This window comes from Dermacentor silvarum, chromosome 4 (assembly GCF_013339745.2).
Source record: "Dermacentor silvarum isolate Dsil-2018 chromosome 4, BIME_Dsil_1.4, whole genome shotgun sequence".
NCBI classification, from domain to species: domain Eukaryota; kingdom Metazoa; phylum Arthropoda; class Arachnida; order Ixodida; family Ixodidae; genus Dermacentor; species Dermacentor silvarum.
This window is the reverse complement of record NC_051157.2, coordinates 132,717,748-132,789,836: the sequence shown is the minus strand read 5'-3', so window position 1 is coordinate 132,789,836 and position 72,089 is coordinate 132,717,748. Positions and strand designations below refer to the sequence as shown.

The 72,089-nt window shown below is 47.4% G+C and overlaps 1 protein-coding gene and 1 long non-coding RNA gene across 3 annotated transcripts; one reads left to right on the top strand and one right to left on the bottom strand.

Annotated features, from left to right (window-relative positions):
- Positions 1-15,001: 15,001 nt before the first annotated feature.
- On the bottom strand, positions 15,002-28,018 carry LOC119450636 (usherin-like). Of its 2 annotated transcripts, none has more exons than XM_049666099.1 (5): positions 27,777-28,018; positions 23,437-23,553; positions 22,365-22,591; positions 20,196-21,212; positions 15,002-16,188 (listed from the first exon to the last, which is right to left on the bottom strand). In XM_049666099.1, exons 2-5 carry the CDS (start codon positions 23,496-23,498, stop codon positions 15,884-15,886), a joined length of 1,611 nt encoding a protein of 536 aa, XP_049522056.1. In that variant the 5' UTR covers positions 23,499-23,553; positions 27,777-28,018; the 3' UTR covers positions 15,002-15,883. The 2 variants fall into 2 exon arrangements, with proteins under 2 accessions (XP_049522056.1, XP_037570080.1); XM_037714152.2 differs by having other exon boundaries at positions 15,007-16,188; positions 23,465-23,553; positions 27,777-28,016.
- Positions 28,019-58,538: 30,520 nt separating this feature from the next.
- Positions 58,539-67,112, top strand: LOC119448294 (uncharacterized). Its single transcript, XR_005191033.2, has 3 exons — positions 58,539-58,658; positions 61,324-61,408; positions 66,881-67,112. It is a non-coding gene; the product is annotated as an uncharacterized LOC119448294 (long non-coding RNA).
- The last annotated feature ends 4,977 nt before the right edge of the window (positions 67,113-72,089 follow it).

The following is a 72,089-nucleotide window of genomic DNA, read 5'->3' as shown; positions in this document are numbered from 1 at the left end:
TTTTAAAGATGTGGAGGAGTTTGTTCGTAGTTGTGACGTTTGTCAGCGAACTGGGAGACCACACGAGAAACACAAGGCCCCTATGACTGCAGTTCCTATTATTACTGAGCCGTTTCGTCGAGTCGTAGTGGACATTGTGGGGCCCTTGCCAGTGACGAAGTCGGGATATAAATATCTTTTAACGATGGTGTGCCCTGCAACTAAATTTCCTGAGGCAATGCCGCTGCGCTGTCTTGCATCAGCAGAAATAGTAGACGCCCTCCTTTTGATATTTTCCCGCGTGGGTTTTCCGAGTGAAATACAGTCGGATCTCGGCAGTGTCTTCACGAGCGAGTTAACAACGACCTTTCTTAACAGGTGCGGTATCAAGATACACCACAGTTCTATTCAACATCCGCAAAGCAACAGTGTAGAGAGGGTTCATTCTGTAATGAAGCGGGTATTGCGGGCTTTGTGCTATGAGAAAAAAAAAAGAATGGGACGCCGCGTTACCAGCTATGCTTTTTGCCTTACGTTCGGTGGCACATGAATCGACAGGTTTTAGCCCAGCGGAGCTCGTGTACGGGAGGGCGCTGCGCTCCCCGCTTAGGCTAATTCGTGAAAACTGGGAAGAGAAGGGTAGCGACCCGACTGTGGTCGAGTACGTTTGCAACCTACTGCAGCGCCTATACGACACGCAGGCTCTAGTGGAAGCTAATATGCTTGAAGCTCAGACAAAAGCAAAAAAACGCTACGACAAAAACAGCAGTGTGCGCCAGTTTCACGAAGGGCAGAAGGTGCTCATGTTGCGTACTTCTAAAGCTAACAAGTTGGAGGTACACTGGGAAGGCCCCGGTACGATACAACACAAACTTTCAGACACAACTTACGTTGTTAAACTGCCAGGTCGTAGGAAAGAAATACGTATCTATCACAGCAACCTCATGAAGCCCTATGTAGAACGTGTGCCGGTTGTGAATTTGGTGTTAAATCAACCTGAAGAAGTAGAAGCTGAACTTCCTGACATTCCCCGTGACATGACTTGTTTTTCTGTGGATGAAATCCTTAATTTGACAGCAGACAGTGCTGCTCTAAGTGAAAGCCAGCTTGACGATTTAACAAATTTGATAGCTGAGCACAGACACGTGTTCTCAAAGGTACCCGGTCGTACCACTCTGACGACTCATGATATTGAGCTTACACCAGAAGCGAACAACCCAACGTTGCACAACAGGAGATGTAAAGCTTACAGATGTTCACCGCGCCATGAAAAATTGATGAGGGAGGCAGTTGATCAAATGCTAGAGCTTAAAGTGGCCGAACGAGGTGAAGGAAGCTTCATGTCCCCAATGATAATTGTAGAAGCTAACGGTAAAGAACCGCGGCCGTGTATCGATTACCGTAAGCTTAACTCTGTAACTGTTACCAAAGTGTATCCCTTACCGCACATAGAAGACTGCCTTGAAAAGGTGAGCAAAGCTAAGTTTATCTCTACGCTCGATTTAGTGCGGGGGTACTGGCAAGTGCCGCTAACAGAGCGAGCGAGTGAATTGGCTGCCTTCGTGACGCCTTTCGGCACGTTCCGGCCTTTGGTTCTTCCCTTCGGTCTTAAAAATGCCCCCTTCGCCTTTTCGAGACTCATGGATCAAGTGCTAGCTGGAGCGGAGGCATTCGCACTACCGTATCTCGACGACATCGCAGTATTCTCAAATACTTGGCCGGAGCACGTGAACCATTTGCAGGAGGTTCTAAGTCTCCTTGGCGAGGCTGGCCTAACTTTAAAAGCCCAGAAGTGCAAGTTAGGTCGCTCAGAAGTCTGCTACCTAGGTCACAGATTAGGTCAAGGACATCGAAGTCCACTTGATTTAAAGGTTCTGCCAATCAAGGAATTCCCTCAGCCGAAAACGAAAACTGAGCTCCGTACTTTCTTAGGGATGGTAGGCTACTACCAACACTATATCAAGTGTTTCTCGCAGGTTGCTAGCCCCCTTACAGATTCGCTGAAAAAAGACGCTCCTACACGTGTGCAATGGGACGAAGCAAAACAAGCGGCCTTTAATTCTTTGAAGGTAGCTCTCACCGCAAAGCCCGTCCTGGCGAGCCCAGACCACTCGAAACCTTTTCTTGTGCAGTGTGACGCAAGCGAAAAGGGGATAGGTGTAGTTTTGAGTCAGGAAGACGAGCACGGGCATGAGCATCCCATTTTGTATGCCAGCCGAAAGCTGTCTGCTCGTGAACAAGCTTACAGTACCATAGAAAAGGAATGCGCGTGCCTCGTTTGGGCTGTAGAAAAACTTTCCTGTTATTTGGCTGGAGCAGAATTCATTTTCATTACAGATCATCGTCCGCTCACGTGGCTTCAACAGATGTCCAACAAAAATGGCAGGTTGTTACGTTGGAGCCTCAGTTTGCAACCGTACGCGTTTACGGTTAAACATAAGAGAGGATCGCTGCACGCAAATGCAGATGGTCTCAGCAGGGCTTTCTCTCCCTCGGCGCCGGTCGGCCTAGTGGCACCAAAGCCTTGATTCAGTATTCGCATAGAACCGTAACTGTCGCAAGTCCTCGACAGCCAATTTTGTTCCGATTGGAAGGTTTCCAAAACACTCTGCGTATGAGGGTCTAGCCTGGCCGCACTCGGCAGTTGTTTGCGGTGTTTGCGGCGGTGCTTGCTGTATCGCCTATGCCCAGGACCCTGGCCCGGGATTCGTGCCCTCGGCGTCGCCTGCAGTTTCCTGCCACGCCATGCACTCCACATTTCCGCACATCGGCCTGAGACCACCGGACCCTGCGCGCGTCCGTAAAGGACGCATCCTTCGACTTGAAAACCGAGCACCGAGTCATCTGTCCTCGGACGGTCAGACGTCACTTCGCCGGATCCTTGAACATCGGTCGCCTAGTACTTTGGCGCTTCTGTGCACCTCGGACCTGACCATCAAGCGCGCAGCCGGCTGAACTGGCGAAAATCTCCGAAAGTGCCGTTACATCGAAGTCTTCGATGAACCTTTCGCAAAAACCAGTGCGTGTGAAGCCTTCTTTACCCCCTTGGTGCTCTTCCGTGGGGAGGGGCTGTTGCGTTGCGCACCGCTTATCAGCCGGCGCCCAAGTCTGGCTCATCTGTTCCGGACGATAATCTGTTTCGCGCATGTGCGCTGATGTTTTCCCTCGCCCTTTGATCACGGCGTTCCTTTATAAAGGACTGCGGATCACGCCGTTGGCGGCTTCTTTTGTACACCTTCTTTCGGCAAGCATGCCGCATTAAAACTACGTTCTTCCTTCTCCCGGCGTCTTCTTCTCCCGGCTTGGAACCGAACTCGGCCAAAACGTAACAGGGCCAACAATTTGTTGCCGTTGGCCTTTTAGTCGATTTTAGTGAGCACTCAATGGGACAAAATATGACAGGAATGAAAGAGTCGCTTTGGTGGTGTGTGGTCAGCTTTTAGCAACACGGTATATGTATGGCATTCAGCCGCAGTATCTGGCTGTATTTGTGCTTGCATGAGGTGTCTGTGATACCACATTTCGGCCTTTTTTATTTTCGCTGTGTAATCACTCGTTTGTGTCACATCTAAAGCCAGGCTGCACTGTGCACATTTTGAACTGGCTTCGTTAAGGGGGGGATCTATGAGAAGCTGCCGTCTGAGGGAACAGACTCTTCACACAGTAATTAATTAGACAGGTATGTAAAGCAGCATGAATAATAAATAAAGTGAGACTTGATTTTCATGTGACTAGTTTTTATTTCTGTACACCTAACAGGCTTCATAGTGTTACGGGGATAACGTATATAGTAATACTTCCTAAATAAACGTTATCCCCATAGCATCTTTTGGTGGAAGTGCTGGGTAAACCTGCCAACGTGCTGGCTCCGTCAACCAAGCAAGGAACTTCGAAGTAGTCGCCGTCTTGGTTGCTCTGCGATGACCAGCGAAGTGCCGACGGTGCAGCGGCCACCAGCTCCTGTGATTCTTTTCCACCCACAAGACCCGGGAACCTTTTCTGGCACAGATGGCTTGGATGTCGAAGACTGGATCGACATGTACAAACACGTCAGCAACCACAACAGGTCGGACCCCACGGTTATGTTAGCCAATGTGATATTATATCTGAAAGGAATGGCACGCGTGTGAAGATCTTACAAGTTGGGATGCTTGCAAGGTGAAGCTGCGTGAGTTCGGCAGATCATTTGGCCGACAGCAGGCCGCTAAAAAGGAGCTGGGATCTGATGTCCAGACGACCACTGAATCGTACATTTCGTACATACCGGACTTACTGGGCCTTTGTCAAAAAGTTGACGCAAAAATGGCCGATGATGACAAGATATCGCATATTTTGAAAGGAATAGCCAATGACGCATTTAATCTACTTGTATGTAAGGACTGTACGATGGTTGACGCCATAGTTAAGGAATGCCAGTGCTTTGAACAAGCGAAGAGTCACCGCATCACCCGCCAGTTTCTTCGGCTGCCTAACACCGCCACTACATCATCATGCGAACACCCACCGATGCCTGTACAGGCTACAGCGCTAGATGTAACGCGCATTGTCCTGTCCGTGAACTCAAAGCACTAACTCTTACGGCCGTTCTTCCAGGCGTTCAGTCAGTCAACCTGCCCTCTGTGTCGCTCATACAAGCAGTCGTCCGCCAGGAATTCGCGAACATGGGATTATCATCGGCCATCTGTTCCGTCCGTACATCCGAACGTACCCCGCAGCCTCCACCAAAAGATGTTACGGGGATAACGTTTATTTAGGTAGTATTACTATATACAAGGGGCCGTATTCTGAAACGTTCGCCTAGGCGAAATTTCTTTTTTCGCTTTCAGGCGTGCGCCGATTGGTTATTTTAGCAAAATTGGATGAGCTGATTGGATGGTTGAGCCCGACGTCATTCAATTTTGCTCAACCAGCCAATCAGCGCGTACGGTGATTTCGCCTAGGCGAAATTTCGCCTAGGCGAACGTTTCAGAATACGGCCCAAGGTTAGGACAAGCAGCGGCGACGGATGCAAGGCTGTCGCGCGCCTCTGGCTACTTCGTCGCCGTCGTCTTCGTCCGACCGACAGTAGCAGCCCCTTCACTGTCTCATGGCAATATGTACCCATGTATAGGCTAATGGGACTAAATGGTTGTCTGATTTCTGCACTTTCTGCCTTTGTGAATGCAGGCGAGCATTTGGAAAATTCTACCAGAAGTTCATCGAGATGGCCTACCCTGTTGAAGATATTTACATAGAATGAATGTGGAGTGGCAAGAAGGAGCCAGCGGTCACAGGATTGCCTCTACCCTTCCGTTTAAAGAGTGTTACTCACACTGAGTTAACATTTGTCAGTTTGTTAAGGTTCAAGCAAGCTTTTTTTTGCTGCACATTTTTGTCTAACGTGCAGGTGGTGTGAAATGTTTGCATTTCTGTTTGTGCTCGGCACTTGGTTTGCTGTTTTTCTTATTGCATGCGGCGACGCTGTTGCCTTGATTGCTTAAAGAAGGAATTTCAAATCGTAGAGGCATAGACCACCTTGTATTAAGTGCAAAATGCAACCCAATGGCACGGTAGGAAAAACGCGTGTGCTAACTTCCATTCAGCCGCGTGCTTGATGTGCAGTATGGTCCACTTTTTTAATGGCACAACTGACTCGTAATGGAGCCACCATGATGCTTCTATTGTGTCTATGGCTTGCTGTTATAAGCTTTAGTACATAATGAGCTTTGTGTCTTTAGTGAATCTGTTTTCTTTTCATAGCAATAATTCGTACCTTTATTTTCTCTACTATATTTCTATGTACCAAAGCATTTGAGTCCCATGTTGCTCTCACTGCATCTGCAAAATGCCCCTTCTATAGTCATTTGGGCTGCAGCATCGTCACATAATATGTAAATAAATTAATAAATAGCTGCAGCACTTCTTTAGTGAAGAAAGGTGGCTGACTCAATGCAGTTGAAGACATCTACGCGCAGAAAGGAGTTTGCAGGACTTTGTGCCGCACCTTGCTTGCGTAACAGATTTCAGGCTTGGTGTTCCCTTAAAGAGTAGACCGTACTGTATACTTGTGAGCAAAATCAGAAGGAACATTGAATTTGTTTTTGTTTAATCATCATCTGGATGTTTACATGTCGTTTCCAACCAGGTGAACTTGTTTTCGTGCTTGCACCTGCTGCCGTAGTTGGTGCCCTGTTAAAAGCAGCATCCCTTGAAGCGATACTTCCGAAATATGGCCTCCTGTTTTAGTGAACTGTAGGCATTCAGGGGTGGGTAACACAAGGGAGGAAAAGATGCAAGCTCAGAGAGCTCACCATTGTTTTGCAGTGGTTGCTCTGTTTGCGAAAATTCATCCTTTTGGGCGTCCTTTTGTTTCCCATAGGCTCTGCATTTTTACGTGGTCACTTGCCCCCGTATGTCCCTGAAATCAGAAGCAGGTCAAAGTCGGTGTAGTGTCTGCATGCTCATAACTTGTTTCTACCTTTCTGCTTTTGTTTTTCTTATTTACAGTTACCCAAGCAAACTCCTCCTGGCATTTGTGCTGCATATGTGTTGGTTAGTAACACAGACACACAAACTGCGAGTCGAAGGCCCATTTTAAAAAGCTATGCTAAAGAGGGACTTCTTCATCAGCTGTATCTCTAAATTACGACTGTGATAGCACAACGGTCATGGTTACCTTTAGACGAGGTTTCTTTCCTATAGGCCAAAAAGATGTACATACAAAAGATCGGTGGCCATGCCCCCCCATCTAGGTTCCAGCACAAGCTCGCTATGATGTCATGGATTATGACAGCACCTTCTTGGGTCTGGTTAGTTTGTGATTGGTATAGAATAACTACTGTGCATTCTGAAATAGCCACAGATTTACTACCAAGTGTGGAAGTTTCCATTCGTAAAAGCGGCCTAAATATGAGAAAATGCTTTTATAAATCTGTGGCGCCACAAAATGTACCGATGACATGGAGGTACGTATTAGCATAAAATAAAAAAAAAATTAATAAAAAGTGAGGTAAATTTAGCCATTGTTCTTTTAGTAATAACTAAGCTTTCTTCACTGACTTGGTGAAAGTAGCGCTTTCAAAGAATACCTTAGCAGCTTAAAGTGATTTCGAGTTGGTCTAGAATATGGAATGCACAGCAAAGAGTGATGTAAATGTATAGGGTGTCATGGAATAGCCTGCTCCTCACTTTTTTTTTCTTTATTACATCTGTCAAATAACTTAGAAAGTTCTTGCTTTTTTCAACTTGCTTAGTATCTTTTTTTCCCTTACGAATGGGAAGAGTTGGCTGTTGCGTAGTGTGTTCCGAAAGAATCGAGCCTCAAAAACAAAAATACGCAAGAAGACCACATTTTTTTTTTTGTTCAGTCGCTGTTGACTGTGCTCAAGAGTCAAATAAGCTGTCCATCAAACAATACCTGAAAGTGTTGAATGCAGTGTTGCTTTTCTTACGGAGACTGTTGTTTCCATGTCGTATTGAAATGGCAAGGTGCGATTTATGCGTGACAAGTATGAGAAGTGTTTTACAATTGTTGGCACCGAATGAGCCAGCACCCTTCGGGAATGGAAGTGCTGTTAATGCTCACTTTGAGACGACATAGGAGGATTGTTGCTGTGCTATGTTTAGTATTCATTGTATTCTGTTGCATCCCATTGTGAAATCCTCCTTTTTTATTTCTGTGTTTGTTCAGAGTGAATGCGATGAAAAGGAGGCAATAATGTTCCCGGCCCCCTTAACTTTTGCTTTTGTGTTTTTACGCACTTTTTCATCCTCATGTTCATAATACTTGACGTGCGCTGTCTTGACTGCTGAGAGGGGAGAATACCGGTGACTGAAGATCTAGTCTGTGCACTTCAGCAACGCTCCTTCATAATTCGCGAACTGTGATTTCATTAGGCACCTTCGCCGTCCACATAAAGGCAGGCGCTTTATTGGTGAGAGCACTTCTCAAGTAGTTTGTTGTCCTGTTGCTGATTTATCACAGTGACTCAGTAGTTATGGAGTCTTGGTAGTTGTACACACAAAATTACAGAATCCAGGATTGACTTTTGGCCAGGCCAGCCTTGATTTGCGTTGCAGGGTGGAGTTAAAACACACTTTTTCTTATGTTGCATCAAATTCATGGCAATTAGCGGTGTGTGTCCGCCCCACTACCACCACTACACACCATCAATCTTAGTCCAATGTGATGGTTTGGATGTTAAAGGGAAATTGAAAGAAAGTATTAGGCCGAATTTTATCGATAGGTTATTCGTTTAAAAGTCTATAATTGTTTTCCGTGTGCCAACATATGACTGTTGCACAAAAAGTTGCCGCCCAAGGGTCCCGCTGCTGCTGCTCGATTTCAGTCGCCCACACCAAAACGGACAAGTTGACGTTGCCGATTTTCATGAATCAACCAGTGCTGACGTTGCATGATTGGTACCATAGTTCAAGATCGGTGGCACTACTCTAATTTTTCATTTTCGTAATTTTCTCGCTTTCATAAGCTCTGTTCTTGCTATGAATGATGAGTTTGTAAATACTGAAAGCTAATCTTTTAGTATAGCTTTGCTTAAAGCTTTTCTTTAGTGCCCCTTTAAAGCTGATAATTTATTATTAATCTTATCTCAAGAATCAGTGAGGAGTGTTACACAAGTGCAGTGACTACTTTGACCTAGACAGAAGGAGGGGTATTACCCCAAAACAAACAAATGCTTATAGTACACAGGTGTTACCCGTGAATTTAATCTCCATGCACATGGTAAGATCACAAGTGAGTGTTTTGCATTTGTGGAGTATTGAAGGTCTCCTGCCAACCAACCCAAGGGAAACAGCACAGTAAACGCTACGAGCTAGAGCAAATTTTTATGAAACCTTTTGTGCATTCAGTGTTCTGCATGGCCACATCAAAAGAACACCTTTGTTTGCCATTGTGGTGTTTCTGTAATGTATTCAGAGGATGTTGCATGCTTTTATTTTTTATATTTATCTCATAATTGCAGATAGCCTTTACTACCACCAACTTTAAACTGAAATGCAATAACTTAGTTCTATTGGAAGCTCTGTTTCCCGCTCTTATTTGCTAGCTTTATCTTTATCGTGTTCATGTTCGTGTGCTCTTTGACGAAATTCTCTTGGTTGCCTGTGGTGAAACTCTAGGTACCGTATGGTGCTTGGTACCTCGAATTAGTACATTGCTACCAATTACAGTGCAGATATGTCATAAAGGGATGCAGAGCTTTATTGCATTTACGTCGTGCATCCAATCAGCCAGTGCTTTTTCCATTGATAAAGAAAGTGGTGTAGATTTATTGTTTTTATTACCAGCTAGGGTGTTTCCTTTAACAGTACTGTACATTGTATGTCTTTTTGCCTGGCATTTATCTTTTTCTGTGAGTATTTTTTAGTATAGTCACAGAGGCAGCTACGTCCTCAATTGCTATGCAGTCCACATGGGCATTAACTTTTTTCACTACACTTTACTTCTTTTATTATTTAGTGGCAGGCTCTTGAGTGGGCACTATTGTCAAAATGGCATCAATTTCTGTACTTGGTTATTCATCCAGAACCCTCGCAGCATTTATTCTATGATGACTTTGTTGATAAATAGATGACTTTGTTGCTGAGAAAGTCATGCCTTAAATAGCTGTGCGATTTGTTAAAGTTTAAGCCATATTTAGTAAATGCACTATTGCGCTGGTGATCTCTGAGATCATGCTGTGCTGCATGCCTCAGCCTGCTTTCACTCAGTGGACCACGCAGAGAGGGCACCACATTCTCCAAGTTCTGATAGAGCAGTGCGAAGAGGCATTGTCCTTTTCTTGGAAAATCAACAATATTGACCAAACTGCTTTTGCTTTCATGTTACATGGAACATATGACTCGCCACAGTGCCTCAATGGCCATGATGTTCGGCTGCAGGCCACACAAATGTGTTCCTTATAGATGTTCTGCTGCAGTAAACGTAGAAATGTACTCTGGCTACTGCACAGGCTATGTGAAATTTATGCATTTCAGTCTAACCTAAGTTAATGTGGTTGCATCTAGCATACTTTCACAGTGTGTATTGGATTGTCGTGGCCTCTCAATTCTTTCTCCGCAGGGTGGGCAATACCTGATAGTAGTGGATATGCTAGTGCACCAACATGTGGATGTCGGTGCATTGCCAGTAACACGGGATTCTAGTGCTTTTGGTGAACCTTCCCTGGCTTTGGCCTTTTACAGTGAGGCTACCAAGCATCTAGAGTAAAAATGAGCCTTTAGTTTAAAACAACAGCTTGATTTTGAACCGTTCCTTACATGAACAGGTGAAACCATATCCAACTCTGTTCGGTAGTCTGTGGTACGTTTGTATTGTCTGCGTACGACATAGTGGCCAAGTTAGCGTGGTATGGTAGGTTGCCAAGTGTCTCAAGTGTGTGTGGTAGTGTTGTGCCTGCTGTTATGTGGAGCTGGCATGAGTACTCAGTTGCTTGTACTAGCAGTCTTTGGGTTAAGTGTCACCAACTGCTTTAACTGGTACCAGTACTGTGTAATGGCAGGCCTGGCTGATTGACAGTACCGCAGGGTGTTACATGGTACTTGTACATGCCGACGGGTAGGAAGCCTACTAGGAAGCTTTAGGAAGCCTTCTAAATGTTCACTTCTGTAACCTGACTTGTTGGCTACCAAGAATGGTTAATTCAGATGAATTGTCATGTTTACATTAAGTATGGAGCGAGAGCAATTTTAAGGTATGAACAGTTCTAGAACACACATCTTGACAGAGCGATGAATTAGGCTAGTTGTACGTTACTGCGCTATATACAGCAGACTAACTGGGACAAGAGGAACACTAACAGAACGAAGACACTACTGACACAAAGTTTCATGTCAGTTTATGTCTATTCCCAGTCACTATTCGTCTTGTGCACGTTAGTGTGTGCTGATTTGCTTTCAGCTCAGTTATTTCTGTTTGGGTCATGAAGTTTTCTATGCAGGCCTGGTTTACTCTCTGGATGTTCAGCGATACCTTTGCCTTCGCAGCAGCTGCAATCAATGCTTGCTTTAGGCATTTTCAGCACATGGTCATTCAGCCATGATACTTTATTGCTGTGAGCCACAGGAAGCATGACAGCCGTAGAGTCAGTCTGCATGGTGGACATGCAAGTAGAAGATCCATCCAATATAAGGACTATCACAGTCAACCTGCACCAACCACTAGTGCACGGTGTATGGATGTTGTGTTACCGCCAGAAGCGCTGCACTTTCTTATCGCCTTGGGCAAGCGGGACTTGAATGCTGTTGAGAGCGATTTTTGTAGATGAGAAAGTTTTGCGTATTTGCGCCCATTTTGTGAAACTAGTCTAGTTCCGCTTGTTCACTTTTTTTAGCTCATCATACGAAGCTTTTTTGGCTACTTACAGGAATGGAATAGTGCTTTTGTAATAAGCACTCCCTGTCGTGTTAAGCTTTTTGTAGAGTGGATTTTGAAAGAAACATGTTGTGCGAAGGAGCATAGTGGGTAGGCTGCTGAAATGTTTTATTTTATTGTCTTGTGCATTTTCAAGCATTTTGCTCATTTTTACTGCTGCAGAAGCTATGCTGTTTGGCATTGTCAGATGCATGCGATTGTGTTTGTCTTTGCAAGTTCTACTTACTGATGTTTTTGTTGTCACTTTATACAAGTGGCATGTTGTTTACAACTTGTAAATACAAGTAAAAGAAGCAGCGTTCTCATTGTCTGCTTTCCTGGTCCCTAACCCACCGTATATTTAATGCAGGCCGTGTTCATTGTACTGCGTATGTTGCTTTGAAAAAGACTTCCGTTTTTGTGACTGCATGCAGTCACCAAAAGATGTCTTTTGTCATCTGTTTGGCTGCAGCCTTTCCGACAAATGTCTTGTACAAAGCACTATCTGTAAAGCTGTTAGCCATAGCTCGTATGCCTTGTAGGCGACTTGATAAGCTAGGTGGCCTCAGATAATAGATGGTGAGTGTTGAAAGTATGAGCTTGTACAAAAAGAAAAAATCATCACATTTCTGTATTATTTGAACGTGGAAGCTATAAAGCTTCTGATTTGATGTTTTGCCAAAGCTGTACAATTTGTTTTTCCGTATTGAATGAAAAAAAAATTTGCTGTTGTATGATGTTTTTGAGAAAATGTACTCCTTGTTTGACGATTGCTGCTTTGTCAGCTCATTGAATGCTCAGTGTGTACTCAACATGTGCCACAAATTTGTACAGATATGTTGCACAAAGTAACATTTTTGTACATCCATTAAGCATGTTCTTTTTATTGTATTGAACGATCTATTGACAGCTGCTTTTGTTTTATTGTTTTTTTAGTGACAGATTTAGTATATTGCACACACAATATTCTATTGACAGCTGAGTCGGTGTTACTCAGCTGTGAGAGGATTTGCTCAGAAACCTCTGTGCTCTCCCCACTCCCCTTTCTTTTCTCCTGATCCTTATATGGAAAGACAAATGTGTTCATGTATATCTACGTGTATTTGCAAAAATGCCATGTAGAGCTTATTTGGATGAAATGAATGATGCCTGGTGCGAAATGTTCACTCGTGTCTTTTGTGTGTGCCAATCCAAATGTGATGTCTGGGTTGAATGTAATTCGACAGGGATGACGGGCTGCCTGTCTAAAGATAAATTTAGAGTTTCGAGATTCCTGATGGATGCAGCTCTCAGATTCCGGGTTTATAGGGTCCCGGTGTCTCAGACTTGTAGCTTGATGTGTGCTCACTAACTGTACCAAACAACTGCCTTGGAATGATTGAGCTGGAGGCAATATCTAAACACTGCCGTCTTTTAATGCATAAGCTCGAAATGTGTTATTTCATTATCTGGTCATTCTTAGAAAATGTACTTACATGACAGTTTATCTACTTAGAGGGAGGTACTTGACCTCGAAACCCTAGAAATACTAGCGAGACTCAAAGTGCCCTAAATAATTTACTGTAACGTCTTTTCTACAAGCCCCTTTATGCTGCTTTATGCCCCTTTACAAGCCCCTGGTTATGCTTCTATTCGTTAGAAAGCCCGATGTGGCAAGGTTACCATCCGAGGTTTGCCAGTATTTTTTCCAAGTTTTGGAGGTCGCTGACCTCAGTACTGCACAAAATTTAAGTCGAAAATGTTGTGTCCTTCCTTACTCCTTTTAGAAGGTCCCCCCCCACCCTCCCTGTTAGAAATTATCAGTTATACACCAGTAACCTTAAAAGGCCATCCAGTGAGTGTTCTAACCAAAGAACTTTAAAATGGTTTGCTAGTAGCCGAGATGGAAGCGACAAAATGTTGTTAAAGCAGTGGTGGAGGAAGGTCAGCACCATCTCTGCACAGGCACGCTCTCCATTTCCGTTGAATACTGCCCACAAGCCACATTTCCCTCCTGCAATATTGGAGCTGAGGGCCCACCTCCTCTTTACCTCCCTTTTGTTGCTGCACAGGTAGGGATGTGCGAATAGTGATTGTTGAGACCGAATTGAATAATAATTGAACAGTGCCAGTATTAATTAAACAGTGCCAATACCATTCCATGATGACCGACCACCAAGCCCACATCGCCACCCTCGTTGAAGGGGACATGCAAATAAGCTATGGTAAGACAACATTTACGCATATCACCACAAAAAACAAGAAAGTTACTTCGTGTACCTTACTTCGTAGAGGTTATATTATACAGGTCAATGTTCTTTCGTCGACATCTCCCTCTCGTTAAGAGACGGTGAGCTCTCTTCCAGCTGCTCGCTGCTGTCGAGTTTTGCAGGCCTTGGTTTTGCTGCCTTAGGCTTGGGTTGTAGAACAATATACTCGGGATTATACTTTGTAATATGCTACATATACAATTATGACAAGGCATATTTAAAACATACACTGCCAAACCGTCGGTCTCATTCGACTGGAGCCCCCCCCCCCCCCGGTGTCCACTCTGGTGCACTCCCGCCACGGTCTCCCTGCCTGTCCATCAAGTCGTCCACCCACGCGACGAACAATTTGGTGAACAGCTGCAATAGATCAAGATTGACACAGCAGCCGGCTCTGCAGTTATCTAAGAATGCTTGCTGGCTGGTCATGAAGCCTTGGTCCTTTGGGATTTGCCTTTGCGGGCCATGTAAAAGGCTTATTGCGCCACTAAGGTTGCGAAGGGTACTTCCGTGGTGAGCCAGGATGCCCCTTGGCATTTTTCACTCTTATGGCTCTGGGGAACCAGTAGCACAAAGAATACATTGAAATGGAGATTTTGCATTGTTTCATATACTTAGGAGACAACACAAGGCACACCGTGCAGAGCTGAACGTTGATAACCCGTATTTATAGGGTAATGAAAAACTATACTTTTATAGCGAAGCTGTTAAGGGCTCGGTCTTCGATGGTCGCGTCCGGATGTAGAAAAAAAACTCATTGGCCATATGCTGTATGTGCGAGTGAAAGCGCGCGAGGGACGCGCGCTTTCACGGGGAACGAACACACGGCGGAGAGCAAACGCCACTTCCGTCGCGCGAAAGGCCGTGGGACGGGAGGGAGGGAAGGCGACGTTTAGCTGCGGCACCAAATGCGTATCTTGCGACCGGGTGCAAGGGAAACTGGCGACTCAGTCTCCCACGCGAAAGGAGGACAGCGCAGGAGGGAGGGGTTACTGCTTCTGCTCTGCGAGCAACTTGTACTTTGCGGGGCGCCGGGCGGTCGCGCGTACTGTATCTTGAAAGCGATCTGCAACACGGCTCCTACCTTTGTATGCGCTGTGCTTTTGCCGCTCAGTTTCTGTTGAAGCGATAGACCGCATGAACTTCGCTCGCTGCTGTTGGCGCTTGCTCACGCTAGCGTTTTGACAGTGGTTGTGCGCGGTCACACAAACAATGCGCACAACTGTTGTCGACGGCGGCGGCGTTTTGCCCGTGTTCGCACCGAACGCGCGCGGCGTTGGTGACGTTTATGAAGAACGTGCCAACCTTTGCCATACACCCTATGGAGGTGTACCGTAGCGACCATAAGGCCATGGTCCCTGTGGTCACTAAATAAATGAAAACCACCGGATCGTATTTATTTCTCATTCTTTAATAATTCAAATAACCTCTTACACCATCACATCTTAATAGTCATAATTGGAAATACATAATTCCCACCATAGTACAGCTTTGCTGGTCTTCCATATCCACCCCAGTGGAAGGGCTGATAGTTTTTTAATTAAAGAAACTACAGTAAGCTTCATGAAAGTTGAAGTTAGGTGCCTATACATCGTGTATAGAGTACCTTTTTGATAAAAAAGGTTCCGACGGTTAAAATAAAAACACAAAACTGGCAGATTCTTAAGCACACTTTAAACACCGAGGCATGGACTTTGTTAAGGCCATGTTAATATCGTGTAAGCAAGAGTCACTGGATGAACGCAGGCGTTGGCACCAACTCAAGTTTATATTTAACATCATGAACTCGCGCAAGAATAAACAAAGAATTGTCTTTACAGCGTCTAGGAAGAAGACGCCCCTTGTAAATTACAATAGAGCGATGCACGCTTTCAAGTTTCCCCTATTTTTCCTGACATAATAGAAATGTATAATGCTTTGACAGGTGGTGTTGTGACCACTGTGAAAGGCCGGGATAACTCGCTTATATAGTTTCAATGTCTGATGTACGAGTTGATCGGATTGTCGTACTTCTGAAAAAATGTTTTAAGATAGCGCGGTACTGTTCAGCTGCAAACACCTGTTGCTATTGCGGTAAATGAATTTAAAAACAAAAATAAACAGGAAGAATCTTTGAAGCATACGCAGATTTTTTTCTTAGAGTAAGGACAAGATAAACCACCAAAACGTTGAGATCACGTTTCTTGAACGCCCTTCCCTTTTATTCAGCATGCGAATACGATCGTCCAGCATTACTGAGCGCGTTTCGGGACATTGCCTCCTCATTCGTCACTCGAAGAAGTCTTCGGCTGCCACGGCGTCCTCATTCCTGGGGAAACTTGAACCGGACCCTGGCAACGTCTCCGTCCAGGGATTCTTCGCGGTACACGTTGAAAGCGTGGACGCTTAAAGTGCAAGACGCGCCAGGGCTCAGTCTCGGAGTCACGAACTCCGTCGTGTCGGGCCCAAGAACGACACTGGGTCCGTTGACCCTGACGTTGTCCTGGACGCAGGCGACGCTGCATTCATAGCCGCCGCGGGGCCCGTTCCAGGATTCTGGAGCGAGCCAGGTCAGGTAGTGGCCGCCTCCGCGTGCCAGCACGGAGAGGTTTCGAGGCTTGCCCGGGGCTAAAGACGTATAAATGAAAAAAAAAAAATCGTGCTTTTAACATCTTAATTTCTTCATTTGCCTTTCAAAGATCGTACAAAAAATCGGAACACTTTTTGGACCCATTACCTCACGCTAGTGTATTTAATCCGATCGGTAATTATTACTCAAATGCATGCTAACTGATTGGGTACCCAGATGGAAACATGTTCAGAATTGTTGGAATCAGTGTCGTACAAAAATGTTATTTTCGAAAGAACAAGTATGATGAAGAAATTCAGCAGAGAAGAATGTGCTACTAGGCAGCAGCACGTAGATAAGAAATTAATATCAGGCTATTTAGTTTGAACTCGTATAGTAGGTTTTTAAAAAGGAATTTGATTTTTGTATTATTGATATTCAGAGGTACACTGTTCCAAAGTCTGGCTATAGAAGTTATAAACCGTCTTAAATGTTCCAGAGGAAATCGCGGGCTATGCATTAATGCAGGGCGCCGGATTTATCTCGGGAGCTCGTATCTAAACAAATAAGAACGGAAAAATCGTTTTTCTAGGAAACCACCACACGGAATTCGATTAGGTTTGTTGCATTTAAAGGAAGGTGAAATCTAGTAATTGTAAGGCGAATATTTCTAATTCAAGCCGATTAAGAAAGCCCTTGACAACTGCAAATTCAAAAAACAAAGTATCAAGTTTAGAACTTTGTAATTAAGCAATAATAAAAAATCGTCGGCCCTTCCACTCCTTGAAGGTTGTTAATCAGCAAAGATGAAATGTGCAGCCCCGGTGTTTAACACTGGGTTAATCTCGATGGTTCATTCAAGTATTTCTCAATTATGAGGTTACACACGTTCGCGGCTGCGACGGAGAGAACGACGTCACTGACGGTATGCCCGCAGTCCGCCGTTGTCGGTTGCGTTAAATGTCTCGAGTTTGCTCGGCGGCGTGGTTAGCAGCATTCGCCCGCCATTGCCGCTTGCAATTCTTCGAAATTAAATTGCTTCAAAATTTAATCTGTCCGTTACGCAAGACAATGAATGGCTCATACTCCCTTAAGTAATGGGCTCATACCCCCGTAAACGTGGCCTGCCCATTACGAGAGAGAGAGATTGTGGTTGTGAAGAGGAAGAGGCGCTATTCATTACGACGACAGACGTATATGGCTAGGCGAAATCGCCTATGTACAGAAAACTATCGTCATCAGCATTGGCTCGAGCGTCATCTTCTTCCGCAGTTGGCTCGTTGGTGGCCCTCGGGTTGCGCTCATGCTCGGCACGCGCTCGTGCCACTGCTACAGTCCACTGCTGCCACGTTCGTCGTCTTCTTCCACAGCTGGCTCCGTTGCCGCTCATCATTCCAGCGTAGAATTTCACTTAATTACGACGACAGAAGAGAAGTTGTTGAAATCTATCTAGCGGAAATTTAACGAAAGCATTCCTCTGTTTTTGCATGCACTTGAACAAGGGAAATGGTAGTTTTCCCTGAAATACGGCGCACGGCCATTTTTGCATTTCGCCCCAATCGGGATGTGGCCGTGGCGAACTGGAATGGAACCAGCGACCTCACGCTCAATAAGAGATTGCCATCGTCACTGAGCTACAACAAAGGCAGTAGAGGAAAGAAAAAAAGGCGCGTCCCATCACGTTTGTGACCATGTATTTTCGTGGTACACTATATATATGCACGTTGATTTTAGCAGCAAGGAAGACTTGCAGGGATTAATGGACATCTGTGGTAAAGAGGGAGATAGCTTAGGTTTGAAATTTAGTAAAGAAAAATCGGCAGTCATGATTTTTAATGATAATCAGGGCAGCGAGCATAGGATACAGGTGGTTGCGCTGGAGGTAGTGGATAAAGTACAAATATCTTGGAGTGTGGATAAGCAATGGGGCTGAGTACCTAACGGAACATGAAAAATATGTAACGGCTAAAGGTAGCAGGAGTGCAGCTGTGATGAAAAATAGGGCGCTGTGGGATTACAATAGGTATGAAGTGGTGAGAGGGATTTGGAAATGGGTGATGGTCCCTATAGTTTGACTTTCGGCAATGCGCTCCTTTGCCTGACATCAGAGGTTCGAGCAAGGTTGGAAGTTAAGCAGCGAGGGATAGGTAGGCTTGCTTTGGGAGCACACGGAAATACACCAAATCAGGGGGTACAGGGTGACATGGGATGGACGTCATTCGAGGGCATGGAAGCTAACAGCAAGATAGAATTTGTGAAGCGATTGAGAGAAATGGCAGAAAAGCGGTGGGCAAGGAGAGTTTTCAGTTATTTGTACATGAGAAATGTAGACACAAAATGGAGGAAGCTGACCCAGAAAATTGTCAATCAAATATTTGGACTGCAGGAGGAGTGCAAACCAGGAAGCAGCGGTTAAGAAAAAGGTTAAGGAAACAGAGAGGGGTCTATGGAAAACAGGGATGCAGACGAAATCGGCACTGGGAAAATACAGAACTTTCAAGCAAGAAATTGCGAAAGAAAATATCCATGATAATTCTAGGGGAAGCTCTTTGTTGTTTGAAGCCAGGACGGGAGTATTGCGGACTAAGATCTACTGAGTCAAGTACCAAGGTATAAACACGTTGTGCGGTGCGTGGGGAGAGGAAGAGGAAACGGCTGAACACCTCATACTTTTCTGTTAAGAACTTGACCCGACAGTGCAAAGCAATGGGGCTGATTTTTTTCAAAGCATTGGGGGTTTATGGACAGTGACGGCAATATAGACTTTAAGCGGGTAGAAATAACCAAACGGAGGTTATCTAATTCGTGGCTAAAATCAAGGCACGGGTGAAATTTCTCCCACCACAAAGTACAAAATATGTTAATAACGCTAGGTGGCGTATGCCACCGCCCGATTTAAAGGGTTCAGCCTCATCTATCCATCCATCCATCCATTGCTGTCTGTGCCTCCGGCTTTCAGGTGTATTAACTAAAGCTCTTTATAAAGCTAATGTGCAACTGAAATTATGCGTTGGTTACTGTGAAGTGTCATCACACTCCCAAGAAACATGCACATCAGTGTACAGTCAGATATAAAGTCGGCATTCCTTGCGCTTTGAAGAAAAAAGTCGCGGATATGTAGCCAACACAGATATCGGTTATTGGAAAATTAATATGCCTGATATCATGTCAAATTAAAACTTCTATGAGTGATAGAATACTAATTAGGTATTATATTCAAGAAGTAAATCACTCTGTGTATGCCTGTGTGGCTGCTAATTGTGTAAGCTCTGTGCATTTTGCTACACTTATCCTCTTACGTAAACTATTAACGTGCTGTACACCTGCGTAGCTGTATCTTTGTGAATGTGTTTTTGAACACTTTTGAAGATGTAATGAGTGGCCAGCGCCTCATAAAAGCACCAGCTATTGTTCTGCCAGTTGTTTCAGCAGGGACAGTTAGTAATTTTTGACAAAATTGTCGATAGAAAAAAAAGACTGCTAAATCACTTCCTCGTCAACACATTCTCTCTCTCTTATTACCTCGTTCGTTATCAAGCGATCATCCACAATAGCTTCTATGAACAGCTTGTATTGAAAAACTGACTTTCACTTAATTATGGCAACGTTGTAATTATCGAAATTAGGCTGCTCATTACTCAAGGAGGGTCCGTCCCCATCAGTATTCGAGAATGCTCCTCAACTCAACGCTGCACGAAATGTGATAGCAGCATCGCCCCTGGACAGTAGTGGTCACTCCGTTTCATTGACACCCCTCGGCAATTCTTGAGAAACGTAGCGTCATCTTCGGCCGAGAAGCGGCGCTGTGTTAAGCTCGGTAGAATGGAAGAGGTGCTTCGATTCAAGAATAGTTTGAGAATACAGGGGTTAGAGTGGGTGAGCTAGCCAAAAACTCTGCTAAAAGATCTCTGCGCCTTTTTACTGGTTTTAAAAGTGCTCCAAAACCTTACTTGCGAGTGCTTGCACGGCGAGCTTTGGAGCACTTATCGAGCGCCGCTCGCTCCTCTGGGAGCACAGCGAATGTGAGGCCTTTCGAACTTGTGCTACGTTGTTTGCACCAACTTACGTTCTGCTGGCGTTTCGAAGGCTTCACTGGCGCTTTCTCCTGCTACGGCCACTCCGGTCGCTGTGACTCCAGGGATCACAGTGACGGCGTAATTCGTCCACGGTTTCAAGTCGAGCAGGTCGAAGCTGGTTTTATTCGCAGGTACGTCTCGCACGATGGTATGGTCGCGTTCTGCGGAACTCTCACCTGCTTCCACTGTCTGCTCTTCCTCCACGTTAGTGCCACTTTCCTCGTATTCCTTTGCAGGTATTTTCGTGCTCAGAACAAGGCGGTAGTAAGCACCGTGGACACCGTCGAGCTCTTTCAGCTTGGACCACGTAATGCGGGCCGATCTACCGGTCACGTTCCTGACAGCTAACTCCTCGACTCTCGGTATTTCCGGCATGCAGCTCGAGCCTCGAGCCACACTGGTCTCACCTTCGAATACTCTGCTCGGAATTTTGAAAACTGGAGTCACCGCAGCGAACAGAGGCGCGAAGTTTTGGACTCCCAGAAAGGAAACTTTGGAGTACCCGCCCTGAACTGTTTTGTTGCGGCAATTTTCGATGACGTCTTCCGCACCGACGCACAGCGTGACGCGGTATTCGTGTTGCTCGAGTGCCTCCGGATCTCCGGCCTTCACCTTCCATGCTACGGTAATGTCGCATAGAAAAGGCCTCGGATTGATTGTTGCCAGGGTGACGTCAGAGACGTGTACGAGGCCTTCGGGATTGGTGGTAGCCGACACGATTGCCGATGGGCGTCGCGTCGTAACGTTGCCGTTTTCGCAGATGGCGACCACCTGGACTGCGTAACTTGTGTGGGGCTCCAACCCATCGAGAGTCATCCACGTTTCCTTGGTGAATGCCGTGGACTTGCTGGTGGCAGGAGCGCTGGCTTGGCGGGGGCTACGCTCCCACCGCGTGAGTTCATACCGTTTCACTACGTCGTCACCAGCCCCATAAGTGCTCCAAGAGACTTGCAATTGTGTGGGGCTGTTAACTAATATGGCCAAGTCCACGAAATTTTCCAAAGGCTCTGAAGAGACGAAGAATGAATAAAAGAATAATTATAAATAGAAGAAATAATGAACAAATCAAATAATCCATCAGTTAATGACCGAGTGCAATATATGCAATTCTTGAAGGAAGCAATGGACACTATTTCACGCTAACAGTGTTCCCTTGATTGGCATACACGCAATACACTTTTCGGAAAATGAGGCAGTACATGGCGGCACATTACTTGGGAGACACTTGCTCGTATTTTTACAGTATTTATGGAGTTTTCTTGTTTTTAAGTATTTTTGAGTATTACGAGCTGTCGAAAAGCAATTTCTTGCAAATTGTTTAAGTGACTGCATATCTTTATTTTAGGACAGTTTCTGAATCATTATAAATTGTTACGTTACACTTGTGTAGAAGCTTCCGTCCAAGAAATTACTTATTCGTAGAGAAACTAATGATTGCATGGGCCACAAAACTTTTGCCATTGATATCGCCAATGAGAAAACGGTTGTTCTCGTCTACCTATTCCAGCCATCTAGGAGAACATTTACTGCCGGGTGCTACTGCCTCCCTTTAATAAGGCTCTCGCACATAGAGGTCACCACCCGTACACAGTTAAAGGTTGACAGAGGAGGGCTCAGAGCTAGTTCCACTGACTTCATTAGCAGGAAGAAAAAAATAGCGGCAGTGAAATTTATTTTTGTTTCTTCAGATGGAATATGATTCATTACTATCAGTGACGTGCGTCATGGGTGTTGGTAGAGTGTTTTCACAGTGGAAGCGCGAACCTTGCCTTTCATCTCGCTTGCAAAATTTCTATTTTGGGTAAAAGCAATGCTTCGCACACCTAAGAGCACTAGTCGATCAATTTAGGGAGTCTTAATAAACTTATCTCTTGACAACGTGATCGGTGCTGGTTTTTCTCCCCCCTTTTTTTCGCTTTCGTCTAAATGAGCTTTATTTTAAAGAACGTTTCAATTATTGAGTACTTTACAGATATATGTCGAAGAGCGAAGGAAACTTGTTTGACGTTTCTTTTAGTCGAACGTTACCAAGTCACTCATCGACGATCCCGAAAGCCGGCTTCTCAATGGTAAGAGGCCTTGCATGCACAAGCTCACTTTCAGAATTTTTTTTCTAGTCGGACTCCGGATTGCTGGCGAGAGTACAATGCACTTTCTACCTGCAGACAAGGTGTAGAACTCTCTGCAAAATGGCCTTGAAAAATTCGTTGCGGAGCACTGTGTCTGCACGCAGACGGTGTGGCGGTAGCCAGGCGTCAGGTTGAGCACAGCTGTGGCGCGGCCAGTCAAATTTTTGCTGCAATGCGAGGGATATGTGTCCACGGAACAGACGTCCGAGTAGACACCCGGAAAGCCACATGCGCAGTGCAAGGGGCTTTGGAGGTTCCTGCATCGTAGAACGCACATACGCGTATAAGAACTTTCTAGCAGCCATTCAATGTTGCGTACTTTGCAGTAAAATATGTGCGATAAATATTTCGGGCAGACTGTGTGCTATAGAGGAGGAAGGGTAGAAAGCTCGTGAAGTGGTTTTGTCTTCTTTTTTTTTTTTGCACTACCTGTTTCATAAAGTAGCGATGAAAACAAAATACATTGTACTGTTTTGTAAACAAGCTTCCCCGCGCACCCTTCTTCTACGAATATTCGAAATACAACGTAATTCTTATGACGTCTTAAACGTGTCTTTGTACGCCGTTGTCGACTCCAATTGTTCAGTTTCTGAAATTTCTCAATCGTTTTGCATCCCCTGTTTTCACCTGAATGGTGATCGCCGTCGCTGTCACTGGGTCAGCAAAGGAAGTGTGATAAGTCGGGTATATTTTTCTTTAAACTACACGATATGAAGCACCAACTGTACCAACGTGGCAACTGGCGATTTTGCAAGGTCTATGCTAAAGCCTCCTATAGTTTTAGGAATGTCTGCCCAGTTGGAGAATTGACATTTTTTAAACGTCTGAAACGATGGCCTGCGTTTGCAGGGTGTGGCCAGCGTTTTACCAGCGTCACTTCGACGTTTGCATTCTTTCCTCGCAGGTTAGCATTCGGAAGCAGAGGAAAGCGAGCTGCACTTGACAAAACGTTTTTCGTAGACGTTCTCGATCGTGGCGCCACCGCAGCGAACCACTGGCTCCCATTCATATTGGCTTGGTGTGGCAGGCATTATAGATATTAAACAGGGTAAGGTTAGATAAAGCCGATGTAAACTATTAACGAAGAAATAAATCCACATACGTGAGCAGAAACTTCCGAGAAAACTCACTCAGTCGCATTCCATTCGAAAGTGACGTAGTCATAGCCGACGTCCACTATTTCGACAGCCGAAGGTTTCGGGCAAGGATTTCGGGAAGCCTGTGAATACAAGAAGGTATACTAAGGAACTCGAAAGGACTACAAAAAGAAAGCAAGCCGGACATGGCACTTTGGGTACGCAAGTACGCAAGTACGCACTTTATAAGTCGCTGTTGCAGTATCTCCATGAAACGGGCCTGCATGCTTATATTTAACTCCATTATGACGGTTATGCCGCCTGGCAAACCAAGCGAAAGAAATGTACGTTTGGGAGCGCTCTTGCCAAAACCCGTAAACGTACGTGAAAAAGATGCATATGCACAACCTGATATGCTTTCACCTCTTATACGAATTGTTACCGTTTTCACGCCCGTCTCATAGTGACAAATATGTGACGTTCCACGTTATTATTCGTGGCAAATTGACATGCGTCGCTTAAAGGGAAACTGGCGGGTCATTATCGACTTGTGAGTTCTTCCTTTAGATTAATGAATGTCCAAACTCCCTAACCATAAAAAAATATTGGCAAGCGTCCGAGCGCACCTAATATTTTTCAATTACAGTTGTTTCTACGAACCAGTTTCGGTATCGGTACCCTTAGAGCTGGGTCTAAAGCGTCACATTCTTTTGCGTACTAAAAGCGTGTGTTAGAGTTCCTACAACTTGGAAGATATGTGCCATTATCCAAGCTGAACAACATGTGTTAGACAGACCTTATTGCGCGTAATATATTCATGTTGTATAACCGGGTGTCGACAGCAACGATAACTCCTTTAAGGCGGCTCGGAAGCTCCCTGCGGAGCTGTCTGTGACGCCCAGTGAGACATGTCACGAGAAAGCTCTCCAATAAAGCTGCCTGGGCTTTATAATTAAGGAGCCTGGCTAACGAATTTTACAGGTTTAGTTGCTAACACCTCAATAACGCTCGGTTAGATTCGTTCTCCTCTCCGTGCCGGTCTGGCTCCGTCTCGAGTGCGTGGGTGACTTTCAAACGATAGCTGCAGAGAGACAAAGACACGCATCGAACGGAAATTTGACATAAACTGAGCAGGGCTTACTTCTTTAGAAATTAATGATGTCACTGAAGGCTCGGGCATTGGTTGAGATATTATTTTACTGGTCCTAATTGCGTCTCCTCTTGCGTATCCTCTAATTGAGTATCCTCTGCAACTTTTCCTTTTCTCTCGCCGAAGCACACGAACGTGTTGATATCAAATTAGACTTTTACTATTAATTTTGGATATGTATACGAGACATGCACTTTATACCACTCGCTGCCATTTGAAATTGATAACTGTAATTCTGCTCTGTTGAGTGTGTTGCTTCTCTACTGGGTTAGCCAATCGCTCGTATCACCTTTGACTAAGCAGGTACCATATTTTTTTGCCGTATACATTACTAATAAAATGTCACAGTTTCGCCCTAAGGGCGAAGCAATGAATGCGATAGCAACACAGCAATGTCATACGAAGTAAGGGGAGCGGCTTTGATAGCAATATGAATTGTAGTAAACATGAGCTGATTAAGTAAGCAGGTGTGCTGCGGCGTAAGTAGACCGACATGAAGAGAGACTCGATGACCACGAGAAGGCGCGTGTGAAACGGTGGTGTTGATGAGAAGCGCTTACCGTGGGCAGCGCGTGCGAAGGGACACAGCTGTAGTGCTGCACTGCCGATCTGGAAAGCATTGCATGTGTACCGTGCGTTGGAAAATGTGGCCCGACTATTACTAACTGAATGAACAAGCGTGGTGTGAGCGCGCACAAACAAACATGAATAGATCGCACTGAATGACTGCAGCCGACTGTCAAAACGCTGGCAGCCAGCGCATACGCCGCGCAGCGGGCGAAGGTACGTGCGGTCTATCGCTTCAACGGAAACTGAGCGGCGAATGCACGGCGCATAAAGGTCAGAGCCGTGTGGAGATAAGAGACGGCGCGGGCGAGCGAGCGACGAGCGCGGTTGTTAGCAGAGTAGAAATGCCCCCCCCCCTTGCCCTCCCTCCGGCGCTGGCTTCCCGCTTCCTTGCTTGCGCGTGGGTGATTGAGTGCGTTCGCTCTCCGTGATAGCGCGCGTCCCCGCACGCTTCCGCTCGGGCATACGGCGCGCGGCGAAGATTTTATCTATAGGGAACCTCACGGCGACGGCGACGGCAGAAATCCGGTTGAAGTGTCCATATAATTGCTATCGCAATAAAGCAAAGTAACAAACCTATTTCCGGGCCCGTAGGGGCCCGCTGTGAGGTGACGCTTGTTTTTGACGCATGCCTACTGAAAGTTCTCAGGAACCTGCATACAAGTTTTAAAGCCAACCATCCTTCCCGAACGCTCCCAGACTCTACTATCCATGGCTGCTGGCTCACTGGGTGCCGCTGCTGTCTTGCCAAATAGCCTTTATGTAAAAACAAAAATTGAATTGCCGGCTTGACGGTGTGATCGAACCCCGGTGCTATAACCATTAGGCCTTAATGACACTTTTATTGCGATAACAATTATATGGACACTCCTAAGCGGATTTCTGCCGTCGGCGTCACCGTCGCCGTCGCCGTGAGGTTCCGTATGACGTCAACGGCGATGAAATCGTCGCCGCGCTCTGGACGCTGTATGCGCGAGTGAAAGGGCGCTAGGGACGCGCGCTTTCACGGGGAGCGAAGGCACGTCGGAGAGCAAACGCGCGTTCTTCGCCGTGCTCCCTGAGAGGCTGCATAATTAAGCGTCTCTTTCCTCCTTTACAATCACCATATATAGAGAGCAAACGCGACTTCTTCCGTCACGCGAAAGGTAGTGAGGGGGACGGGAGGGAGGGAGGGGAGGCAACGTCTAGCTGCGGCACCAAATGCGTATTTATATAAAAGCGTTGCGAGGCGAGAAGGTGGCTAAGATTTCCGACGCTGCTCGACGAGTGTCCCATTTGGCGCTGAGCCGTGCTCCCTCAAGGGCTGCAGAAGATAGCGCCAACCTTTCCCTTTCCCTCAAGAACCACTTATCATCATCATCAGTGTCCCATTCTGATCTCGTCGAAAACCTCCGAGCCGCCCCCAGAGGCACCGGCGACAGTCACCAACGCCACGCGCGTTCGGTGCGAATGCGCGCCGAACGTGCGTTCGCACCTAACGGAATGAAATGGGCTAATTTAACGAATTTCATTAACTTTTTCACGAAAGCTTTGATTCCTATAGGTTCCAAGATGTTCGTTGTACCGGCATATTGTTTTATGATCCCCACTACTGACCACTCTACCACGCTGTAGTAGTAGTAATTTTATCCCGAGGATGGCCTAGTCGCCTGACTAGGCCATCCTCGGGATAAAATTCCTACTATTTCAGTGCATGGCGTCGCTACATTTCGTCAGCGAAAACTATTGAAAAATGAACAAAGGTAGTGATAAATTATTTCCTTCTTTAACTCAATGAAGTTGTGGAGTTTAACGTGCAGAAGATGCACAGTGGGCTATATAAGACGCGCCATAAGGAATGTCTCCGGATTAATTTTGACCATCTGAGGGTCTTTAACGTGCACCCTAAGCGCGGAAAAGGATCGTTCGCGCATTCTGCTCTCATCGGAATGTGGTCGCCGGGGCAGGGAAGCGTGTAACAAGACCTCATGCTAATTTGCAGAATGGCGTAGTCACCGCCGCTGGTTGTTAGGGAGTTTTTTAAACTTTGTGCATCCAAAGCGTCATGCCCTGCTAGCATTCTTTTGTACACATTTTGTGTTATTTTGCAAGCCTTTTTGCTTTCATTTGTACACCCTGTGTTTCGCGTCTCCAAACTTTGAATGCGCAATATCTAAACCTGCTTAGTAATGCGAAGCTTTTCTTGCGAAAATTTCGGCCTTTCCTGACCGAGGCTTCTGTATACAGTTGCTTCTCCTCTCTTCTTGAATAGCAGCCTGAGTCACGTGGCGTAGCACGTGACGTAGCACGTGCCAGAGCACCACGTAGCACGCCACGTGGCACGTGGCGTGCTACGCCACGTGAACACTGCATAATGTTACACGTTGCATAGGATCACAATAAAGACACTTCTACACATCACATTTAGTTTCATAGCATTGAATTAATGGCTTCGCAAAGTTTCGCTTCACATGAATTACAACATGTGCGTTTGATCGGCGTAATTCGATTTTTACTACTATCTATGGAAATTGGTCTCGTTTTGTCCTGTTTATACCTGTACAATATTGAATAGCAGGCTCATTATTTAAAGTGCTTTTCATTTTGTCGCACTTCATTAAAATCAAATAATGCATATAAATAATGGAGATTGGAACAAAGAACACTCACATGCGTGGTCTGGAATGCCGCAGCAAAGCACAACGTGGTCATAAAACAAATGGTTTTTCTGGTTCTGCATGACGTCATCATGGCTTTCTTCAAAGCGTCAGGACTACAGGGACGAAAACGGCTCGTTCACAACACTGAAATGCGTATCGTCATATCCTGTACATATGAGACTCCTATAACCCTTGGGCGCCGGTGCCAAGCTTGATGTTTGTCCGACACGAGCACTGACTTCGCCTTTATGCCTCTTCAGCGAGCCTATACGTCAGCGACTTACGTTCACTATCCGACCGTATTCACTCTGAGTGCGATAAAGTCTCGAGTATGCCGGTTCGTTGACAAGGAACTTGCTGTTCCGATGTCGTTTTCTTGCAAGAAGCACTTGTGTGGTGGCACCTGCAGATTATCATAAAAGAAAGAATAATAAAGACGGCAGCTGTACGTAGTGTGAGCGCCGATAAAGCAGTCTGCCTGAAGTCAGGGCGTGTCTTCCGTCAGTTTTGTCATTTATTAAAAACATTTCAAGCGCGCCTTACTATTTCATAAAAAGCGGATATTCATTTGTGAAAGTGTAAAAAAGATGACTGGCAAGGTAAATAAAAACGTCAAAATCTCTGCACACATTAGTAAGCTTACGTTTTCGGAGCACTTGGGCTTACTTTATGTGTATTTCTGATGTTATATAATTTGATGTCCATGGCTAATACCGGACAAGGACGGATTTTTCTTCAACACCGAAGCTTTATTTATGAGAAACCCGTGGGGATTTTTTTTTGTGGCTTCCTACTACAAGACAGGCGGATGTCAGCTTCATTCATTTAATATCCATTCGTTGCGCGCACTTAAATTATTGTGTATTGGGCTTAATTTTATTTCCCCCGACTGCCTGGGCTAATCAGGCTAACTATAATGTACAAGCAAGCAAGCAAACAAACAAACAAAAAGCGAACAAATGTAAATAAATGTGTGCGTGTGTGTGTACATAGCGTTGTAGTGGCCGCAGATTGGCTGATGGAAAGCAAGGGAGCTCTTGCAATCATTTTCATGTATATATTTCTTATTCATTTCGGAATAACTGCCAGGAATAATGAAAAAATATACAAAAGCGCATCGGAGATGGCTATCAGTGATAATGTGATAGCATTTTTATAATGTATGGATGAAATAAACTTCATTGAGTCCTGCAGATCGTGCCTCATCACGAAGCAGGCCGCTCCCACGTAGGGACCGACAGGCCAAGCCTCTCGGCCGCATCGCGGGCCTGCTGGGCCGCCCAGAGTTGGTCAGCCAGAAGCGGGCTGCGGAGGGCCGCATCCAACCTGGCTTCATCGTTCCTGTTGATAGAGCGTGATCGGGCACACTGCTAGAGCATGTGTTCTAACTTGGCTATCACACCACACTCACGGCAAGAAAATCTAGGAATATATGATGAGTTATAATGAGGAATACGTTTGTTTCTTCTTCTTCTTTCTTTATTTGTGCGTGACGATAGTTGTGATGATAATGTTCGACGAAACAAGCAGCCATAGATACATAAGTATCAGGGTAGATCTTACGTAAAAGAAGGGATTAGCATTTTTATAATGAGCACACAGAAATTGTGTTTATATTGGTGGTAATAGGCGATGAGAAGCAAGCGCAATAAATTTATTTTCGCTGCTCGTTAGGTGACGTTCGTTTGTTTTCCTTGCAACAAGAAAAAAAAAGCCACATTTTGCCTCAATTGCTTGCAAAATGACCCATTAAGTTCCTTCTAAGAAATTAGTGGGGTTCATTGAGTGCGTGGAGGATTCTCGCACCAGTTGATGAGGACTACATATTGTACGAGGTGCTACCCAAAATTTCCAGGGATTCAGTCGTAAAAAAGAAAGTGTTGACCATAACGCCTAATCAGCACTGTCTGCTTCAAAGTAGTCCCCTTGAGCATGTATACACCGATCCCCGCGTTTCTGCCGCGATTTCATGCGTTCGTGCAGCTCTCCAGGCTACAGTGTGTTGAGGACCGCCTGCAATTCCGACTGGATCTCTTCAACAGGGTGAAACCGACGTCCTTTTAGCCTCAACTTCAACTGTGGGAACAAGAAAAAGTCACAAGGGGCAAGGTCAGGCGAATAGGGTGGGTGCGGAAGTACTGTGATTTGTTTTGAAGTCAAGAACTGTCGAACGAGTGATGTGCGAACAGGCACATTGTCGTGATGAGGAAGCCAGTTGTTCTTCCACTTCTCCGGACGTTTGCGACGAATGCTCTCTCTTAATCGCCTCAAAACGTCACAGTAAAGCTTGCTATTCACGGCTTGTCAAAGAGGTAAGAATTCCTTGTGGACAATTCCATGTAGGTAAAGAAATAAAAAAGCACTGAGCATGGACTAAACATTCCCACAAGGCTTGACGAGCCTTTTGCGGCCGCTGAGAATTTGCCGACTTCCATTGTGACGACTCAGCTGTTTGGTTTGAGGATCGTAGCCATAAATCCATGTCTCATCCCCGGTTATTACACTGGAGAGGAATGTGGGATTGTGTCTGACTTGTTGCTTCAATGCCGTACAGACAGAAACATGGTGCAGCTTCTGTTCGTCATTGAGCAGTATTGGCACGAAGCTTGCAGAAATTCGCCTCATGTTCAAAACATCCGACACAATTCGCTGAACCGTGCCGTACAACTGTACTACAATGTCGCAGACATCCTTTATAGTTAGCTTGTGATTTCCAAGGATAGCCTTACGAACGTCCGCTATATCGTTTCCGGGGGTTGTGCTCGTTGACGGACGGCCAGAACGTTCATCGCCGTCAACAAACATTCGACCCTATTTGAAGCGTTTTGCCATAAAAACGTCCTACATTGGCTCATATTGCTTCGACCCCAGAAGCGTCCTCTTGCCTACGACGAGGTTCTGCCGCGTTTTGCCAAGTTTAAAGAGAAACTGGATGCAAATTCTTCGCTTCTTGAAGTCTGCCATATTGGTTGCTAAGAAATGCGCCAAATCAGTGAAACATTGCATTGCAAAACAACACTTCGCAAAACAGTACTTCTTAGATGCAAGTCGTTCAGCACACTGATCCGCAAGGCATACTGCTAGTCACATCTAGCGGTGGAAATATGTACCACACTCAGTTTGCCCGTGGTTTTCAAATTCCCGGAACTTTTGAGTAGCGCTTCGTATATCATTCAGTAAGCGGCAGGGACAGTCATTAGTTGGCGAGTCCACTCTCCGCTCCGCCGTCGATACGTTGGCACAGATCGCTGATCTCTACAGCGAGTGGCATTGCTGCACTCCCTGTGTGTGGACTAACGTACAGGTACTCGTTAGACGCGTGGGTCAGAAGATACAGCGTCCACTTAAGGAGAGCGCGAAGGGCATCGTCGAGGTGCTGCCAGTCGTCCTTCATTGCGATCTTTTATTGAATTTATTCATGAATTCTGCAGAATGCAGAGTAATGGAGTTGCCAAGGTATTCTTTACCTCAATCTTTTCTCAACAATCGACGTATAACACTACAGAACTAAGATTCTTTGTCTTCTTCCTGGGGTTTTACGTGCCAAAACCAGTTCTGATTATGAGGCACACCGTAGTGGAGGGCTCCGGATTAATTTTGACCACCTGGGGTTCTTTAACGTGCACTACAACGCAAGCACACGGGCATTTTTGCATTTCGCCTCCATCGAAATGCGGCCGCCGCGGCCGGGATTCGATCCCGCGACCTCGTGCTCAGCAGCGCAACGCCTTAGCTGACTGAGCTACCCCGGCGGGTGAGAACTAAGATTCAATATGCTGTTTGCCACGAATAGTATGCTTGGTGATCTTATAGTCTAAAAATAATGAATGCTACTTCTTGAATGGCTTCGCTACACATGGGCCACATTTCGGCGCTAACATGCCAGCTATGCACGAGAAAGAGAAAATAAGGTAGCGCGTCACTTGTAGAGTTGAGGTGGAAGGAAGTGATTGAAAAAGGATGTGAAATGCGGTTTTGGGGCCAGAAACTTCAAGCTGGCTGCAATAAAGAATAGCCTCACGCCCGATTAGAAAAAAAAATGATATAAGTGCGCGTCGTTTCATTCGTTATAGCGCGTCGCTGTTACTACGTTTTAAAGAACACCTGATTTATTGTCGGTAAAAAGAGAAGAGGAAAGATTACTCATAACTGTAGAATACCGGCAGTTAATGATTGTTCAGTTAGTACGTCTTTCCATAATAAAAATTGCCTGTGCCATGTAATAGGACGGCGACTACATGCCGCTTTGTCTTTGATTACAAAATTCACCGACAATTACGATATTCCCTAATACGAATTTTGAGCGCAGAGGCATGACAACGGGCGTCATATATGATATCGACATCTCTATACCGAATACTGACCTTCCTGTCCTGGTCAAGCCAGCTGCTGACACTACGAACATACTGCAAGTTAGCCGAATAGGCAACTCCCGTTGCGTCAAGGTGATCTTCAAAGGCGACTGCCTTCCTTCACATGTGAAGGTTGGTCATTTTCGCCATGTCGTTCGAGCATATATCCCGAGACCTCTTCAATGTCACAAGTGCTTGAGAATGGGCCACGTGAGTGGGGTATGTACCAACAAGCCAACTTGCCCGCGTTGCGCCGAAACCCACACAGCAGAGTCTTGCAAAGCGAGTACCCTGAAATGCAGAAACTGCAATGGAGAGCATGATGCCTCATCAAACGACTGTCCACTAATCAAGACGGAGAAGAGAATCTTGAGGCAAATGGTGAAGGACGGCTCGTCACGAAAGGAAGCGATAACGACTGTTAAAAGACGACGTTCCCGTCGACGGCGCACTTCCAAGAAAGAAAAAAGTACTGTTTTGCCCCCAGAGCGCTCCTTCACGCCACCGCCACCGCCGCCACCGCCAAGCACCCTACACCTACATGGTCATAACAATACCGAAGCTCAGCAAAAATCTGAAGCTGCTTGGCCTGCTCTACCCCAGGCACACTTCTCAGAGGATCGACAGCATCGACTACCGCCGAGCGCTAATTCGGCAGCAGATAATCAAGCTGCCCAGGATGTCCAAGTCGTTGCTGTTCTGAGGTCCCTGGTGAGTGTTATCCGCTCCCTTCTGAATACCATGCAAACACCATCCGCTAAATGCGCACTGCAAGTCCTGGACTCCCTTGCACCAGTACTTGCAGGTCTACAGTAACAAGATGGCTTGCCATCCACAACCACTGCGACCTTTCCGGGAACAAGTCAAGTGTGCTTCCATACTTCAATGGAATGCCAGAGGTCTGCAGTCACGGATGTCTGAATTTCGGCACTATGTTTTTGAGAACAAGTTCCCGATTATCATCATTTGTGAACCCCATTTTTCAAGAACAATTCGACTGTCGGGTTACGAGTCATTTGTTTGTTCATCATGTGTTGAATGAAGTCAAGTTGTTGTGTATATTCGCAAGGAGCTCACATATGTTCAACAAAAAGTGCAGCCTCACGACGACAATCATTACGTATGTCTCCATGTCAAAAAGAAGAAGGCTTCCTTCACACTAATAGGCGCCTACCTATCACCATCACGTCGACTTGATCGTCAGAGACTAAACGACATACTCATGAAAACTCCAGGTCCTTGGATAATCATGGGTGACTTTAACGCCCATCATCCACTTTGGGGAAGCTTCAGGACTAATCAACGAGGCACGAGTCTAGTTGATCTCGCTGCCGAGCACGGACTGAGAGTTTTGAACGATGGCAGTCCGACTTATCTCCGAGGGGCGACTTACAGTAGCTGTTTGGACTTGACATTAGTGTCTCATAGTTTACATTCTAAAGTTCAATGGTTCACAGACATTGAAACTCATGGCAGTGACCATATGCCTACCTACATTAATGTCAGAGGCTTTGACAGTTCTAGTTCGCCTATGCTGTCAAGACAGACTGACTGGCAAGCATACCAACTTTCGATCGAGGACAAGTGCAGACAGGAACATCCCGAGCCCCTTGAAGACATTATCATACAAGCGCTGCAGGCTTCTACGCGGACGTATACACCATCGACAAGACGCACAGATTTCGACAAAGAACTGGAGAGGCTTCGTGCGATACGCCGGCGGGCCGAGAGACGATATAGGCGTACTAAGTCTATTTATGACTTGAGGGAAGCCCGACGCATTCAGAAGAAAATTCAGCGTGAGATGAACAAACTTCAGGACCGACGATGGAAGAGCTTCTGCGATTCCCTGGATCCTCGCAAGCCGTTATACCCCGTGTGGAGAACTCTTCAGGGTCTTCGATCACTTCCACAACAACGTCGTCCCTTCACAGCACTCGCTCTACATCAAAGCCGACCAGAGCTTGAAGTCGCTGGTGATTTTTGTGCAAAGGTTACTGGTGACATCGTTCCACTGATGGACCTCTCGCTACATGACGTCCCTGTCGCGAGAGATCAAAGTATTGAAGTGCCTTTTACTATGGAAGAAATGCAAGCGGCTTTGGCTATGTGCAGGCGGTCGTCATCACCCGGTCCCGATGGGGTGACCTACGCTGCCTTAAGACACTTGGGTTCAACAGCGCAATGCTGTTTGCTGGATATCTTCAATAAGTCTTGGCATGACGGCATAGTCCTCGATGAGTGGAAGTGCAGCCGATTGGTGCCTCTACTGAAGCCTGGAAAGTCTCCGCTGGACCTTACATCGTACCGACCGATTGCACTTGCGAGTTGCATCGGTAAGGTCATGGAGAGGATGTTGCTGACACGTCTGGAGTGGTACCTTGAATACTATAACATCTACCCTGATGCTATGGCTGGTTTTCGACGTGGACGGTCTTCAATAGACAACGTCATTGATCTTGTGACCTCCGTGCAGCAACAAAAAGCTATGAAGCGTCTCTCTGTGGCACTCTTCTTAGACGTAAAAGGTGCCTACGACAACGTAACCCACGAAGTCATTCTCCAAGCTCTTGAGGCTGCAGAACTTGGAGGCCACGTTTTTAGATGGATTAGGAGCTATCTCTCAAGGAGATCAGTGTTTGTTCTTACAGAAGATGGCCCGACAAATAGATATATTTCCAGTCGTGGTGTCCCACAAGGCGGAGTGTTGAGTCCGACTCTTTTCAACCTCGTTCTAGTGGGGCTTACCGAAACGCTACCACAGACCGCCAATGTCTCGCTCTACGCAGATGATATTTGCATCTGGGCGTCCGGCGTGACACGGCCACAAGTGCGCGCTAGAATACAGAAAGCAGCAACCCTGACAGTGGCATACCTTCGCCGACAAGGTCTGACAATATCTACGGAAAAATGTGCACTAGTGGCATTTACACGAAAACCGATGTATTTCTACCCAGTGCGCATCGAGGGCCACTCAATTGCATATAAGAAAACTCACAGGTTTTTAGGCGTTATTGTGGATCGAGACCTCACCTGGAGTCCCCATGTCTCCAACATGAAGGAAAAACTCATTTGTATTGAGAATATGTTTAAGTTCATAGCTGGAAAATCGTGGGGACCATCCGTGCGCTCTATGTTACAGCTCTACACGGCACTATTTCTCGGATTTCTTCGCTACAGTCTTCCAGTCTTGTCGAACACATGCAAGACTAATCTCCTTGCACTACAGAGCGTACAAGCCCAAGCACTTCGGACATGTCTTGGCCTCCCGAGATGTTCTTCGACAGCTGCGACGATTGTCATTGCACAGGAGCATCCGATCACCACCCATATCGTCGCAGAGACGCTAAGAGCGCACATTCGACACCTTTCACGACTACCATCCCACCATTTAGCCAGTTTGCCAGCGCGACGACCACAGGCTACATACTGTAGTATTGTGACGAGACAACACGAGTCGATACCTTCTGGCTTCAAGCCTGCAAAACGCCCAACATCGGCATTGTGGTGTCTCCGGCAAATTCGCGTGTGCCTCTCAGTTCCTGGGATTGCTAAGAAATCAGACCTGTCACCCTTAGCCCTGAAGCAGTTGTCCCTGCTTTGCCTACACGAGTCTTATCTTGACCGAATACATATTTACACGGACGGTTCCACTAATTCCAACAGTTCAACCGGAGCAGTGGTGGTTCCATCGGACGCCGTCTCTTTGCAATTTAAGTACTCTCACAACACCACGTCGACAGCAGCAGAACTTGCGGCTCTTCAAGGTGCAATCATTACGTGCTCCAGCAACCACCAAATCGCTGGGCCATTTTCTGCGATTCGAAAGCAGCCCTACAAACTCTGCAGTTTGCCCTACGTCACGGGTTACACGAACAGCTAGTGTACGAAATAAGACAAGCTCATCACCATGCGATTGAGAAAGGACACGACATCGTATTTCAGTGGTTGCCGAGCCACTGCGGAATTGTTGGCAACGACAGCGCCGATGAAGCTGCTCGCTCGGCTCATCAAAAACATCAGCGAGTGCCTATACCACTCTCAAGAACGGACGCTGCGCGGCAACTTCAATCACTTGCTCGCCACATCACACTTCAAAGATGGAATTCACCAGGTTTCAGCAACTCACGCTTGCATTCTCTCGACCCTAAATTGCGACTTCGCCTGCCACCTGGACTCTCCCAGTGGTGAAGCAACTTTACTGTGTCGCGTGTGGTTGGGCGTCGCATTTACAAATTCCTATTCATTCCTAATAGGAATGGCTAACAGTGCGGCATGCAATTTGTGCGGCTGCGATGAGACTCTAGAGCACCTTCTGTGTCATTGCCCAGCTTTTGACGCTCAACGACGGATTCTTCAAACTCAACTCAGCATGTTAGATAGCAGAGTGCTGTCAGAGGAAAAGATTCTAGGGACCATGGCCTACGCATTCCTGCATGCGAAAGGCCACAAAAGCTCTTCTTCAGTTCTTGAAGGAGACTGGACTATACGAGCGCTTGTGACAGTGGACCTTCCTCTGCGACTGACTGTGTGAATAACTGACTCTTTATGTGTTTTTTTCGTATTCTCGCTTCTTATCTATTCTTCCCCTTTCCCTCTCCCCAAGCGTAGGGTAGCCAACCGGGCACGTCCTTGGTTAACCTCCCTACCTTTCCCTTCTCGTTTCTCTCTCTCTCTCTCTGCTTCATTTTTTCCCAGAGCAGCAAAGGACTGGAACGGCCTTACTCGCAAGATCGCCCCTATCACCTGTCCATCAAGCTTCATTCATAGCATATCAAATGTGACATCACACTGATCGTTGTGTCAACAATATTGTGTGTAAAAAAACACCGCTTATGTAATACCCCCTCGGGGGTCGTTAAGGAAATGAAAAAGTTGTCGCAGTTTCACCCGAAAGGCGAAGCATCAATTGCGATAGCAAATTAGTAGAGAGCTATACGGAGTAAGGATAGTAGTTTTATCACCTGTATAATCTTGGACATGCAGCAAAACCGGAAACGCGCAGAACTGTTGTCGACGCCGTTGGCGTTTTGCCCGCGTTGGCCCCGAACGCGGTTTTCGACGAGATCAGAACGGGACCCTCGTCAAGCAGCGTCGGAAGTCTTTACCACCTTCTCGCCTCGCAACGTTTGATATAAATAGGCATTTGGTGCTGCATCTAAACGTCGCCTCCCCTCCCTCCCCCACGGCCTTTCGCGCGACGGAAGTCGTCGCGTTTGCTCTATATGCATGGTGATTGTAAAGGAGGAAAGAGACGCTTAATTCAGCAGCCCTTCAAGGAGCACGGCGCAGAACGCGCGTTTGTTCTGCGCCGTGCATTCGCTCCCCGTGAAGGCGCGCGTCCCTCGCACCCTATCACTCGCACATACAGCGTCACGCGCGCGTTGACGATTTCATCGCCGTTGAAGTCATACGGAACCTCACGGCGACGGCGACGGCAGAAATCCTCTTTGAGTGTCCATATAATTGCTATCGCAAGTAATAGGACTAGGACTAGTTGTGGCCTAAGTGTTATGAACATTTGAACCACATAGGGCCACTTTCACCATTGTGCGACAAGTGAAACTCATTGTGGTCCAGGTCGCACAATTTTCAAGCAGGCCACTTGAAAGCAAGTGGGCCTGGTGTGGTCGAAGTGGCGCTGTCTTGTTGGCCACTTGAAAGCAAATGGGACCAGTTGTTGCCCAAGTGGTACCACTTCAACGGACACTTGAAAGCAGGTGTGACCACATTGAACCACTTGAAATCCCACTTCAAATTTTTGCCTGGGATGCGAAGGGATTTACCCAGTAAGAACCGTAAGTAACGCACACCTTCCAGAAGCGCTTGGGTTCGAAGTGGATGGAAACATCAACCAGTCAGCAGTATTCTTCTTTCTTGGGTTCTACGTACCAAAACCAGTTCTGATTATGAGGCACGCCGTTGTGGAGGACTCCGGATTAATTTTGACCACCTGGGGTTCTTTAACATGCACTACAACACAAGCACACGGGTGTTTTTGCATTTCGCCTCCATCGAAATGCGGCCGCCGCGGCCCGGATTCGATCCCGCGACCTCGTGCTCAGCAGCGCAACGCCTTAGCAATCTGAGCCACCGCGGTTTGTAGTCGAGATAAGCAGGATATGTTTAGAACATTGGTGGAACAAAATCAGGGAAAAGATTGATACGATCTGCTCTCTGACAGTCATAGGTAGCGGTACAAGGTAGATATTGAGGGGGGAAAAAGATTATGAAATGTGTACAAAAATGACAGATAGAAAAATTCACCAGCCCTTCTCCTGTCGACAAAATGGGGGTAAGCGAAGCTTGTCGTGTGTGTACCTGACCTACTACTTTTATTGCGATAGCGATTATATGGACACTATGGCGTCGCCATCGCCGTTGCCGTGAGGTTCCGTATGACGTCAATAGAGATGAAATCGTCGCCGCGCTCCGCCGAACGATGTATGTGCGAGTGAAAGGGCGCGAGGGACGCGCTCTTTCACGGGGAGTGAACCCACGGCGGAAAACAAACGCGCGTTCAGCGCCGTGCTTCCTTAAGGGCTGCAGAAGTAGGCGTCTCTTTCCTCCTTTACAATCACCATATATGTAAAGCAAACGCACCTTCTTCCGACGCGCTAAAGGCGGGGGGGAAGGGAGGTGACTTTTAGCTGCGGCACCAAGTGCCTATTTATATCAGAGGCTCCGGCACCAGTCAGCAACGCCGCACGCATTTTGTGCGAACGCGTGCAAAACGCCGACGGCGTCGACATTAGTTCTGCGTGTTGCCGGTGCTGCTGCATGTCCAAGTTCATACAGCTGATAAAGCTACTATCATTTACTCCGTATAGCTCTCTACAAATTTGCTATCGCAATTGATGCTTCGCCTTTCAGGTGAAACTGCGACCACTTTTTTCTTCCCTTTCGTACTACTTGCCCTACCCTTTCCTTCTACTTTTCCTTCCCTTTCGTGCAACTTTTCCTTGCCTTTCGTGCAACTTTTCCTTCCGTTGCGTTGTACGATTCTCTGCTCGTTGCTGTTGTTGCTTGCGTTCGATGTCACGAGTTTGCTCGGCGGTGTGGTTAGCAGCACTCGCCCGCCATTGCCGCTTCTGATTCTTCGAGATTATATAGCTTCAAAATTAAATCTGTCCGTCACGTAAGACAATGAATAGCTGATACCTCCGTAAATGCGGCCTCCCCATTACGACGACAGAAGTGAACGCTGGAATGATGAGCGGCAACGGCGCCAGCTGTGGCAGAAGACGACGGCGACGAGCGTGAGAGCAGTGGCCCGAGCGCGTGCCGAGCACGAGCACGAGCGCAATCCGCGGCGCGTTTACGAGCCAGCTGCTGAAGACGACGACGCTCGAACCACTGCTGATGATGATACCGCGTACACCGCGCACACCGACCCCGACACAAGTGAACATATAAAGCTTCGCTTAAAAACAGGTATGGCATACCTGATTAAATCAAGCAGGCTAGGTGACTATTTGTCACCGCCCCATTTCAAAGGGTATGCATTAAATCATCATTATTATTATCGTATCCGGTTTTTACGCCCTCTTTTCACTGGACGAAGCGTATAATCACTGGGCCTCTTCGAATTTTATCTCAGACATCCAGGAATGCCAGAGACGCTCCATACGCCACGCACATTGGCTAAGAACACCGCCTAGGACAATCCACAGCTTTTTGTGGCCCCCGATTAGAAAAAGAAAGAAAGAACTAGCAGTGGCTTAGCTCGGCTATGCCAGGATATACGTAGCGTGAGTGAAGGCTCAGCTTGTTATTCTTAGCTTTCCTGGTTGTCTAGGATTAGCTTGATTATCATGCTTAATGCTGCTTCAATGACACACACATGGTATACGCATTATGTGACACATGTGTATATATATATATATATATATATATATATATATATATATTGTCATGTAGTAGTGACGCTGAAGTAAACAGTCGTAAAACTGTGTATGACGAAACTGGTCGTTTATTGGGCGAACCTGTGCCCACAAAATCAAGCTACACTCCATGCACGACGATAGCGGCGAACACAGTCGGCGATCGTCGAAAATCTGATCCGCGGCGAAACGCGTCGGCTTTTATACCTGAGTCATCGAAGGTTCCAGATTAATCCCTGATGCCCGCGGGTCTTCCAGAAAGTTCTAGGCAATTCGCGTCGGTCATACAATCAGATAACATAAGCGTCGGTGGAAACAGGCAACGGAAAGAAGCATCGATAACGTTCTAGAAACTTCCGATACAGGCGCGTCCTGCGCTGAGCGATAACGTTTAACATTTGTTAGCCGGTGGAAAGCGGCCACCGGTGAAAGATAAACATGTATACGTGTCAATATACTGGCTCGACGTCTGGTTGCTTCTCTATTGCCACAAAGACGGCTCGGTGGTCAATGTAGCAACATGCTGCCGTCTCTATGGCCCCAACGCAGTATTTTGAATTGGTTGTCTGTCTGTGATACACAAGATCAATGGTGGTTCCCCATTGGGTCGTCTGTACAGTTGGAACACTGGCTAAGTCCAGGTTAAACGTGTCCTTCAAGGGAACACCAAGAGAGTCTGGAGCACGATTGAAATCACCAGCGACCACACGCATTTCACTGCCGTCTTGGTGTTGCTGTTGCTGAGATTGTCGGGCGCGTCGCTCAGCCTCCTGGCGACGCCGCTTTCCTAGACGTCCCTCCCTTTGCTCCGGTGTGTCCGCAACCCGTTTAGCCTTCTTCTGTTCGTTCTTCCTACACTCAACCGCTAATTGCCAGGCAACTACTTCGGTTCCTCATGAGTTAAGCTTCTCCGCTCTTCTGCGCCACTGAGCAGCAATTTCGCTCTCCTTCTCCCTGGCTATACCACACTGGCAAACGCCCGGCGCGCCAACTGTGCGCCATGTGACGTCACTGCTCCTCGCGCATGCGAAGCACGGCTCTCCAGGAGCCACGCGAAACTGCTCAACCTCGGCCAGTGTAGCTCACGCTACAAAATAAAACTGGGGGTAAGCCCGCACCACCAAAGAGATATAGCAGGCATAAAATTAATTAAAAGAAAAACGAAAAGGGGTTGCCCAAGCCACCCAAATGGAGTTAGGAAAATAAGCCAATTAAAGAGAAAAAAATCGGAGGCTAGCCAGTGAAGTGTCATCAAAATAAATAGGCTTATGTGCATGCTAGACTGCTGGGAGGGAGAAGCAGAGCATAATATGGTATAAACTTGCTCCGTGAAAATTAGAAAATTAAAAAATAGCAAAGCTTGCACTAGCCCACGCAAAGCACGAAACACAGCGAAGCTGGCCGATCGATTGCGTCATAACCTAAGAGATACCTGGCATAACCAAGCTCAACTCAGGCATAGCCAAGGCCGAACCTAGCTGCTACCAAGTTCAACCTAGATATAACCAAGTTCAACCTCGACATAGTCAAGTTTAACCTAGCTACTACCAGGAGACGCAATCGATACATCGTGTCACGACGCCGGCGCCTGCGCGGCTACGCGCCTTCTTTACGGGGCCTGCGGGCTGCGGTAAGACATTCGCGCCCAAACTGGCAATGGACATATATAACCGCTACTGCCCTGATCCTCCCTTCAATACGTACGTCCCCTGTGCTTGTACTGGAAAGGCTACGGTAGCCGTCGGAGAAACGACGCTTCACTCTGCCTTCAAACTGACCCGGTCGAGAACACCCGACGGAGGCTTGAGTGATCGCGATCTCGACTCCTTTAGGCACGCTTTCATAACGTCCGCTTCACTATCGCTTCACTATCGGCAGTATCTTCTCGTCGTCTCTCGTTCTCATTTTCCCTCGCCGCGTATTCTGGATCTGCTCGTCGCTGCCGTTGTCGTTCTCGTACAGTGGCAAGCCTCGCTTCACGATGCGCTGATTCTTCTTCGGGAGTACGTACTTTCTTTCGGCGTCCCATGGCTGCATTTGATTGAGCGTCGCCGCGCAACCAGGGGAGTGAATCTTCCTATACCTCCCATGGGCTCTCGTATAGCAGACGCTCAGTCGACGCTGGCGCCGAGGCGCACATGAGTTAGGCGGTAGCGGTACCACGTTTTTTTTTTTTTTTTCGCGGGCGTTACCAGACGCATGAGTGCTTGTGCGCAGTGCATTCATGCACGCAGTCTTGTTCATTATAGCGATCAAGCAAGCACGTGCCAAAATTATATATATTTTTTACATTTCCACTTACACCACAACATTTCTTTGGACTCACTTTATTGTGTTCGTTTGCGAAAACCAGAATTGTAGCAGACAGTGCAACACACTATAGCATGCAACAAAACGCGGATGGTGTTTCATGTACGCACATGTAAAAACATTTATAGTAATTGCTCTAATGGCCAATGCACAAAGTAGCTTTTCATATATGCATTGAGTTGTTGCCCAGGGCTGGACGTCCTGCGAGACATAACGATGGCCTAAGAGCTAAAATTCCCTGGCAATGAAAATAAAAAAGGATGAATACATGCAAGGTACTTAAATAACGAATAATCAAGTAAACATTGTTTTTCTAACAATCACACTGAACGCAGCAGCAAACAAGTTACATACAAGCTCACATATTGCACACAAATATTTGAAACGATCAGTCTATGTAAGCTAGTTTTAATGTGGTCGTTTTACTTACTTTCTGACCCGGGAAGGTCATCTGGCGCCTTCACAGATGGCACGGCTGACCACACGAGGCTGCTTCTCACTCGGTCCATGAAATCCACCTCCGTGAAGTGCGCCGAGCTTATGATGCGGTTGTTGACCTTATCTCTGGGCAAACCCATTAGGTCCGTCCGTCCAGGGTAGTTTAAGAACGCTTCCATGCTGCAGAACAGTGTAGATCATAAATTATAATATCGCAGTTGGAACACGCAAAACTGAGCCCGTTTCGCGTCGCGGCAGAGTACCAGTTGTGATATATATCAACCTTAATTCTCAGAAACGCATTTTTAAACGATGGCGACCAATTAGCTAGAAATAAGTGCAAAGCGCACACCTACACACGTGTTCCTTGCGATACGCACAGATAGTACTATATTTATCAGGAGCTTTATGTTCGCTGTTTGTTGCCATAACGATTTACTGCATCTTTGTGGTGTTCTCAAATCAACTAGCTGCTGCCCACCGCCGGAGAGCCATGTACGACTGCGCACAACTACTATCAAATAAAAACCGGGAAGCACAGTGCTCACCTGTTGTCTTTAGGGATGCGGTAGAATTTCACGTCGCATGGCTCACTTCGTCTTGATGTGTTCGTGCACCATTGAACAACACACTAACAGCGACAACTGCGAGATATTGCGGGAAAAAGCCGATAACAGTGCAACGGTAGGCTACCACACGACTAGCGAAGAAGGCGAAATCCACAAAACTGACCGTGTATTGCCAGAAAAAAAATGATGGCGTTATGGCTGTTATCTGCACGGCCGACGGCGAGCGCGGGCAAGCCGCTCGCCGGCTATAGCCGGCCGCGCGGGCCGCGCCAGCCGCGCCGCTGGTAGTTGAAGGCGAGAGAGAGACGACAAAGCTGAGAGAGGGTCGACAAGAAAAAAAAAAAGAAAAAGCGATTTTGGTTTCGCATCCATTTCATGGATGGCGCTGCAATTCGCGCGGACAAAAAACAGGGGGAGTTTTTTGTCCGCGATGAAACTAGGAAACTTATGTGAAAAAAAAAAGTTCGCACATTTTTAATCAGAATACTGTCATACGAGTAAATATTCCGTTTCAAATATTTTTCCTGTACTCGGACATCAGTGTTAATATTGTTTCTATTTCACAATTTATTATTTCGTTCTTGGTGACCCCTACCAACCAGTGATTCTTGCACAAGACTTGGCAAGACTGTGCAAACCAGCTATTATATCGTGTGGAATTTCGTTGCTCACGTGAACGGGCTGGTTTCATTTGAGCTTTTTTTTTTTTCCTAGCGTGCTTGTTCAAACAGTGGCGTGCGCTTCACTTCAAATTTTGCGTGGCCTAGCGCACGGTATTCATTGGCGAAAGGTGTGAGTGCAGGTTTTTTTTTTTTTTTTTATCGTACAAGTTCAAGGCTGCGGCATTCGACGCGCTCTCTCTCGTCGTGACGATAAATGTGGAATGGTCCGCGAACAAACGTCGCTCTATGTTCCTTCACTCTTCGTAAAACCAGCTCTGAGTGTCCAACGGGAAGAAAAATTAGTAAGTCAAATGTTTTCTAAATGATAATGTGGGCAATGTTGTCTTGTTGGATATTGGTACATGGTGTCACCCGGAATTTCGAATGATTCTGTGAAAAGGTTTCGCATATGCTGCTATACATTACGACTGTGTGCTGGCCATAGTAATTTTCATCTATTGAAACAAGTTTTGTTTGGTCAGTTATATTGTTTGGATTAGTCTAGACAAATAAAAGTGAAGTTGCTTTTGAAACCTCTGTGGCACTGTCATTTATATCCATTATATTCGCTCACCTTCCTAAGGAACCTACTGGAGCAATTACGGTCAATAACAGCCCAACTATGATCACATTAAGACATACGCCACTCCTATAGTTTAACGACACGCTGGCGCTTCAGCTGAGGCGAGTCGCAGGCTCGCCTCAGTCTCAAAAGAAAAAAAATGTGGTTGATCCCTCTTATATAGGAATCGGTATAGAACACGAAAGTGAAACGTGTCTTCACAGAAGTAGTGTAATGTTTATTGCACATTGATATATAATGTCTATTGGTGTTTTGTGGCTAAAGCGCCCTTAGGCGTTGATGCACCCACGCTGACGCCTGGTGGCACGTCTCCTCCATCACGACTACCAACGTCGATGACCATGAGCAACCGTCGTGCATATGGAAGCTGCACTACGCTGCACACGCTAGCACAACGCGAAAGACGAAGCACGTAACTGACACACTAATACAACGCGCAAGACAAAGCACGTAACTGAATCGTCACCGAGTCAAATCAGCGCGTACAGCGCGTCGTAATTGCAGCCTCCGCGATCAACTTCAGAAACATTTTCAGAGCTAATTGCGGAGGCCACGCTCCGCTGTGCTGAGTATGGTGAACGCCACCTAGGTGGCGTTGGTAGTGCTTCTTGATGCCAGCGTCCCTTCGAATGCTGGCATCGAGGCGTCGTAGTGCTGAGACCACCGAAGCGTTCACTGTCGGTGCGCGTTAGTGTCATAATGCAGTACTTCTCTTTTCTGCTCGTAGGCGGCGGCACCGCCCCGAGCAAGAGCGCGGGTACACGGAGGAGTGTTAGATATATAAGGCGCGTCTGTGTAGCTCTCTGCAAATGCGTTTGTGGCGCAATGGGTTAAACGCTCGGCGTTCTATCGTCGCGGACCGAGAGGTCGTGGGTTCGATTTCCAAATTTTGCATGTTTGTGGAACTTTTTCTTCTGGTTTCTTTCTTTGTATTATGTTCGTGTACATTGTAAGAACGTCACATCCGTGACGGAAATACGTCAGTGAATCTTGGTGGACCCCGGCATAAAACACTTTCGTGTTAAAATAGCTGCTGGCGTAGCGGTCGAAATGCCGGACGCTGAAGAAATTCAAACATTCGCGCCAAGCAGCATAAGATCTTGACGTTGCTGCCATTTCCGCTTGTGACGTCACTTTTTTTTCTTGCTGTTAGTTGTCCCCCCGATACGTAGATGGCGACGGTTGCAACGAGCCGCCAATTTCTTTAGATGTGGGCTTTTATGGAAGCTACGCTACCAGTTTACATATACCTTGAGGTGTCTCCGTCGCTAGGCGTGGCTTAGCGGTAGCAGCTGCGTGGTCGTCGCTACACCGCATGCGCGACTTGGCATGACGTCACGAGGTTATGCCAGGTGTTTTAGCAGCAGCGGCATCGGTGGTTGCCATGGCTACGGCGCGGCTGGCTTTTTGTGAAACGGACACTATTTGCGGCTGGCTTAAAGGGACAGTAAAGGGAAACTGGAAGTTCAGCTTTAACGGTAGATTATCCTATCACGATCACAGACATACCATTCTTACTGTGAACAGAGGTTTAATAGGCGAGAAAATGGCGAAAAACTGAAGGATAGGTGCTGACTCCCCTTCGAATTTCCCGCACTACACGTTCCTGGTGTCGGAGATCACAAACGCAGCCCGGCCGCGATTGGTCGAAAGCGATTCATCGCTGGTAATAAAACGCAAAATGAAATACACCTTAAACGTACATAAACAGCATTTGGCAACTTTTTAAGCGGCTTCAAGCGAGGACATACACGTTTAGCGCAAAATTAAATCAGTAATTAAGAAAAATCGCGTGCCGCTACATGCGGTCGAGATCGTTTCGTAGTTTCGGTATTGCTCCATGCATCATCGCGCGCGCCTGTTCCGCTCTACAGTGTTGCAGTGTTTGGTTGCGTGTTGCGTGGCTGGAAAAAAAGTTGACTTTGCGGGAAACAGCCAGAAAATGCCTCGTGTGTGTAGTGTTGAGGGCTGTATCAACAGCCCCGGCGTTCGCAATGGCTAAGTGCTCTGCCGATGATAAAACGGCAACAGAGCCAGAGAAACCGATGGTGTGCTCTCTGCATTTCTCGCCCTCGGATTATGTATATAATCCTGCCCTCGGAAAGTATCTTGGCGTGCCCCAGAGGCCAGTCCTTCCTCGAGCAGCTGTCCCATCAATGTCGCCTTCATCAAATCCGTTACTGATGCCCCTGCAGCAGCAAACTGGTGGCTAGGTGAGTGCTGAATGTCATTGAAAAAAGACACGAAAAAACCATACCGAGTACGCGCGCAACTTTCTACACTTGTTCTGTTGGGAACGTCGTCGACTGGCGGACTGACCACCTCGCCTTCCGTCGACGAAAACGAGGCTTCGTTTTCCATCGGCGCGGCCGGCTGCTCACCGACATCGTACGCGGAAACACTTACCGCGCGAGCACGGAGGATCATTTCGTGCTCCGTTGCGCTGAAGTCGCTCAAATGCAGTCCTGTTTCCCTGGCGAGCTCTTCGTTGCAAGGTTCAGCGTCAGCAACGGTATCCATCACGGCCACAGAACACCCAAGCAAAAGTCGCAGCGAACGCAAACGCAGCAGCCATGCAGCCTATGATGGAGCGAGGGCCTCGGCCATTTACGCAAGCGGTGACGTATCATGGCGCCCTGTGATTCACTGAGAGCAATGAAATCTGTGACGACACTGCTTCAGCGCCGAATCTGTGGTGAGAGAAATTGAGGAAGAGATAGTTGGTCTTTGTTTACGAATTTCTCCGCTAGTAACTCATATTTTTGCACCCAACAAAACTGCATGCGTTCCTGAAGGTCCCTCTTTTATTCCAGCTGAACGCCCTGTTTCTCTTTAGTGTCCCTTTAAACAGCTTCGCTTTTAAAAGAGCTTCGGCAGTGATCCGCAGTGTTCGAGATGTCGCTCATTTATTGACTGCAGAGTGCTCTGAAGAAGCCAGTGTGCGCGTCAACACTCTGCAGTTGCCCGCCATCCAGATATGAAGGACAGTCTGGGACACGGTTGTGCGGGGCTCTCAGGGACGGATAATCGAAGAGGCCCACTTTCGGTGTTAGTAAGCACAAGCCCGGCAAGGCCCCGAACATCGAGAACCTCAGGCCGATTTCTCTAACCTCCTGCGTCGGCAAGGTCATGGAGCGCCTCCTCCTCAACAGGCTCAACGGGTACCTCGAAGACAACGACGTTTACACGTACAACATGATCGGCTTCCGTGCCGCAATCTCGATGCAGGATGCCATGAAACTAATCAAGCATCAGATCGTGGACGGCCGTTCCAGAGACGTCAAGGCTCTGCTCGGTCTGGACACCGAGAAGGCTTTAGACAACGTGGTCCACGCCTTTATCGTCAGGACCATTTCGGACCTAGGTCTCGGTTCCAGATTCCACAGCTACGTCAGCTCTTTTCTAACGGACAGGAAGGCCAAGCTTCGCATTCGAGACTTCCGGTCCGAAGATGTGCCCCTCGGAAGAAGGGGCACTCCTCAGGGCGCCGTAATCTCCCCCACACTATTTAACATCTGTATGATTGGTCTTTCCGAGAGGTTGGCATGCGTTGAGAACGTCAAGCACGCCTTCTACGCCGACGATATTACCATCTGGTGCGCCGGGGGATGCGAGGGCAGAGTCGAAGAAGCCATGCAGGAGGCGATCGACGTGATCGAGGAGAATCTCCGCCCCACCGGACTTCGGTGCTCCCCCGCCAAGTCGGAGCTTCTGCTTTTGTACTGTGAAATAAGGAGCAGTGGGAATGTGTCTGTGAGAGAGAACGACGAGAGAGATAAGCCTTGTGTCGTGCTCGATCGGCTGTGCTACCTCTCGCTACTTTATCGTGCTAGTCGCGAACGCTGACTTCCACAAGTGCTTCGTAACATTTGGTGGAGGTGCTGGGCCTGTTGCAAACCTGGATCTCCGCAGCCGGACAATCCCTGTCACATCTCCCATGCCTGAGGAGACTCGTCCTACACGCACCAGGACACCGCCTTCGGTCGTCTGTCCTGGTGCGCCACGCCAATGGGATCCTCCCGTATTCAATGGCAATGACGATCATGACGTAGAGGACTGGCTGTCATCGTACGACCGAGTGAGTACCCACAACAAATGGAATGACACTGACAAGCTTGGTTACGTACCGTTCTACCTGTCCGGTGTCGCCCATCTTTGGTTCCGCAACCATGAGGCTGACTTTTCTACCTGGACAGCATTCAGAAAGAAACTTCAAGAAGTATTCGGTCGCCCTGCTGTGCGTAAACTTCGGGCTGAACAACAGCTTCGCTGTCGTGCCCAACAAACCGGCGAAAGCTTTACCTGCTACATTGAAGATGTAGTTGACATTTGCCGGCGTATCAACCCAGATATGTCCGAAGATGACAAAATTAAGAACATCTTGAAAGGCATAGACGATGACGCCTTCCAAATGCTCTTGGCAAATAATCCTCCGACGGTCAACGACCTCACCTCGCTTTGCCAGAGCTATGAAGAGCTACGCAAACAACGGCTTTCTACGCGCCGAGCTTCCGCTCCGGACGTCGCGCTTTCAGCTCTGGGTGACGGTGTCAGTGCTACTTCTTCAGGTACAGCAATGTTCGACCAAATCAAGCAATTTGTACGAGACGAAGTGGCCCACCAACTCTCTCTTCTGCCCGCCAGTCTGGTGTCGGAGTCACCCTTGTCTCCTGATCTCCGTCAGGTGATACAAGACCAAGTCGCTAGCGCCGTGCCACTTGCTCATCAACCGCCTCCTACGCCTGTTCCACTTACCTACGCTGCCGTTGTCGCAAATCCAAGGCCTCCGTCTGCATCTATTCAATCCAGACTTACCAGCGCTTTTCCCTCACCTCCGCAAGTGGCTGCAACATATGCGCCTCCAAGCAGCTACTGGCCGCCACAGCAGCCCGTGCGCCCACCTCGCCAATATATCCATCAGTCTCAGCCCGCTGTTCTCAATCCATGGCGCACTCATGACAACCGCCCTATCTGTTATTTTTGCGGCCTGCCTGGGCATGTAGCACGGTATTGCCGCCGACGCGGGTGGTATCCTTCGGATTCTCCGAGGGCACCAAGGAATGGTTTCGACTCTCCGTTCCGTTCCGCTTCTGCCGCTCAGCAATTCGAAGCCTCACCTCCTGCTTCCCGAACCTTCAATACCCGTCGGTCTCCGTCACCCCGTCGGCGTTCTCTGTCGCCGAGAGGAAGCTCTCCGAGAGGAAAACTAAGGAACGCAGTTCCGGAGGCAAGAACTGCGATCTCAACGAACTGCTCAAGACCTAATTTTTTTCCTGCGAACGTCCTTGAAGTTTATGCCGAAGACATTGTCGTCCATGCGCTTGAAGACACGGGAGAAGCAATATCAGTGATTTCGAATCAGCTTCGTCTTCAACTAAGAAAAGTCGCGACGCCATATTCTGCTGTTTCATTACGCACAGCAAGCGCGGCGCCGATTGAACCCTTAGGGAAGTGTACCGTGCGTGTTCTTATAAGCGGCACTTTATACCGTGTTGAGTTTGCTATTCTGCCCCGTTGCTCCCATGCCATGATTTTAGGATGGGACTTTCTGTCATCTCATCGTGCCGTTATAGATTGCGCCCGTGCTGAACTCGCTCTGTCGCCATTCGGCCCCAACGTTTTTGAAGATACTGATGACGCTTCCGGTCAGGTGCTCGTCACCGCCGACATCGAGATTCCTCCATACTCTGCCACACTTGTGCCCGTATCGTGGTTTGGGTTTTCCGACTCCATAGTTCTTTTCACGCCGTCTAAACTTGTTGCTCGCCGTCATCCCTTCTTGCTTCCTTTTGCCCTTCTTGCCATTCGACAAGGTTCCAGCGCACTTTATGTATCGAACCTGTTTCCTTGCACTGCTAGACTGCTCCACGATGAGTGTCTTGGTTATGCTGATGCAATCGAGCCAAGCTTCCTTTATGATGTGCCTGACGACCCGGATTCTCCTCAGGTTGACGCTATGGCCCTTCAAGTTTCTCCTCCGACGCCGCCATGTGACCCAACATTTTCCCGTTGTATTGATCCCAACCTCACTCCAAGTCAGCACGCCCAGATGGCCAATCTCCTTGACCGCTTTCGCACTTCATTCGACCTCCAACCATCTCGCTTAGGTCGCACTTCCGCTGTTGTCCATCACATAGACATCGGCAACCATGCGCCTTTAGGCCAGAGGCCGTATCGTGTATCCGCCACGGAGCGTGACGTCATCGCTGAGCACGTTGGAGACATGCTCCAACGCGGTGTCATACAACCTTCGCACGGTCCCTGGGCTTCTCCTGTTGTGCTTGTCAAAAAGAAAGATGGCACAATTCGCTTTTGCGTGGACTACAGGCGCCTCAATAAGATCACCCGCAAGGACGTTTATTCACTACCTCGCATTGACGACGCGCTAGACTGCCTCCAAGGAGCCGAATTCTTCTCATCTTTAGACTTGCGATCCGGGTATTGGCAAGTGCCTGTGGCTGAGTCAGACCGCCCAAAAACGGCCTTCATCACACCCGACGGTTTATTTGAATTCACATTTGGCCTGTGTAATGCGCCTGCCACATTTGAAAGAATGATGAACATCTTGCGCGGCCTCAAATGGCAGATATTCCGGTGTTACCTGGACGACATCGTTATCTTTTCACCGGACTTTCCTTCCCACTTACTTCGACTTGAACGCGTCCTCACATGCGTAGCCGATTCTGGCCTCCAGCTTTACTTGAAGAAGTGTCGCTTCGCTGCCCGGCAGCTCGTCATCCTCGGCCATGTCGTGTCGAAAGAAGGTGTACTCCCTGATCCGGCGAAACTACAAGCTGTTGCCCAGTTTCCGCGACCAAAGACCTTGAAAGACCTGCGCAGCTTCATTGGGTTAGCGTCATACTTCCGCCGTTTCATCCGCAATTTCGCCACTATAATAGCACCTTTGACGCAGCTTCTTGGTGGTGACCACAACTTGTCGACCTGGTCACCAGATTGCGATGCGGCATTCACGAAGCTGCGTCGTCTCTTGACGTCTCCCCCAATCCTGCGCCATTTCGACTCAAGCGCTCCAACAGAAATCCACACGGATGCCAGTGGCGTCGGCCTTGGTGCCGTTCTTGCTCAGAGAAAGGTTGGCTTCGATGAGTACGTCGTCGCCTTCGCCAGTCGTGCACTCACTAAACCTGAATTGAACTATTCAGTAACTGTAAAAGAGTGCCTGGCTATAATTTGGGCCATAACCAAATTCCGCCCGTATCTCTATGGCCGCCCATTTGACGTGATTACTGATCACCATTCGCTGGCTGTCGTCCTTAAAAGAACCATCCGGTCGTCTTACTCGATGGGCGCTTCGACTGCAGGAGTACGACATTCGAGTGCTGTGCCGTTCTGGCCGAAAACACTCGGATGCGGATGCCTTGTCTTGTTCGCCACTAACAGACGAGGTTACCTCCCCGAAGGCCCCATTGTCCGAGTCTTCCTTGCTGCCACGGATATCCTTCTGGAGCAGAAGAAAGACCCTTGGATAGTGTCAGTGCTCAGTTTCTTGTCCACCGCATCGGCAACCACTACCAATCGCGCCTTACGTTGCCCAGCCCATCACTTCTCCATTCGCGGCGGGCTCTTATACCGTCGTAACTACCTCCCGGACGGCCGCAAATGGTTGCTTGTCATCCCTCGACATCTCCGTTCGGATAGTTGTGCAGCGTTCCACGACGATCCCCAGTGCGCACATGCAGGGGTACTAAAGACATACGCGCGTCTACGCCTTCGTTACTACTGGCGAGGGATGTACCGATTCATCCGTCATTATGTCCGCTCCTGTCTCGTTTTCCAACGCCGCAAAGATCCCCCTCGTCGTTCAACCGCTCCATTGCAGCCTTTGCCTTGCCCAGCACGTGCTTTTGATCGAGAAGGCATCGACATTTATGGACCTTTGCCAACCACATCAGACGGCAACCGCTGGGTAATCGTGGCCATCGACCATCTTACGCGCTATGCGGAATCTTCCCCTTTGTCCAGCGCTTCTGCACGTGACGTCGCCTTGTTTCTCCTGCGCCACATCATCCTTCGCCACGGAGCTCCCAGGGAATTACTCAGTGACAGAGGCCGCGTCTTCCTCTCCGACGTCATCGAGGCTCTCCTCAAAGAATGCCTCATTATTCATCGCACCACTACTGCATACCATCCGCAGACCAATGGCATGACCGAGCGCTTTAATCGAACTCTTGGCGACATGCTGGCCATGTACGTTGCATCCGACCAAACCAAATGGGGCCATGTTCTACCATTTCTGACTTACGCTTATAATACCGCCACGCAGACGACCACGGGATTTTCGCCCTTCTTTCTCCTGTACGGACGCGAACCTTTTTCCACAATGGACACTATCCTTCCGTACCGCTCTGACAACACAGAAACCACTACCTTGTCTGAATCTGCTGCACACGCTGAAGAGTGTCGCAAGCTATGCCGTATATTTACGTCAGAAGACCAGCAACGCCAGAAGCACCATCGAGAAACTTCACATGCTCCTGCATCCTATGCTCCTGGCTCGCTAGTGTGGCTTTGGGTTCCAGCCCCTACCCCTGGACTGTCACCGAAACTCGCGTCGAAGTACCAGGGCCCCTACCGCGTGATCGAGCAAACGTCCCCAGTCAACTATATCGTGGAAACGCTCGAGCTATCTTTGGATCATCACCGTCGAGGACGCGACATTGTGCATGTCCAGCGTCTCTAGCCGTACTATGATCCGCCTGTCTTGTCTTACCCCTAGGTCGCCGGGACGGCTTCTTTTTTCGCGGGGGAGATAATTGTACTGTGAAATAAGGAGCAGTGGGGATGTGTCTGTGAGAGAGAACGACGAGAGAGATAAGCCTTGTGTCGTGCTCGATCGGCTGTGCAACCTCTCGCTACTTTATCGTGCTAGTCGCGAACGCTGACTTCCACAAGTGCTTCGTAACACTTTACAGAAAAGAGAAGAGAGGAAGACCCAAAGATTGGAAGCCAGTCTCCGAAAGCAGCATCAGTCTTCACACTTGTGACGGAGGGGAGATACCCAGGGTCGACGTCATTCTGCTCCTGGGCATGTTTGTCGAATTCAACGGCGGGAACGGAACGGCTCTCCGCAAGATCATCGCAAAGACGGACAACGCTTTCCGCCTCGTTCGCAGAATCGCCAACAGGCACAGAGGCATGAAGGAAGCCAATCTCATCAGCCTTATCAACGCCTTCGTATTATGCCACTTCACGTACACGATTTCTATGCACAACTGGCTCAGAGCGGAGCGAGACAAGCTGAATTCTCTCATCCGCAAAGTAGTCAAAAGGGCTTTCGGGCTACCCATTAGGACCCATACTGAAGATCTCCTCAAGCTGGGGGTACTCAACACCGCCGAGGAGATTGCCGAAGCCCAAGAACGCGCGAAACTCGCTCGCCTGACCACCACAGCGGCAGGTAGACGCATCCTCGAAGAGCTAGGTTACCTTCCTGTGGTATCTTGAAGGGTCAGTACCCCGGTTCCTAGGGGCATACGAGACAAGTTCGAAGTGGCCCCCGTGCCTCGAAACGTCCATCCCGTCCACAACAAGGGCAGACGCAAGGCGAGAGCAGTTGCAATTCTCAAACAGATCAGTCAACAAGGCATCAGACTTCGTGGACGCCGCGGAGTAAGGCGATGGAAAGACCTTTGCAGTCGTCGTGGTCGACTCCAGCGTCAAGCTTTCCAATAGCGCTTCAATTCGCACTTCAGACCCCGAAGTCGCCGAGCAAGCCGCCATCGCCCTCGCCCTGCTACACGGTCGTGGGTCTGAGATCTATAGCGATTCCAAAACGGCAGTTAGAGCTTTTCAGAAGACGAGCAAGCTGCTCGTCTTCTTAGTGTCTTCAATCCGGATGCTCTCACGCATCATTCGATTCACTGGTTTCCCGCTCACGTTGGGTCGGTCGAGGGTGCTACTCCGAACCTCAATGAGTCTGCTCACGAGGCTGCGCGCGACCTCACCGACCGCGCTTCCTCTGTAAGGAGAGCCGACACCCCTCCCCCCTACGGCCACAGGGATGCTCCCGCTAATCACAACGAGGTAACAAAATTCTTCTACATGTCCAGAAGGGTCTTTCCACCCCCTCACCCCAAATTGAATAGGGCGCAAGCTATTTCGCTTAGACTTTTACAAACCAGCACATATCCGTGCCTGGCCGTTCTGCACGAAGTTTACCCTGACGTATATCGCGACGACGCCTGCCCGTCCTGCAGGCAGACCTCCACTCTAGCACACATGCTCTGGGCGTGCGGGTCGAGATACCCCAAGTTCAGCAAGGATGAGTGGGACTCGCTTCTGCGTAGCCCCGCTCTAGACAAGCAAATCCTGACTGTCCGGCGTGCCCGCGACCGGGCCGGTGGGCTAGACCTGCCCGTCCCGACGTGTGACTATCCGGGTGCGCGACGAGTTCGCGTCCTCGCCGGACCCCCAATAAAAGTTATTTCACTCACTCACTCAGTGAGCACATGACCTTTGAAATCGGCTTCTGCTCCTGGAGGCACCTATTTCCAGGGGTGCCAATTCATAATTCATTTCGTCAACGCTCAGTGTCGCTTGACTGTTTTACAGTTCAACTGCGACATAAAAATAAATCAAATAGAAGAGAGAAAAGGAGGAACAAAATGTGAAAGGCGGAGAGAGATGCACTCAAATTTTGCCATCTTGCTGTGGGACGCGTACGGTTTAGCATGCGATGCATAACTAAAGCTCCCAAATTTCGGGTCATCGTTCCTTTAATTCAATACATTGCAACTTGACATTTCTGAACGTCTGCATAGTTTTATGAGCAATGTGCCAGTTTAAAACTTGTCCGTTTCCCTCCACACTTCACATGTCGGTCGGTGCTGCCATCAAGTGAGCGCACTTCGTTCTCAATGTTTCGATGTTTGCGCTTTCTGCAAAAGGTGGCGCTAGCTGTCTGCTTTCATAAGGGAGCCTACACTGGCCTACCACCACGATCGCTTGATGACGCACAGGTGAGGCCTGCCGCGTCGCGCCGCCTTCAATGGGCGAGAATGTGGAAGTGGAATTTACAGTTGTCGCCGCTTTTCGCGAGGAGGGCGGTAGTTGTCAGAAAGAGCCCGCGCGAGGCGCTGGCGGAAAGGAGCAAGCATTCAAAAGTGCGGGCAGCTCTGTGGTTGTTTTTATCCGCGTGCATCATTACCGTTTAGTGTTACTCAAGACAGTCTACGCTTGCGTGATCTTTTATTCTTGCGGCACAATGCCGCGCTACTGTTGCGTGCCGCTGTGTACGACGAATTCTTCGAAGGACCCCGAAATCCGCTACCACGAGTTCCCTAGCGACGCAGGGCAGCATGCCTGCGAAACATTTCCCGGGAGGGACCTGGCAGACAAGGAACAATATGGCAGTCAAATGACAGGTCATTGGTGTGTGCTCTGCATTTTACAGAGCGCGACTTCAAGGCGACCGCCAAGTTGAGGGTGCTTTTGCCAACTGCGGTGCCGACAGTGTTCCCCGGTTATCCCAGCTACATGAGCACGAGGACCACGCCAGCTCCAAGATAGAAGCGGCAGTGCTTGAAAAGAATAGATGATACGCAGTCACGGGCAAAATGCGCGGGCACTGTTGCTTCAACAGCCTGTTGTTAGTGAAAACGGCTTACCGTCTGACAGTAATGAAACCGTAATGCAATAACACCGAACCAGTGGTTGAAGCCTGTGGTGAAATTACGTAATTTGCCGAATGCATCATGCCAAACTTCTCTCGAGTTTGAAAAAATGACAGAAGAATCTAAGAAAACAACGCGCCGCCTTCAAGCGAAGGTCGCGCTTCTTGCTGCGATCGAGCTGTCCAGCGAACTTGAATTCTTGGGTAGCCGGGCTGAGACGCGGGCTGACATAGAACTAGCTCCAATTGCTTATTTGGCTGGCTACCTATAGTGCGTGCTTGGAAAGAAAAGGTAAGGGCGCCTCCTTTGCAATAAATAAATAAATAAATAAATAAATAAATAAATAAATAAATAAATAAATAAATATCACAATGAGCCACGTTTCGGCACTTCGTTTGTGATGGGCGCGGTTCTTGCTAAAAAAAATCTGGATCCTCTTTAGATTATGTACTGATATATCACTTCAGAGGGTGGTGATTTTGGGCTACTTGGAATTTAGTCATTTCTGGTTACTTAGCGCACTTGCAACAAAATGGTTAAATAGACAAGGAGGTGGCAAAGACGCAGTGCTTTCTTCCAACAACATTTGTCACCTCCTTGGTGTTTGAACCTTGTGTTTCGAGTGCGCTAAATAACCAGTATGACGTACTGACAGTATGAAATGCATATTACTCATTCCCCTCTTTTGTAATTGCCTTTGACACAGGTGCAGAGCAAGGCTTGTAAAGCTCAGCTGGAGCTTCAAACGACGCGCTGTACGGGCTAATCGAGAATATTAGCAACGACAACCGCAGATACCCTAAGATGGATATTATTGGCATTTGCAAGCTCATATGCGTCTTTATTAAGAGGGTAATTAAATTACCAGAAGTGAAAAGTGGCGAAATTTGCGACCTCCTATCGTCAGCACTTCTTCCGCACCCGTTGCAATGCCGGGAGCTGACTTGCGGAGCGAGGGGCCACGCCATGGAAGGGTGCAAAGTTTTCCTGAGAAAGCTCTTGAGATCGTTTCTTGCAAACTGGGCAGGAAATGTTAACCTCTCAGTTGAGCGACTTGTACGCCGGGCCCAAGCGCCTCTCTCTAGGAAAGTATTGCGCCTGTGATTACTACAACATGTAGAGTTTTTAGTTTTTTTTTTTCCTACACGGACAATAAAGCAGTTATAACCCCGTTGTTCTCAACGTCTTAATGTATTCGTTTTTTTAGAGTGAAAAACACAATGCTTCAGTAAATACAAGCGCACTTGTCAACAAGCCGCTGTGCTGTTGAAGAAATAACTGTCGCATAAAGGAACATCTTCGAGGGTGTACAGCGCAGCGGCAACAAAAGCGGAAACAAAAAGACGCGGACAATCCGAACTAGCGTAAGCAACCACTTTAGTTACAAACGAACAGTAGCTATGTTTTAGTGGAAACATCGCCGACCTGGTACATTCGATAGTCACGCTTACTAATATGATTAACATAATAAGAACTTGCTTGCCGCCCTTTAAATGCCGGCGGGAGCACACGAGCTGCGCTGTCACGCCACGATCCGCCGCAAATACCTACTAAGTGGTTCGTTTGGGAAAGGAAAGGTTGGCGCTATCTTCTGCAGCCCTTGAGGGAGCACGGCTCAGCGCCAGCAAATACCTCCGCATAGAATAAAGAACCTCCGGCTGCTCTCCCAGCTCTCCCCTACCGGTGGCGCCACTGCGGTGGCCCAGAAGCGACTCAGCGTGGCGCCAGCGGTCGAGCACTGTATCTTCTAGCAATTGGAAAGTCGCGGCCCGGAACACTAGGCGAGCTACGCCGTCTCCGCCGCATACGGCAGGCCGCACATGTGCGTTTTCATCGAGCGGCCGTGGTACCACTCGGGAGTCGTGCACATATGTTCATTCTACTGTCGGTTCCATTCATTCCACTAGTTTAAAATAGATGGAGTGCCATGAACGAGTGGTATGCAATGTCACCGAAGGTATACCGAGGCGAAGTAACGGCTATGACAGGCCGAATCAGAAGGAAGCCCGTAAGGCTCGTTTCGCTGCAGAGTTAGAGGAGGAATGCCAACGGTGGTAATGACGCATTTCCATCGGATCAACCAATTGGTCGACCATCTTATGATTGACTGAAGTTATTAAGACACGTCGACAAACTTTTCTTCATAATGATATCTCGCAAGGAGTTTGTCTAGCGCAGTTGAAAATGTGTTCTTTTGTAAGCTGTAAGCAAGAACAACTATACAACTGCGTCTGGCAGAACCCTTCGCCTGGCTTTTATTTCCACTGGCCTATTGTTTTTTTCTTCGCTAAGCCATTAGCAACTCGCACGCCACAGGCGAGCTTCAAGACCTTGTCTTGTGCGCGATAGTTTATTGCAAGAATAAACGAGAAAGGAGAAAGAAAAAACACATTTGCGATCTTTCCATTTAACTACGTATCGTTGATAAAGTTCTCACTGCCTCGCGGAGCATCACAATTCAGGTAATATATTACAGCTCACTTGGATTGCTTGTAAATACTCGAAAGCAAATTTTAAAATCAAATTCGCTTGCCTAAACTCACCCTTCCAATCATACTGGCTCGTTACCTCAAACTGTAGTACTTATTCGCGTACATGGGGCAATAATCAGCTTCTCTAGTGGACAATATGCCATTAGGTTTGCCAAACCCCCCACATGTAGCATGGACAGTCCCAAGTTTTAAGCAAATATCCCGAGTCCCGACTAGCCCCATGCAGTCAAAACGGTCAAATTTGCCGATTTATCCGTTTTTTTTTTACTGAATAATAGTCAGTAAAGCTGATTTTCTTTTCATAATGCATAAGCGCTCGGTCGCAGCTTATTCTCTTTTGCATTGTGTTGCATTGTCATAAACATACAGGTGCTCTCATTTTGGTTGGGGTACTATTTAGTTCCACTGTAAGCCCTAGCCGTTCACGGTGCCTCTGTCTGTATTAGTCGCGTTAGCCAGGCAAGTACTGCACATTTCTTGTAAATCTCGACATGGCAGGACCTAAACATTTCAAGTTCTGCATGTACAGACTGGCGGCTACCGGCACTCAAAAGATCGGCTATCGACATTGTATTGATGCACCCAATTAACTATTACGCCAATGCGTTTCTCCGCAAAGTTCGAGAATTAATATATCGAAACTGGTATCATCCTGACAGTTCGTCCCAAGTTGATCGGCCTTGGGAACTCCGCGGCTAGAATTTGTAAATTGCAATACGTACCATAAGGTAATTAGTTAAAAACGTAATTAGTGAATTTTTGTTAATTATTCGTATATGCATTTTAGTTCTTTGTGCAAGTAATGTCCGCCTCTTCGAATAGACCAGCTCGTGAACTACAATTGTGCTATCTGCCACAGGCAACCTTTAAAAAAATTTTAGGAGTGTTCGCTGAAACACCTGGTACATCATGCGAGCCCGAATTTCCGTTTCCGAGATGTTACACAGGAGGTGCAGGTCATCTTACGCTTTGTATAGAATTTTCATGTGTGGCCTTACACCAGCGCTTTTTGTCAGAAAGTGATGTTGAAAAATGTTTGGCTCAAAAAAGTAAGGGGCAGACGACAGATTTTATTTAATAGCTTTTGTGACAATCAGGAAGACGGTGCAGTGGCTATACAGTGAATTCATTCAACGATGCGCACGTAGAAAATGTACAGTCAGCGTGCTCTGACTGTTATACCGGTCTAGGCAGTTATGTGGGGCTCAGGTAAATCTGATAGAAAGAAGGTGAAGAAACTCCATAGGCTGATGAGCCTATCACAGCGCCGATGCTGCTCAAGAATTCAAGTATAATGCATAGATTTGTCTGGTAGTTGCCTTAATTCTGCCCACGGACTTAGTACAGGACAGGGACCGGACAGGTACCGGACAGGTACCCTCTAGCATTTTCGTGCCCATTTAGATGATCTTTCACAACACTTCCTCATGCAATATCCTCGGTAAAGGCTCGTTAACGTATATGATTGACAATAGAGGAATTTAGTGCATATACAAACATCAGAACGTAAGTGCTGAACTTAAAATCGCAACTAGGATGTACGAACAGCCTCCAAGCCGCCGGGGTGGCTCAGTCAGCTAAAGCGTTGTGCTGCTGAGCACGAGGTCGCGGGATCGAATCCCGGCCGCGGCGGCCACATTTAGATGGAGGCGAAATGCAAAAACGCCCGTGTGCTTGCGTTCTAGTGCACGTTAAAGAACCCCAGGTGGTCAAAATTGATCCGAAGCCCTCCACTACGGCATGCCTCATAATCAGAACTGGTTTTCGCACGTAAAACACCAGAAAGAAGAAGACGAGCAGCCTCCAGCAATTTACTACGAAGACAATAATTTCATTTCCTTTAGATATCATTGTCGCATGTGCAAATGCGATTACAGACAGACTTACGAATGTTGTCACCCAGTACGACTGTCCACATGCCGGCAATAAAGTCCAGAAAGATAAATCATCAGCTGCAACGATATTGCGACGTGCCCTCCTAGTTTCTGCCCGCCCATAATTCGGCGCCGCTTTGTTATCGCGTTTTTGTTGGAGTGCAACGATGCGCTAGCGATATCATACTGTTATTGCGGCCTGAAAAATTCGATAGACGGGCCCCCGTCCGATAAGCTTGACGCTCATGCTCCGAGGTTCTTGGGGCATGTAAAGAACGAGTGTGCGCCCGGGCTGGATTCGACACCCGAAGTTCAAGCTTCCTGTTTCCAACACCACCGAGTGTGTTTCTGTTGTCTATGTGGGCACAAGTTCGCCCAATAAACTGCATCAGTTAATTGCTCTACGACGCATCACTTTTACCTTCCTTCGCACCGCCACTACTACGTGACAATTTTGTGAGTACCGTAGCCGGCAACTTGCTGGCGAAGTCAGCACTGGTGGCCCTTTTTCTTTCTCTCTCAGTGAACATTTCACGACATAGAGGAAAGCAACGAGGGCAAAATTTTAGGCAACTGCGGATTATTATACACATAAATATTTTGCCTGAGCCTTACATTTATTGAAAGACCACGCGCTCTTCACGTCTGGCGCATGCCTGAATATTGATGAATAATACACGTTAATTGGATCCGCAATTATTGAGACGTCACGTCTAATTCATGGAATGAGTGACATTGACTTGATGTATTTTTGTTGCTAGGTGGAAACGTATTAATGAAGAATGAATATTGCTCAGCTTCTGATTATCGCAGCCGGACTGTGTGTCCTTTCTCCTGGCGTTAAAGGTTAGTCTCCTTTCGCAGCTTGATTTCTGTTCCACGGTCATTCTTCATTTTGGAATGTACATTGCCAATAGCACATCCTACTATTACTTAGGAAAGGTAAAGTAAACCAAAGATGCCCGTTGCAAAATGACACTTTTCGTTGGGATAATTTGATAAGCGTACTCAGTAAAAGTACGAAGAGCATGACTGAGCGCAGGCCAGATTATAAATTGTAACATCAAATTAGACACATGTGCACTGTTGCACTGCCCTTTTGGAAGTGTAAACATTTGTTCCGAAGTAATTAGCTGTCCATCTGCTTAGAAAAACGATATTTACCTAAGTTGCAGAAGCCGCGGCAGCGGTGTCGTCATCGAGTGTAGTCACCAATTTGTTATCCTTTCGCTGTTCACTCACTTAGTCGCTCATCATAGCTGTCAAGAGTACGGCAATAAGTCCCGAGTATTTTGGAAAGCGCAGATATGGCGTGTATCTGCGAGACCGAGTACGGACACCCCGAGGGATATGTGTTAAGGCCCAATTACACGGTGGTAATCGTGCGCGCCTGGCTACGCGTGACACGTCTGCGAAGACGTGTGTGCTTGTCCTTCGCGTCTACGCTAGGGGAGACGCACGGAAGGCAATGCCTGATTTTGAGCGTACGCGACGGAAGTGGCAGCCTGTGCGTAGACACCTCGTGGCCGGCATGTAAACTTCCGGCACAGGTGAACTACTGCATTTGTACACGGACAGGCGGCGTGTTTCTCAATTTAAATATATGTACCTGTCTCATATACATGAATAAAAAAAAAGATTCATAATGAAGTTAAGAGTAAACTTTTCTCAAACCCGAACACGAACGTTTCCTCTGAGTGTGATCTAGCAGCACTGTGCTACGCACATTGAAACGTGCACTAATGCGTGTATCGTGACGCCCTTGCCTTGGTCACACGCGTGCAGACTCGGAGACGTTATCCGACGCGTATACCGTACTCCATGTTGTCTGGCCTTTATGGCTCATAGCCACATTCCAGCCGATTAGCCATCTTGGACATTACCGCCTTATGACGCTTACAAGCACCTTCGAGTAACGTTATTGCGGCGAAGCTGTATAGTTCGACGTAGTGAGTGGTTTGCCAAATCGTTTTTCTTTTTCTTTTTTGTTTTTATCGCTTTTAAGCGGATCTTGTTCATCAGGCTCTATTTTTTCTACACGTTACCCTTCCCATTTGAAGGGTAACCAAACGGAAGCATTTCTAGTTAAACATTACCCCACATTCGTATCTTCATTATCTCTGTCCCTGTTTATGCCATCAAACGACACAGGGCACACGTTTCAGACTATCTTGGTTTTGTACACAGTCTCTAGATACCCAAGTGAGGACATCCTATTGCACGTAAACAACCCGCCGGCGTGGCTCAGTCAGCTAAGGCGTTGCGCTGCTGAGCACGAGGTCGCGGAATCGAATCCCGGCCGCGGCGGCCGTATTTCGATGGAGGCGAAATGCAAAAATGCCCGTGTGCTTGCGTTGTAGTGCACGTTAAAGAACCCCAGGTGGTCAAAATCAATCCGGAGCCCTCCACTACGGCGTGCCTCATAATCAGAACTGGTTTTGGCACGTAAAACCCCAGGAAGAAGAAGAAAAAATCCACGTAAACACTCGTGTAACATTTTCTTCCAGGCGGACCCTGCAGATATGTGCAGAAACCACCTAAAACGATTGGCTGCGTATCCGTCGTTTGGAGATGACTGGCTACATTAAAGTCATTAGCAATCTATCCGATCATGGGCGTGTAAGTGGTGCAAGTAGTGTACAGGTTATGCGCCATTACCACTGGCACATACCCAGTGCTAGGAAGTGCTCAATAGAAAGCAAGCTCTTTTCCAACGGGTAATGAGAACTCCCATGCGTCCTAGTTGCAAGTGACCCAAGTTGGCGTGATGGAGGTTCCCTGTGAATCGGCACATAAATATTGGCAATTATATAGTTACCCAAGTTCTAGTTACCCAAAGAGGTTCATTGAAGAGTGGCACACACCCAGTGGCACAATCTCAGCGACCCAAGTTGGTCCGCCGGTTGATTTCGATCCCGGTACCCTCAGCACATCAGTCCGATGCTCTCCCCATTAGACTGTTGACTATACCCAGCAACCCAAGTTGGCGGGAAAGACGTTAGCCGAGGACAGACATACGGACAGACATACCGAAAACTGGGTGAAGTTCCAGAAGAATGCTAATCGTATTAAAAAAAAGGACTGTGAAGGAGACTTCAGAGAAATGCCCATGATGTTTCTCGTGTTGTTTAAGTTTAGTAGCAAGTAAATTCGGGGGTTTAACGTCCTGAAACTGCACAGTGGGTTATGAAGAACGCCGTAGTTTGAAGGACTCTGGATAAAATTTTACCGCCTAGACACAAGCTTTCTTGCATTTCGCCTCCATCGAAATGCGGTCACCTACGGCCGGGAGTCGAACCAACGACTTCATGCGTTGCATCAGAAAGCTATAGCAGCTAAGCCGCCTCGGCAAGTAGTTTGCAATAATGGACAGACGATGTTTCAGCGAGGATTGTTTTCGAGCTAAATTTCCTTCACATTTTCCCCAAACTTAGCGGGTGTTGGCTGCTGATGACTGGCCGAGTCGACAACAACTTGGGGCGCTGGGTGTGTGCCCTACAAATAGAACAACTTGCTCCTGGTTGCTGCCTTGATGGCGATTTCGTGCGTGATGGGGTATGTGCATGAATAGAGAATTTGGGCCGCTGGGTATGCGCCCGAACCCAGAAACATGACTCACTGTGTTCGTGCGTCTGGGTATGTGCGACTGAGGTATGTGCCTATTCTTGGCCAATACCCATGGATGGGTTTGTGTTACCATGACCTAACGGGTGTATAGAAGCCTTAAATGTATTCAGATATGTGTCGCCTACCTCCCTGTGCAAACCTGTCAACATTCTTTCCACGGCAAGCAGTGTACATAGCCATCTGCTCGTGGCACAGGCGGCTAACAGCTACAGGCGACGAGGCTGTGCTCATGTCATCCGCTACTGCTGCTACGTCGTTAAATCAAGAAAGCTCCGCGTGATTCTGATTAAGAGATTGCATTGAATCTCTTGCATCTGTATTTATTTCTTTAATTTTGAGTATTAAGAAACTGTATCAGAGGCAAAGCGATAAATTTGGATAGACCAAATGATAGCAATAGCAGGTATCATAATTTGACCAACGTTCGGGAACTTCAGATAATAAATTAATAAGTAATAATTAGTCAATAGCCTGTTCCATTAAAAACGTAAACGCAGCGGTTTTAATAGAAAAATTTAAGCACGAAAGCACTCGGAGCATGCATACTTGAAGTAATGTGCGGAAAACTGTGGCAGCGTCTAGCGGTTACCCGTGCTTTACTTCTACTGAAAGTTCGTTCCAGCATTGCAACTTTAGGCATCGGCATCGTTTTGTGCCTCGTTAGTTGACTGTTAGTTGCATGTGTGTGCCTGTGTATCTGTATTCTTTCTTTCGCTCTCTTTCTTTCTCTCTCAGTGCGTGTGCTTCCCTTCTCCGACGAGGTTGGCGAAGTGGGCTTGTTGCAATACGATGGATAGTTGTACTAGTTGTTATTTCATTATTGTAAAAACTAGAGCGCAGGAATGAGCACTTGTTTGTGTCAACTTCTTCGCGTGTCTAGTCGTTACCTCGCTCTTGCGTTTCCAACAGTAGGCTCGCTGATCGGTCATAGTGAATAAAAATGAAGTTTAGCGCAGCACTAGAGTATAAGTAGAGTGTACTAGATTGGGGGAGTGGCGGCGCCACCGTCACTTGACAATAGCACATGCTTGACAATAGCACATGTTAAGTTGGCGGCGCCACCGTCGCTTTCTCCCGAATGAGCGGCCCCGCGCGCCGGCCGGACACTTGTCGCGTCGGAGAGCCTACCGCAGCTGCCTGGAGCTTTTACAGGCGGATACTCGGTGGCGGCAACACTAGTGTTATTCCCCACCGATCTTTTGTAAATAAAATAGAAAAACAGCGGCGGAAAGAATGCAAACGACGCAACAAGGACGGTGCATCGAGCAGACGACAGCTACTCAGCCCGTCAGCTCGCCTCAGCCAATGAGTGCTGCCGAAACACCCGGTGCCAACGTTTATTGGCCAGAAATTCAGAATAAGGCGACGGCAGCGCCGCCACAACTTCCACGTTTCTTGCTTCACCCTCGGAGCTTGCCAAGGCGTCCGCTGGACCCACTCCGCAAATCTAGCACACTCTAATATAAGCACAAGAAGGAAGACATACACACATCGTGTCTGTCATTCTTTCTTGTGTCCATGTCCTGGTGTGTCGCTACACTTTACCCCAATTTAATGTTCCCTTCCCTGCTTTTCGTTCCATCGATCTTTCTGTCTCCCCTTACCCCTTCACCTGTACAGGGTAGGAAACCGGATGCTTGCCTTCAGATACACCTGCCAGCTTTTCGACTGTCATTTTACTTTCTCTCTGAAATTGCCGACAGGTAGCGAAAACTTCTCCACGTGTCCAGAGATGTTTTCTTCTGTGATATAGAGGTGCACGCTTGCGACAGTGGCTCATCATTTCGTTTTTTTTTTTTTTTCCAAAGAAATCGAGCAAATACGCCGATTGCTATACTTAACATTGCGGGTCAAAATATACGCTCGTGCTGCCGCTTTTCAGTAAACAATTTCGAGATTTAGCGATTCCTCTTTCACAAGCAGCGTCAGCTGGGCCAGTTGGCATCATAGCAAAAAAACAAGAGCACTAACGCGACAGGGACATAGTTTAAAAGAAAGGATGACGCGTTGTCATGCTTGCGCATTATAAAGCTGGTGTCGTTTATATTAATATTTGTAAGCGTAGCTGTTCGAAGTACGTGGAGAACATGACTTCGACGTGATATTTGCAATTTGATGACTTTGCAGAGATATTGTACGTGGTTTTCACGACGCGTATGTTTCTTGTCATTTAAGAATTCTTACAAAATGAAAATATTGCCTACTACAGGACCAATATTTCGAAATTGCAGCTAAAACAAATCACTATTAAGGAGAAAATAGGAAGATAGCAACAATTAAAGATTTTCACAATGAAATAAAGCACCAGACATTTTAGGAAAACGATACTGTATAGCACGAGCATAAACACTGCATATGTATATACATGAGTGATAAGTATAAGAGTGGTCTCCAGCAGTTTGGAATATTTTTCAGAGCAAATTCCATAAAAAGTAATCGCACGAGAAAGTCACCGTGTACTTCATCATCACTGTTTGAATTGTGTAAGTACTGTTAGCAAAAGTAAACATCTCGAAATAATACACTGCGTGACACACCCACTGAACGTAAAAACATCAGTTGACTCATTTGAGCCCTATTCGAAATACAAAATAATTGCTGTAATTCAAAACAAATTATTTATTACCATGCTTGAGGATAGCGGTGTGGGCCAGTGCCTTTTGCAACTGTTTTCGTGTTCTCCCATTCTAGGATGCATGCCAACACAGCGCATAACGCGCTGTCAACGGACAGACTTCTATCCAGAGGCAACTTGTCCGGACGCTGACAGCCCAAAGTGCCGTCGAGGAGCCAAGGTGTGCGCCTGTATTCCGAATATGTACAGGAATGCCAGAGGGAAATGCGTCCCGTACCGCTATTGCTTGGCGGTAAGGAAAAAAGGGTGATTGATCGTATTACGAAAATAAATAGACTCAGATGGAGCTGCTATACTGATTCACGCAATATTCTTGAAGACTTTATGTTTGACCTTTTACATCGACTTCATCCATGATCCCACTGCTTCTACCAAAGAAAAAAATTGACAGTCACTTTAGCATAGGCTAAAGAGTATGAAGGCGAAAGCCACCACTCCTACCAACGAACCCACTCCCACCAAAGATCGTGGGTTCGAGCGCTTAATTAACTTTGCCTTAATTAACACCAAAGGTCATGGGTTCCACTCTCAACAATGGTCGTGAGTTCGACCATTAATGCTGGCACCATTAATTTCGATGCCACTGAATTTTAGTGCCATAGCTCCCCATGAGCCATGGGGCGTTTTTCGACTCATGAGCCATCTAAGGTTTTGGCGCTAATTACTTGAAAATCTCATTCTCAATCGATGGTGGCACCATCAAAGGTGGCACCATGAATTTTGGTGCCACTGAATTTTGGTGCCATAACGCCGGACGGTCAGCTTTTCGACCCATGAGCCTATTTAAGGCTTTCGCCTTAATAAAGACACCGTAATCGCGGTGCTCCGTTTAACACCTATAGTACAATAATTTGGTCATGTTCGACTGTTCAGCCAGACGTCGGGCGTGAACCTCACAGGAAAGCATTAAGCCGGCTGGACAGCATTAAACCGGCTTCGCAAACGAAGATCCTTGTACCATGGCCACGCACGTCGCTGGCACAGAAGGCAACGAAAACATCACTGCAGTACCTCAAGTGGACGGATCTTGAGGTACGATCTTGCTGCGTATGTTCACGTGCACGCGCATCTAGTGTTCTTTCTCTGACCTTATTTCTGCCTTTTTTAGTGCATATATATTTTCGCGGACAGGAAGAGAGCGGTGTGGATCGGAGAGCAAACGGGAATAGCCAATATTCTAGTTGACCTTAAGAGGAAAAAATGGAGCTGGGCAGGCTATGTAATGCGTAGGACGGATAATCGGTGGACCATTAGAGTTAAAAAATGGATGCCCAGAGAAGGGAAGCGCAGTCGAGGACGGCAGGAAACCAGGTGGGGTGATGAAGTTAGGAAATTTGCAGGCGTATGTTGGAATCAGCTAGCGCCGCCTTTTTAACGGCCCGACGGCGCATGCACCCTGCCCTGGCGGATTAGTCGCGAAACGTTTTGGAAGGGTCGTTCGCGCGGCCGTGCGGCCCCATCTCGGGGAAACGCACCCCGAAAAACAAAAAAGCGCTCGGACGCGCGCTACGGACAACTCGTGCCGTGTACCGCGTTGAAACTCCACTGGTAGCTCGACGTCAGTGCAGTACTGAAAGTGTGCGTAGCGTAAGACTGGCTTTGGTACTGCGACGGGCTTTCATGTCCACGGCACCGATAAAATCACCGTGCCTGTATACCATCGTTTGACCGAAACCCGCGCGATAGGCCGTCGAACCGATAACGCGATAGCCACAACGCCTTCGTTGGTATATATAAATAATCGCGCTCAAAGTAAGTCAAAACATGCCTACGAAGTTAAAAGGTTGAAATGCGCAAGCCGTGCACATGAAGTTTGAGCCAATGTTGATTTCAGCGAAGCTTAGGCCTGGCTCCGTCCAGTTCGTGCACCCGCTACCGGCGGACCTGTACTGAAAAGTAAGCAAGTTAGGACTAATGAAACTGCTTTTATAGTTCAGTTCTGGCCTTAGCGATTTGAAATAAACTACTATTCGCTTCGCACGGCGCGTACGCAATAATCTGCAAGCGGCGACACAGCGCTGTGCCTAACGGCTGTGCCAACATCTGTATAGGTCACCGTTCCCGTAGGCTGCCGCTCGTATTCGCAACGTAGATGGGTCGGTTTCTACGTGTTGGTATGCTCACGCACTTCTTAATTCCGAAGATGTACTGTTTATCTCTGCGTCAAACGCGAAACAAGAGACGGTACATTCGGTACAGCAGCATAAACAGCCGCCTCGCTCATTTATATACCAACGGTGTCAGCGATGGCATCCGCGTTTTTGCGGGAGAACAACACGGCCTTTAAATGAGTGCTTATGTGAGCACATTTTTCTCTAATAATGCTTTATGGCAAGCGCAAACTAAGTATGATGAAGTTAAAGAAAAGCGAGAATCAGTAATAAATTAACAGCCCGATATTTGTAACTGGATCACAGTCGCCGTTGAGTAGACCTCAGGCCCTCATACTGACTCATCTCACGGTGGAATAACGCGGCTCATATGAGCCGGTATGTGTGCTTTATTCGACGTTTTGACATTTTTTTTCATATCAGCGATGCACCTTTTCCCAATTTTTGACGCTAACAACGATCTGTGGCTGTAGATGGCGATGTAAACAAGCGCACCGCTTTGCTAAATCCGACGCGGAAGGCTGCGCGCTCGAAAACTTCTCATTTATGCAAAATGTCTAAAGAATGTGCAAAAATAATTGTAAGAAAAGCGAGGTGCAAGTGCAGGAGTCAGCGACAACAATCTCCAAAGCAGCCGCGCCGGCAGAGGGTACTCAGCGTACCTCAGCGTAACAAAACAGCGCTATCACGCCTGCTCACCCTATATATATAGTTGGTGAGTGCTGCTACATGGCTTCCAGGAACGACATGCTGCCCCGCAGAAGCCATTAATAATTATTCGCGATCCACGAAATGCACAACCGATGCGCACTCAACAAGGGCGCAGGTTCACAAATCAACCGGCGAAAGCCCCGGCACCCTACCAAAACGCTTCCGGTGGCGTGCGGCAGAGGGCAGCACAGGAAAATGAAGAAGGCGGATTGGAGATCGCAGGGAGAGGCCTTCGTCCTGCAGTGGAAATAAATATAGGCTGATGATGTAGAAATTTTCGTGCATCGGGGGAAAAGGGGGGGGGGGGGGGGGGCACGTGTCCTTTCCGCTTCACTTCCACTTAAAACATTGTGCCAATGCCACAGGAACGACGTTTAACAACGCTTCAACACAATCCATTACAGAGTCCATGACCAGTTCTGTCCTTACCACCCGTCCTAAAGTTTGACAGGACCAACAAATAGTATAGGACCAATAGCACACAAAGGGGACAATAGCACACAAGCACTGAATATACGGCTTAGCTTAAATGTGCCCAAGTAGCAATATATTTTTAGGGCAATAAAAGGAAGCTTCCCTCGGGTCGTCCTCTGGCCAGGGCTGGGCAAAGATACTTTGAAATTGTATCATGATACTATACAGGATACTCGGGCAGCAAGTATCTGAGATACAAATTCAAGTTACTACCGCAATTATTGTATCTGATCTGATAATTTCATTTGTGTCTTAAGATACTTGGATACATTCGCAAATTTCTTATTATAGATCTATATAATGTAGCAGCAAACGCCTATTCTGAAAAGTGTTTCTTTGGATATTTAACTCCGACCAACCTTGTTTCATTTGAATGAGATGTCTGTTAAAATCTAACACTTTTTGTTTTTCTTGCTCAGTGTATAATATTTTCATTCCGAAACATTTTATTGGGGCTAGTTTAGCTGCTTACCATGAAAGCTCGTTATACGGTGCGCTGTCAGCGGTTTTTGCTTGTGGCTTTTGCAATAGATGGAACTTACTGCTCTGGTTGCCGACCAGATAGCGGGTCGCCATCTAATTACAAGAACGTCATTAAGAAACGTCTGCACGATGGCGCGAACACCACTGTGGAGTTTTACCTTGCCCGTAAAGACAAAAAATGTCACAGTTTCGCCCAAAAGCGAAGCATCAATTGCGATAGCAAATTAGTAGAGAGCTATACGGAGTAAGGATAGTGGTTTTATCAGCTGTATAAACTTGGACATGCAGCAGCACCAGCAACGCGCAGAACTGTTGCCGACGCCGTCGGTGTTTTGCCCGCGTTCGCACCGAACGCGCGCGGCGTTGATGACTGTTGCCGGTGCCTCTGGGGGCGGCTCGGAGGTTTTCGACGAGATCAAAATGGAACGCTCGTCGAGCAGCATTGGAAATCTTACCCACCTTTTCGCCTCGCAACGTTTTTATTAAATACGCATTTGGTGCCGCAGCTAAACGTCGCCTCCCTTACCTCCCCCCCCCCCCCCCCCCACGGCCTTTCGCGCGTCGGAAGAAGGCGCGTTTGCTCTACATATATGGTGATTGTAAAGAAGGAAAGAGACGCCTACTTCTGCAGCCCTTAAGGAAGCACGGCGCAGAACGCGCGTTTGTTCTCCGCCGTGGGTTCACTCCCCGTGAAAGAGCGCGTCCCTCGCCCCCTTTCACTCGCACATACAGCGTTCGGCACGCGGCGACGATTTCATCTCCATTGACGTCATACGGAACCTCACGGCGACGGCGACGCCGACGACAGAAATCTGCTTTGGAGTGTCCATATAATTGCTATCGCAATAAAAATGAAGAAAACAAAAGGTCGGCATGGCGCAGGCGTTCGCGCGCTTCTTTTGTCGAAACGACGCCAGTGCCACCACGTGACTCTGCTACACCAATAGGGACGCGCTGACCTCATCGCCTGCCCTCGCTCCGTGGAGGGCTCTGGCGGAAAGATAAAAGAATGACGCTGCCTTTAGTTTATACAGGTGGCTTAGCGGCAGCCACCTGAATATACAGTTCAGGAGGCTGAGCTCCGCTTGAGAAGCAGAGTTCAGAAAATGCCATAGTTTCGCCCAGTGGTGTTACGATAGAAATATCTTATATCTTAATATACACGATACGTTCTTTCATTTATCAGAAATACAGATACTCATATACGTCATGCCAGACGTATCATGGCACAGATACAGGATACCCAAGGGGTATCTAAGATACTATTTAAGATACATGTATTTTTGATATTGCCTTGCACTCATCATCATCATCAGCCTATATTTTATGTCCAGTGCAGGACGAAAGCCTCTCCCTGCCATCTCCAATTACCCCTGTCTTGCACTAGCAGATTCCAACCTCCACCTGCGAATTTTTTCCTAACTTCATCAGCCCACTTAGTTTTCAGCCGTCCTCGATCGCGCTTCCCTTCTCTTCGTATCCATTC

What these genes read in the sequence shown, in the direction of transcription:
- LOC119450636 (XM_037714152.2), bottom strand. Translation starts at nt 27,857, where the DNA reads ATGATGACGTCATGCAGAACCAGAAAAACCATTTGTTTTATGACCACG. An exon ending in CGGCATTCCAGACCACGCAT is followed by an intron (nt 23,554 to 27,776) that starts GTGAGTGTTCTT and finishes TTGTATTCACAG; the next exon opens with GCTTCCCGAAATCCTTGCCC. An exon ending in GTTCTACACCTTGTCTGCAG is followed by an intron (nt 21,213 to 22,364) that starts GTAGAAAGTGCA and finishes TCGTCTCTTCAG; the next exon opens with AGCCTTTGGAAAATTTCGTG.